The following is a 65,496-nucleotide window of genomic DNA, read 5'->3' as shown; positions in this document are numbered from 1 at the left end:
GTGAAAAACGTGTGAAAATGTGAAAAAATGTGAAAAATGTGAAAAAATGTGAAAAACGTGTGAAAATGTGAAAACGTGTGAAAATGTGAAAAAATGTCAAAAACGATTAAACGTGTCAAAACGTCAAAACATATTTTAAAAGTTAACATTTTGAACCGATATTTTATTTTACAAACATTGGAATTAGAATTGAATTACAATTCTATCATTTTCCCAAACATAGGAATTGGAATTGAATTACAATTCTATCATTTTCCAAACATAGGAATTGAATTGTAATTCAATGTCAATTCTCATGGAATTGGAATTAGAATTCCAATGCCAATTCCAATTCAAATTCCCCATCATCAAACACACCCTTAAAAAATTTGTGATTTGCAGCATTAACCTAACTACATTATTTTCGTTCAAAATGGTTTTTATTAATTTTTCTTAGCATAATTACTGCCTTCGCAATTAAATTTACAAGAAATGTAAATATTACAAATAGTCCAGATTGCAAATTTGCAATATGTAGGTAGTACAATATTTTCTAGAACAACATTTGCACTAAACTCAAATGTGCTGCAAAAAATCTATTTTATCTTAAAGTTTAATTAGTCGGGGTTAATATAAATATGCAACACGTTTTACCTTATTCATTTTATTGATAAACCCATTATTTTAAAATTAAATAAAAATATGATAAATTTATTAAATAATAAAAATATATATTCAACATAAACTGCAATATTTTATAAAATTACGTAATACAATATTAATACAATAACTAGTATAATATAAATAAAAATTAATAATACAATTGGCAATTTTTTATACAACCATATTTACAATATCATAAATAATATATATATATATATATATATATATATATATATATATATATATATATTATTTACATTTATTTTCAAATCTATCTGCAAGTTAAGTTTATTTATAATAATTATTTTGAAATTTTACTTAAAATACTCAATATATTTTCATATACTAATGAAAGTTTGTTTGTAATTATCTTTTTTAATTCTTTGCAACACATACCGCAATATTTACATTATATTTATTTATTTTATCTGCAACCATTTTCACCATGTCGGGGATAAAATTAAATTATTAACAATATCACAACATATTCTCGCATATTCTGGAACTATATCTATGTCTGCAATTACTTAATTCATATGTCTGCAATAATATTAACAACCACTTCTACAACTTTATTTTCATTATTTTAAATACATGATTTGCATAATTTTTTTATAATATTTTTCAAATTTTATATTAAATTTTAAAAAAATTTCAACTTTTTGTGCATTATTTTAATTTAATGCAAAATTTAAAAAATATTTTGAAACTATGTTTAGGTCTGCAATTACCTAATTCATAGGTTTGCAATATTAACCATCACTTCTACAACTTTATTTTGATTATTTTAAATACATGATTTGTATAGTTTTGTATAATATTTTTTAAATTTTGTATTAAATTTGTAAAACTTTGCAACTTGTTGTGCATTATTTAAATTACATTTTTAATCATGTATAAAATACATAATTTGTATAGTTTTTTTACAATAATTTTTTAATTTTAAATTAAATTTTGTAAAATTTTTGTAACTTTATGCACATTGTTTACAAAACTAATATTACTAATTAATTCAATAATTTTCAAATGATTGTCTATTTAATTTATATGTATAATCACAAAAAACAAGCATCTTATATGATTAATCCATTGTTAACCTAATTCAATACACATTTGTAAAATACATTTGCAAATTAAATCTATCAAATAATTAAGTTCTAAAAATATAAAAAAAAAAACATTCAAAATATTTGATCATTAGTATGTATATTCTTTATCCCATCCAATGTAATTTTCAAAAGTTGATCATTGTTATATCTTCATTTATGTAAATCTATATATTAAATAACCGATTATATTTAATATTTAGTTTACAAACGAAAAGTTCGAATCAAGAATATATGCAATTCCTACAATAAAGAAATGTGTTATAATCTATCTATCCCAATATGTGTTTTCTCCACGTCCTTCTTTTTAATCATATTGTCTTTTTCCATGTTTCATTACTCTCTCGTTCTACATGAAGGGAGATTGAATTGAAGCAGATAATGATGTTTGTCTGCTCACATTGTTTAATCTTCCTCTGTATGAACCCATACTAATACGATAAAAGGTATTCTTCTTCAGGATTTCAGGGCTTTTGTCACTACTTTTCTCTGCTTCATTTTTACATGTTTGAGGATACACATCCTTAATTTCTTCTTTTCTTTTATCCAAAGACTGTAATCTATCTATCCCAATATGTGTGTTCTCCACGTCCTCCTTTTATATCATATTGTCTTTTTCCAAGTTTCATTACTCTCTCGTTCTACATGAAGGGAGATTGAATTGAATCAGATGATGATGTTTGTCTACTCCCATTGTTTAATCTTCTTCTATATGAACCCATACTAATACGATAAAAGGTATTCTTTTTCAGGATTTCAGGCTTTTGTCACTACTTTTCCGTGCTTCAGTTTTACATGTTTGAGGATCCACAACCTTAATTTCTTCTTTTTTTTTATCCTCTGCTATATTTTTGTTTTCATCATCTGTCTCTTTCTCTTCCCTGTGTTTAGGTTTATCTTCTTTAACATCCCCTATTTCATCAATTTCATTGTTTTCTTCATTATCTGATTTTACCTTTATGTTTACATCATTGCTTTATTCCTTTTCTAGTTTTTCATTGATTTATTTTTCTGTATTTTTTCTTATTGATTTCCTTTAATTAACCCAATATGCTCTTTGATCATTAATTCTTTCGTTTCATTTTTCTGTTTTTCTTTTTCTTGGGCTTTCAAAATTTTCTGCTCTTCCACAATTTGCTTTTGCACATTTAGTGCTAGAATGTTATAAAGTATTGCAGAAATCACACTTGTGTGGCCTCCATTCATATGAGATTTCTATTACTATAGACTTTTATTTTTTGTCAACTATTATCATGTTTTTTGGCAGCGTACTTCGAGGATGCACTTTAATTCATATTAACAAAGGTAAGTTGCTCTCCTCCTTCTATAATTGAGTCCATGTATAATGTGATAGAAAAATTAAGTAAGTTAATTTTTGAACCGTCTAGAAAACTAAACTACTATTAACTCTCATGTGCAGGAACAGACCAAGTCGCATAAACCGGCTGAAGAATACATCAAAGCAATCCGGCTCCAGATGATCAAGTCATGATCAAGAGGAACCGACTTCAACATCTCAAACAGACCGGCTAGCAAAGAAAAGTTCATACTCCAGCCAGACCATGTTACGAAAGAAGTCAACCGAAAACTTAGAATTACAAGACGACGTAATATAACGAAACAGATGTTTCTTGGGAAATGCAAGAAGATAAGATTCGGATCAAAAAGCATGCGATAAAGACAATGTTGATCTGCTGATCCGAAGATCCGAATCAGACAGCCGGAAGGTGCATGTCTGCCACGTGTCCAAAACTGCAAGTCGGTTACGTCATCAATACCTGACCGGTATATGCATGCTTTCCAAGTGTCAGGAAGTTGAAACGTGCACGCAACATCTCTGAACCGGCGTGGTTTCAAACTGACTAATCCCACGGTGAGAGAAGAAGATGACCGTTGGGATCTCATTTACTATAAAAGGAAGATGAAGCGACTTCATTTATAACGGTTCTGAAATATCATAAGAGAGAGAAAAAAATCTCACGCGCGATCCAAAACTATTGTTTCATTTACCGAAAGCTTCATTGTATTGTGTTATTGTATTATATCAAGAGTGCATTAGTGTAACCGGCAAGTAGCGAGTTAGGCTCGACCGGCATTGTAAGTGTTTGTAACTTCAAAAGTTAGTGGAGATCCTTATCATAATTTGAGAAGAGGGGTGACGTAGGAGGGTTTGCTCCGAACATCCATAAAAAATCATGTCTTGTGTCTTCTACCTATTTCCTGCTTACTTACTCTAAAACCGAACCAAATCTAACCGAAATATAATCCTGCTCCTTAATCAAAACCGGTTTATACATACTCCTTAAACCGATTCCTCATAAACCTCATCAAAACTAAGTCTTACGTGTTGCTTCAAGCTGAAATAGACATTCCCGGTTCAAGAGTCTGTAACAGCTTGCGTAGTGTTAAGAACGGTTGTAGTCTCTAACCGGACTATCACCAATTAGAGCGTGTTGTGTTGTAAGCGGTCAACCCTTCCAAAACCGGAACACCCCGGTCCTCCAAGGGCGACCCCGATCCTAACAAGTGGTATCAGAGCCAGGTTCTTAACACTCAAGCAACTGAAGAAGATGGGAAGCATGACCCACAGCGACAAGCCACCAATGCTAAACAGTGAAGCGTTTAGTAGCTGGAAGAAACAAATGTATCTTCATCTGATTACGTTGGATGATGAGATGAGCAGAGTTCTAAAGGAAGGGCCAATAAAGATCAACAAGGAGATAGACGCATGGACAACCGAATATCGAAGAAGGAGTAACCTGGACAACCATTGCATGAGACACATCTACAAGGCTATAGACGATAACACATTGAACAAAATATCAGATTGTAAAAATGCAAAGGAAGCCTGGGAGACGATCATTCAGATCCATGAAGGAAACAAAAGAGAACAAAATCTTGGTGGCCACACAAAAATATGAGAACATCAGGATGAAACCGGGAGAAAACATGAAAGAATTCAGTAACCGGTTCACCAGTGTGGTCAACGAGCTACAAACACTCGGAAAAAGATACGACAACCGGGAAGTAATTATTAAAGATTTAAGATCACTGTCGAGCACATGGGATATCAAGACCATGGTGATGAGGGAGTCAAGCAATCTCGGGCAGATGAGGCTGCATGATGTATTCGAAGATCTAAAAGCATATGAGTTCGAGATCAAGTCTCGGATTGAAGACGAGGCATCTACGTCAACCGCAACCAGAGCTCTGGTTACATCGGTGGAACCAGCGGTCCAAGTATCAACCGCTCCGGCTCCAGTCAAAAACGCTGACCAGATTAGTGAAGATGTGATGGCGATGTTAGCTCAGAAATTTGGGAGATTCATGAAGAAGAATCAACCGCCATCTAACAACAGTTTTAATTATAATTATGTTGATAAATCAAATAAAAGATGCTATAACTGTGATGATTTTGGACATTTCAGGTCAGAGTGTAGGAAACCAAGAAGAGATGATCGAAAACCGGAAAGCAACTACCAGGGCAACAACTATCAAGATAACCGGTATTAGGGTAAGAACTATCAAAGGAACGATTACCGGAGAAATGACAACCAAAGGAACACGATTACCGAAATAATGACAACCAGCAAGCCGATGAAGGAAAGGAAATACAAAAGGCACTCATTGCATCCGACGGTGGAAGTGAATGGGCGTACTCCGATAACGAGAATGATGAGGAAAGAGTAACATGTTTCATGGCAAACGACGAAGAGGTATTTGATTTCTCTTCTGATGAATTTACTAAGGAAGATCTGATTTATACACTCAACGAAATGGTCGCTGAGTTCAGAAACATATCTGCTTATATACCGACTCGGGCGGAACATAAAACCGTAGAGTCAAGTGGTACCGCTGGTGAGCCATGCGAAACCACAGTATATGAATCGGCTAAACTATCCTTAGAAAATGAGGAGACAGTTCAACCGGTAACTAAAGAAATGAACGAACACCGTATATTACGGCTGCTTGGGAGTTGGGAAAGATCCCGTAAAGCCGTAGATCAGATGTGCAAATATAAAAGGCATCCTAAGTGTAAATTTGGTATTGGATACAAACAAAACAAATCAAACAAACCAAATCAATCTAACGGGATGAAACTCATAAAAGACAATCTTCCCTTCGTAAGATTTGTCAAGAGCTCTTCAACCAATAATGAGGTAGAAAATGTCATAAAACCGGAACTAAAATATATAAGTCCAACCGAATCGGAAAAATGGTTTCATCCTGAGAGAAGGAAAGTCAACCGGTCAGAAGATAAACGAAATAAAACAAGTACACCTCAACCTCAAAACCACTCATCACCTCGATATAAGGCATTCTTGAGCAAAGATCAAGAAATTAAGCCAAATACCATAAGAACCAATACTGGGAAAGTGATTCGACTTATCCAAGTCTGGATCCCAAAGGGACTAATCAACCACGGACCCAACTGAATGTGGGTACCAAAAAGGTGTAAATATTTCTTTTTTGCAGGTTAGGAGAAGCAACCGGCTAAGGAACTCGGAATGGTATCTGGACAGTGGATGCTCAAGACATATGACCGGCAACAGTGGACTACTAGCAGATATCACTTATGAAACTAGAGCAGTTATCACATTTGGTGACAACTCAAAAGGTAGAACTGTGGGCAAGGGTAAGATTGTCCATGGTAACATGTCTATAAATAATGTATTATTGGTAGAAAACTTGCATTTCAACCTGTTAAGTATTAGTCAAATGTGTGATGTAGGATACAAAGTTGAGTTTCATAAAAATGCATGCTTAGTTAAAGATCATCAAAATGATACTCTATTAACCGGTAACCGAATGGGAAACATTTATAAGGTTGATTGGAAAACTAAGTTTGAAAATTCTGTATGCATGATAGCTGGAAATGACCCAAACTGGCTCTGGCACAAACGGCTAAACCATTTGAACTTCAAAACAATAAACTTCATATGTTCTAGGGAATTAGTTCACGGTTTTCCAAATGTCAAGTTTTCAAAAGATAAAGTATGTGCTGCATGTCAAATGGGTAAAAAAAAGTCTTCTTTCAAAAGTAAAGGAAATCATCAATCCGAACGATGCTTAGAACTCATGCATATGGATCTGTTTGGTCCAGTTAGAGTAACAAGTCTAGGAGGCATGCAATATACTATGGTAGTTATTGATGACTATTCTAAATTTACTTGGGTAATATTTTTAGCTTCTAAAAATCAAGCAACACCAAACCTGATTAAACTGATTTTGAGAATACAAAATGAAAAATCTATTCGGGTAAACAAAATCAGAAGCGATAGAGGAACTGAATTTACAATCAACAAGTTAACTACTTTTCTTGATGACTCTAGTATTAGACATGAGTTGTCTAGTGCCAGAACTCCTCAACAAAATGGTCTGGCTGAGAGAAGAAACCGAACTCTCAAGGAAGCCGTAAGGTCAATGATAGCCGATTCGGGTATTGCTCAAAAATTTTGGGCCGAGGCTATCATTACTGCATGCTACACTCAAAACCGGTCTTTAGTAACTAAACGTTTTTCCAAAACCCCTTTTGAGATATACTATGATCGAATACCAAACATACGGTATTTTAGAATTTTTGGTAGTAAATGTTTTGTTCACAACAACGAAAAAAACTATTTGATCGCTTTTGATGCTAAATCCGATGAAGGAATAATGTTGGGATATTCAGCTGAAAGTAAAGCATATAGAATATATAATACTAGAACTTTAACAGTTGAAGAAACATCTCACGTTGTTTTTGATGAATCGGTTGAACGAAATACTGCATTACCTTTCGACCTTCACAACAGAATGAAAAATTTCAATATCTATTATGATGATGAAGATGAGGTTCCGGTTTATAGACGATTTGTCAATGATCAAGCGGTTGATGCTGAACCTCAGCCTGTTCAAGCTGGTTTACCGCAGAAAGTTGACTCTTCAGTCTCAACTAAAGAAATCGGTCGGTCTGACTCTGTTCAGCCTACCGATCAGTCTAACTTTGATCAGCCAACCGAACGCTTGGAAGACACGTATCGGATAAACCTCAGAAGGAACAAAAATCATCCTCTTGAACTAGTAATAGGTAACATATCCTCACCCGTCCGAACTAGGCAACAAAATTTGGAACACTATGAAAACTCAGCTTTCCTATCACAAATTGAGCCGAAAAAGGTGGATGAAGCATTGTCAGATCCCGACTGGATTCTGGCAATGCAAGAGGAACTAAACGAGTTTGAGAGAAATAAAGTCTGGTACCTAGTCCTTAGACCGAAAAACAAACCGGTTATAGGAACACGATGGGTATTCAGAAATAAACTCAATGAAGACGTTTTAGTTACGAGGAACAAGGCTCGGCTAGTGGCTCAAGGCTATAAACAGAAGAAGGCATTGATTTTGAATAATCATTTGCTCTTGTGGCTAGACTTGAGGCCATTAGAATATTTCTGGAATTTGCAGCTTTCAAAAATTTCAAAGTCTTTCAAATGGATGTTAAAAGTGTTTTTCTAAATGGTAAAATAAATGAAGAGGTGTATGTTGATCAACCTCCAGGTTTTAAAAATTCAGAACATGTAAATTATGTTTACCGGCTAAACAAAGCCCTTTACAGTTTGAAACACGCTCCAAGAGCCTGGTATGACACATTAACCAAATTCTTTTTTCTCACAAGTTTATAATAGGTTCGGTTGATAAAACACTCTTTAAATTTGAGAAAAATGAACACATATTACTTGTTCAAATTTACGTTGATGATATCATTTTCGGATCAATCAATCCAAAATTATGTGATAAATTCTAAAAAATGATGACTGACAAATTTCAAATGAGTATGATGGGAGAACTGAGTTTCTTCCTATGACTTCAGGTTAAGAAGATCGAAACCGGAACATTTATAAGCCAATCAAAGTACACAGCCGAACTATTGAAGAAATTTGGAATGGACACATGTGCTGAGGCGGCTACACCGATGAGCTTCTCCGTAAAGCTAGACAAAGATGAGGATAGTCAAGTAGTCGACATCACAACATATCGAGGAATCATTGGGTCATTGTTTTACCTAACAGCCAGCCGACCGGACATTGTACAGATTGATAGTAATTCTAATGTACAAACTATAGAAGATAATTTGGGACAACTTCATATTGATGCTACAGTGGATATAAACTCAGAGCGCAATGATTTTGATGGAGATGTTTGTATGAGAAATATCATAAACGATTTATATCCACGTAGTGTTGATGCATCAAATGAAGATGGGGCAAATGCGGATGGGGAAAATGAGGATTGGGAAAATGAGGATGAGGCAAATGAGGATGATAAAAAATTCTATAGACTCTTAAATGAATCTAATGAAGCTTTATATGAAGGCTCTCGAATTTCAAAGGCATCAACATTATTAAAATTACTCCACCTCAAAAATGTTGGGCAATGGACCAATTAGTCATTTAACATGTTGTTAAAATTGTTAAAGGAAGAAATATTACTGGTGAATTCCAATCTTCCTAATTCATATTATCATTGTAATAAATTTCTTACAAATGTTGGTCTTTCTTATGAAAAGATAGATGTTTGTAAAAACAATTGTACGTTGTATCGAAAAGATGACAAGATTTTTAATTTTTGTAAAGTGTGTAGAGTTTTTTAGTGGAAAACTAAATAATCGAGTGGAGAACCTAAAAAGAAAGTGAATGGAAAAACTATTCACAATAAGGTGCTACGTTACTTCCCACTAATACCGAGTTTGCAAAGATTATATATGTGTTCTGAAACTGCTCCTTTAATGACTCGGCACAAAGATATAAGGGTTGATGATAAAGTTTTGCGACATCCTATTGATTCTTTGGCATGGAAATCATTCGATGAAGATTATCCTGATTTTGCAAATGAGCCTCATAATGTAGGACTTGGTCTCGCAAGTGATGGATTTCAACCGTTTGCAAATGGAAAGACATCGTATAGCATTTGGCATGTGATCCTCATTCCTTATAACGTTCATATGATACTTTGTATGAGCTCTTCTAATTTTATACTATTCATGTTAATTCTGGGTTTAGAGAGTCCAGGCGATGCAATTTATGTAATTTTACAGCCGTTAATTGACAAATTAAGTGAGATATGAAGTATCGGCGAAGAAACTTATGACGTCTCAACTTCTCAAAATTTTAAATTGCGTGCTACTTTAATATGGACAATAAACGATTTTCCTACTTATGCAAACTTGTCTAGATAGAGTACAAAGGGAAAATTAGCATGCCCATCTTGTAATAAGAACATTTGCTACATGAGATTGACAAATGGTAAGAAATAGTGTTACATGTGTCATCGACGATTTCTCCCACCAAATCATAAATTTCGTAGACAAAAGAAATTGTTTGATAGCACAATTGAATCGAGAAGTGTGCCTCAATTATTATCGGGACGTGAGATTCTACTAGGGTCTACAAATTAAGGACTCGGTCCTAGAATAATTCCAGCAACCTTTCTCGGTACCCTTCCTCGGTCCTATTGTGCACATGGGCTAGATTTCTATTTTGTTGTTTTAATATTTTGTTTTGCTTTCCTTTTCTATTTTACAAACCGAATTCTGTTATTTTCTAGTAGTTATTGTAACCGAATATTCTGGAGCAAGACATCACCTATATAAGGCTGATCTTTCTTCCCCACGGACCCATGAATGGAATAATGAAGATATGAACTTCGCCCCCATTTGTCTATTATTATTTATGAAGGACTGTTTGGTATAGACCAACAGTATCTCTCTTCTCACCCTAGGTTCTTCTATCCCCTCATCCCAAATTCTCTATCAAAAACCTTTCGATGTCCTTTGATTATAGAATTTCCACCGGTCCTAGAGATCAAGAACTTGATTCTTGAGATCAAGAACCCATAAACACACCTTACGAAACAAGTCGTAACAGATTCTTAGACAAGTACACGATTTAAAAGGTAGAGTTCTCACTCGAGATCCCACTAGAAAGGATATTATGAATCATCAAAATTGGGGTGACAATTGGAATAAGTTGAGTATTTTCTTTGAATTACCTTATTGGAAAGATTTATTTCTGAGACATAATTTAGGCGTGATGCATATTGAAAAAAAAATATATGTGATAGTGTTCTTAGAACCATCATGGATCTAAAAGGAAAGACTAGAGAACATTTAAAAGCACGTCAAGATTTAAATCTCATGAATATACGTCATCATTTACATGCAGTTCGTGTGAAGGGTATTCTTCAATATCCAGTCGGTCCTTATACATTGCCTAATGAAAAAAAAAATTAAAGTTGTGTTAGTTTTTAAAAGACATAAAAATTCTAGAAGGGTTTTGCTCGAACATTAGAGGATGTATAAATGTCAAAGATTTAAATATTTATGTATTAAAAAGTCATGATTGCCATATTTTACTATAGTATCTCATTATGCTTGTGACACGTGGTTTACTTGAGAATGAGGTATATATGTAGCTATTATGGGCCTTTCAAAATTCTTTCAAATGCTGTTTTCAAAATCACTATTAAAAGTCGACTTAGAAAAACTTCAGAATGATATTGTTGTAACACTATGCAAGTTAGATATAATATTTATGCCCGCATTTTTTGACATTATGATACATTTGCCTGTTCATTTAGAAATGGAGGCTTTTATTGGAGGGTCGGTTCAATATATATGGATGTATCCAGTAGAACAATATATGGGAACTTTGAAAGGATGTGTTCGAAATAAATATCATCATGAAGCATCAATTAGTGAGAGTTATCTGGTGAATGAAAGTATCAGCTTGTGTGCTACGTATTTTCAAAATTCCTTAGTGCACATGTCACCACAATCACCGAGTTCTCTTTCCATATTTTCATCTATTGAGGAATTATCATCAGGGAGAACATACATTTACGAATCAGATGATCGAGAATTGGCTCATTCATATGTGTTAAAAAAGTTGTGAAGAATCGGAGCTATTTTATCGGTATGAATGTTCTCAAGTTTTTTATATGTATGAATGTTATCAAAAAATTGATTATGTGTTCAATTTTAATATGTAGCAAGTATATCAAAAAATGCTCAAGTGGTCGATGCGATGAAGAATATAACAAATGGTTCAAAAATAGAGTGAGTTAACTATTGTGAAATTTCTTTAACAATTTCCTTAAGACAATTCTAAATATCGTTATTTGTAAATTTTAAAGGTTCAGAAACTTTCTGACGAAAGCGAAATAAGTATAGAGTTACAAATGTTAAGAATCGGTACTACACAATATGCATCAACTTTTATTTGGTGTAAAGTAAATGAATATAAAATCACCACTAGAAGACATGACCTTGGATTGAAGACTCAAAATAGTGGAATACTCGTGATTGGTTGTCATGGCACGGAAACACGAAATTATTATGGTGTGCTTACATATATAATTGAAATGCAATACCTTAGTGGTAAATGAATTTTCATATTTAAGTGCATCTGGTATGATGTGCATTCCGGAGCTACAAGACTTCAAACTGATAAATACATATTTGTTAGCCTAAATCGTCAACGGGAGTCTCAATATCAAAATGAGTCGTTTATATTGGCAACCCAAGCAAAACAAATATTATATGCCAATGACATTAGTAATAAACCGGGTTGGGATATTGTAACAAAGACAAATCCTAAACAGTCAAATGTATGATATTACTATTGTTCATTATTGTTCACTGTTGTTCAAATGTTGATGTTTAAATATTTCTTTCAGGTATAAATGGAACCTCCAAAGAGCTTTCAGCCAAGATTTTTACAGTCACAACTCAATTTCCTTAGAAAGAAAGAAAAAAGAAATTCGGGTAACTCTTCATCGCATATTCCAGTGGAGGATCTCCGTGAGGATGTGCAAAATCTTGTTGAGCCCACGCGGTCATCCATTGATGAGGATGTGCAAAATCTTGTTGATCCCACGCCAGCGACTGATGAAGGCACACAAATACAAAGTCTTCCCGCCCCTAGAGAAAGCGAGGTAGCAACAAGAACTTTGAATTGGCCAAATTAACGGCTAATGGAGAAAATGTGCGGGTCACATTCAACCCAATTGATATAAAGTCGTGCTGTAAAAATAGGGGCATGTGGAGTCGGCATTTGGGGGACATTATTTGAGAGAATAATGTTATTCCACATTGCACAGTCCATTGGCGTCACCTCACCCCCACCGCCTTAGATACTCTATGGTAGTCCATTATCATAATTTAATCATTTTTAATACATTTTTGTTTAAAATTAATCATTTGTTTCTTATAAACCGTTTTATTTAGGATGATTTTGATTTAGATGATATAGAGAGTTATCGAAACGATGCCTTAAGACACGTGAAGACGAGGTGGAAGGATTGAAGGTATGACATAAATGTCAATAAGATAAGGAAGCACGAAGGAAATGTGGAAGAAATCAGGGTGGATAAGCCTAATAAAATGACCCAACAAGATTGGGAGTGAATGCTTGAAAACTATTATTTTACCGATAAATTTCAGGTTTCTTCTTTCAAATTTTGTACTTAACATAACATTTTTAATCTAACATTATATATATTAATTGCAGAAATGAATCTCCACTAGCATAAAAAACAAAAAAAAAACAAAATATGCACATCAGTCTAGTAGCAAATCATTTACACAGTTGCAGCGAGAAATGGTAAGACTTATTTTTTAACTTTTCTTTCAAATGCAAGAAGGATCAATTCCAACCTATAAATTTAACTTACAATCTTAGGAAGTGCAAGAAGGATCAATTCCAACCTATGAAAAATTCTTTTTGGCGACTAGGACCAAAAAAGATAAAATTGTTGATCCGCATATACTTGAGAAAGTGGTAAGTATAAAATATGTTTACTTTACATTTTATCTATTATTAGTATTAACACATTTTGTTGTATGATGAATTAAGACATTTGCGAGCTAAATGTCCCGGCATTTCTGATGTCGATTTGGTTGAAGGAGTTTTTGGCCCTCAAGACAAGGGAAAAATTATAGGGATGGGATCAGTTTTAGCTTCTCAAGTTCGAGGTCCAGCACCGTCCAAAAAACAACTATGTTGAGACACTGTGACAATGCAAAGAATATTCGATGATATGGAAAAGAGGATGAAGGTCTAGAGGGACGTAAAGAAGGTCGAGAGAGTCAAGAGGGTCGAGATGAATAACAGGTTGAAGACTGAAATGGAATAGAGGATGGGGATGGAGAAGGCCGAAATGGAAGAGAGGATGAGGATGGAGAGAATTGAGATGATGTGTCATATGACACAGTTTATGTCTGGCGATGAATCAATAGATCCTACATTCTTTGCTCAGTTTACTAATATTGGCGGTCAATCATCGAGTCAAGGGTCATTCACAACAATTTCACCCGTGCAGCCCCAACAACAAGACGACGAAGATTCTGGGGAAGACACAAATTAAGTAAGAACTTTTGTTATGATTTTGGTTCGATTTCAAATGTTGGTGTAGTACTTTGATTGTGTGTCTGTGTTAAGAACTTCTTTTGTTATGATTTTGGTTCATGTTGGTGTAATACTTTGATTGTGTATTGGTTTAATAACATTGGTTATGATTTTGGTTCAATTCAGGATTTGATTTATGGTTTAATTATGGTTATGGTTTAATTTTCGGTTTTATATTAGATATTGTAATATTATTAAATTAAATAATTTTAATTATGTACGTAGGTATTACTTATTGGTTTATTAACCAATCGATGTCTCTCCAACCAGCCTATACCAATTGGTTAATAAACCAATCACCACTTCCCAACCAGCCATTAACGATTGGTTAATAAATCAATCGTTACTTACCCACAAGCCTATAACGATTGGTTTGTTAACCAATCGTTATAGGTTGGTGAGGAAGTGGTGATTGGTTTATTAACCAATCGTTATAGGCTTGGTCATCTACCAATAGGCGTTACCTAATAAGGTAACACCAAGGAGGTTTTTGCCGATTGAGAGCGATTGGTCTATATCCAATTGGTATTGGCTTATACCGATTGGTAAGGAGGTTAGTACTAATCGATTTACCGATCGGTATAGGGTGTTTTTTTACTAGTGAATAATAGAGAACAAAATTGATATAAATACCTTTGACAACGAAATAATCCTCCCGAGAGAGATTGCCTAGACGACGCCAATATGCCACATACACATGTATGTATAGAGTTATAGACAAACAACATGAGAAACAATTAAACCTTAATTAGTTAAGGTTAATTAGTACATTACTTACTTTAGACGGTTAAGTAGATGATGGCCGAGAACAAAGAGATTGTCGCCATTGTCTAGGTTGCGTAGCTCATCCTTTATTTTTTACCATCTGTAATAGAAAATCAATAATACATTTTACAGATAAGAGAGAAATATTAAAGCATCACAAGAAACCAAAAAAAGAAATAATTATTGAACAACCGTGAGAACACCTAGTTGTTATTTTGTCATTTAAATTTCATTCTAAACACATAATCATCTGAATTTAAGTATGTAAATTCAAGTTATAATCTAATAAAATGTTTCTTTTAGTTTTAAAAACACTAAGTCATTTATTATTTCATTTATGCAGAAGTCTAGAGATCATGAAATTTGAACTTTTAAATAACTTAAATACAAAACTTATAACATTAAACATCTAAAGAAGAGTTTCTTAAAAACTCATTTAAGGAGTACTCATCTTTTCAACTTGTTTAAGAGAAAACCTCAAATTTAAGTATATTTTTAATTTTGAAATTCATTTATGTTGCATATCATGTGTTCATCAAATTGTAATCCATTTCAGCTATGTTTTGCATTAAGTGGACACAAATAATTTATACACACTGAACTATAACAAATTTTAACAAATACATCTTGACCAAAAATGGATAGAGAAACAATGAATATTCGGTCATTCAAAATAAAAACAAAGAAATAGAAGAAAAAATGATGGCTTTAATCAATTCAACTTTTACCTTTACATACGGAGAAGACAAATCCATAAACATCATTGTTCTTAATATCCTCCATTATATTATTCGGTTGGAATGTGGATAGGACAGTGCTATAACCTACAAGTTAGGAATTAATCTAAACCTAAAAAAAAAAAAAAAAATAAATAAATAAATAAATAAATAAATAAAATAAAAAATTCATAGGTATTAAAAAGTAGAAGCTAAATAGTTTGCGTGACAAATAAACTAGTAATATTTTTTTGGAAATTAGTACTAGCTTCAAGAATTTGAACTAGTACAAATGTTTGATGGGCAACAACAAATTCTTGAACTGGTCATTTGATATAATTCATACATATTGACTTATTATTGACTAATGATTATTATTCTCACCAATTGTTTTATCCATATATATATATATATATATATATATATATATATATATATATATATATATATATATATATATGAGGAGTGATAGAGTGAGTGAATTTAGTGAGAGAATTTGGTGAGGGAATGACGTGGCATCGCCCTCATTGGTTGAAAAATGTAAAAATGGGAGGAAAGAGAGAAAAGAGAGAAATTATTTAATTTTTTTAGCGAATAAGATTATGACACGTCATTCCCTCACCAAATTCCCTCACCTAATCATTTCTCTCTATATATATATATAATTAATGATGCTTAATTTTCAAAAGGTTCGAATTACCGGATGAAGAGCTGTGGTTAATTTGGATATGTGTAAGAGTAAATAGATACCTGGTCGGATTGTGGGTTTACCGCTCATAAACTTAAAACGTTTAAAAATAAAATTAAAAATGCTATAGGTATATTTCGAACTCACAATCTAACAAAAACAAGTACAATTTTTTAACCAACTAATTAATAAGAATTTATATTTTAAATAAAACACCAAATTTGATTAACGCGGGACGTTTTAAAGATATAAGTTAAACTTTTTAACTAACTAAATATATATATATATATATAATATAATATAATATAATATATGATGTTTAATTTTCAAAATGTCCGGATTGTCGGGTCAAGAGTTGTGGTTAATTTGAATATATATGTGAGAATAAATTAAAAATGCTATTACATTTTCATTGTAAATTTTTTTCTCGATTTTTATATCATTACTCGTGCAAATACACGAGTTACATCCTAGTTTTATTAATGTTCTTATAAAATATTCCCCTACACACCCAAAAAAAAATATGTAAGATTATTTTGGTAATGTTTTTTACCTAAAAATGAATCGATTCAATATTTATATGTTTAATTCAAAGTAATTCCATATTTTTAACTATTATTTCATCCATACAGTAAATTATAAAAAAAATATTTGGACATAAATTTAATATACATATTTACTGTTCGGTTTCATAATAAATATTTCTACACAAATATTTATACTTATTATAAATACTTAAATAAGTTTTTAAACTTTATACTTTAATATATTATTTATTTTAGTTAAGCTTCATTTTTATTATAATAATAACTAATATACAATTATTAAATAATATATTTATCAAAAACAATTTAAACCATAGCCATAATAGATTTAACCGATAACATATTGATGGAAAATATCAACCTCCATGGCTCTCTAATGTTTCCATCTATAATGGGGTCGTGATGGGCGTAGATAGCCCCGCCTACTACTAGTGGTAGGTTCCGCCTATGGGAAATATCGGAGATGGTGAAAGCTACTTCAGGAATTGGAGGATGAAAATCGTCAAGAAGAAGATGAAATTACCCGAGGTCTTCGTCTTGAAACTACTTGGAGGTTTGTTGATGGCAACAATCTTCGTCAAAAGGAGTCTTGATGAATTCTTCGCCAATTGGACGTCATCAACGAAATGCAAGATTTGTAGATTCAAACAAGGGGTCAGAATCGTCTTCATTGGATCATGGATGAAGAAGGAAGGGAGGACAAGAGTGTCTGAACCTGTATTCTATAAGTTGGATGACTTGTCAACGAAATTCTATATTCGAACTGGAATCGTTGCCCGGGCTGATTCTCAATGTGTGGCATGTTTCAAAGTTAAAGAACCATATTACAAAAATAACCAAATTTGAACCTTTAATCTTTTAAAAGGTTTTTTCTGTCTTTTTACTTAATATTTTAACAGTTTTTCTTGTTGCCATATTCTTTACTTTTAGCTTAGGTTTCAGTTATGTATTTGGTTGGGCAACACACTTGCTTTGAATGGTGACTTCTATCAAATATTTCCATTTATCTCAGAGTGTCAAAAATGTTGAATCTTGCATAAAATGATTTTTCTTTCTCAGGAATCAATAGTGAAACTTTTCTATATCTGTTAATGTGAACAACATTTATTCTTGACCCTTTATATTCTGACATTCTAGAAGTGTAAACATTACCCATTTCAGATTGTCTCTAAATTTGAGGGTTTCAACCGGACATAAATTGTAAGCTTATAGATTAAAGTTTGTGTATGAATTTGAAAGGTATTTCTCATTCTAGAATATATTTTTGTTTCATTTTAGCATGAACCAAACTTAAAAGTCTTCATTTTAAGAAGTCCCTTCACAAGACTTTACCAAATACATTTGTAATGTAAACTAGACTTTCTTTGAGGGAAGAAACCTCAAAAAACATATGTTGAAGAAACTAGAAACAAGATTGATGAGGCACAATAAATTGAATATTCAAAAGTAGAGCTCAAACTTCCATTACTAAAGAAAACCATTTAAGGTACCAAAAACATCAGTACTCTAAGTTAGTTAGATCTCCAACCTAGCCGCAAAATGAGATCTTAACTAGCTTGTAGTAGTAGTAGTATTAGGGAGAAAATAAGTTTTTCCTAACAATCACAAAACTAAAAGTAGCATTTGGATTTTATCCACGAAACAACGCAGCAAAACCAAAAGAGTTTAGTTGCCACCGTTTTTCAAAAGGGTACTTACATTGCTACTACATAAGCTTCTTCTATCTCGCTACTTATGATGAAACCTCACCTTCAACAGGAACTGCATCTTGACCTGTAGAAGAAGAAGAACAAAGACAATATAATTGATGGTCTCAGAATCAGATAGTACAAATTCTGACTTTTGCTCAAATTTAGTGTTACTCAAATCAATCTAACCAAGAAGAAACTTTGTTCAGAAAGAACTGGTGGCTACTCTATATTGGTTCTTAAAGGGATTGTGTTAAGTGAGAAAATAATCATATTTGACTTAATATTATTTTGGTCAAATTACCAGAATACCCTAGTATTTAATATTTTTAAAATGTTATAAAGAATAAGCAATATTAAACAAAGAAGACTTATTCTGATAAACCATCTAGATAGTTTTGTAGTGGATGCTGTTGCACTATAGGTAGATAGAAATAACACTGACATATTTCTTAGTGACTTACTTGGGTTGTATCATAGACAATGTACTCATTATACATCAATTCTGATGACTTGGTATTTGATTGGACAGGTTTTCCACATGGAACCACAACTTCATCCTTCCAAGTAACAAATTCTGATTTCTGAGGTACAATCTTTCCCAGGCCTTTAGTAGAGTGCTTCCCACTCGGAAGTTTCTCAACATACTACATTAATGTTAAAATAGGTCATTACCATATGATTATTCATTCCGTAAATGAAAACAAGAAGAGAATTCCACCTTAGCCTTTGTCAGCTCATAGACCTCCCCCAAAGCAACTTCACTCAAGAGCATCAGACCCACAGGATTTTTCTTATCAGTAAAGCAATATTGAGCACTTTTACTCACTAGGTCCGCAAAATATACTCCCTTTCCAAACTGTAGATAGCAGAAAATTACTTTAAGATATGACTTTCAATTGTATTGTATAAATTTTATTGCATATGGAAACAGGAAGTATAGAAAAGTGAAAACCATGTATCCAGTTGCAGGAGCTTCAGGTGGAGCTATTCGAAGTCCTTGGCTAAGAATACCCACAAAATTTGTTAGTCTAGAACCTGCAGAGAAGAACAAGAATCATAGCCAATAAATTAGATATCATTACTGGATTTTCATGTTTGGTCAAAACTTAATAATTGTCAAAGCTATCCAGAAGTATAGTTTCACTAGGTCTTGTTTGGTGAAAGGTTATTTGGATATAGTCCAAAATAACCTCTTATTCCATCATCAATTAAGTCATTACCAAAAATACCATACTAATTTTTATAACATTTTAAAATATTAAATACAAAGGATGGTTATTTAACCCAAATAACCCACTTCTTCATCGCTGTTTTTTTCCCAAAAAAAAATATTTAAATAAACAAGCTCCAAGTACTGTAACAGTACAATGTAATACATTCCTACTGTATGTTTCTAGGTTAGTGCATCATCAGGTTTTTCAAATAGTACTAACCGTGCCAAAGGAGCATTCGGTTTTTGAGTTTTCCCTTGTAAGGTGTAAACTTATTGGATTCTCCCTCCCTTGCAAGTGAAAACACATCTTCAAGCTCAAGAGTCCAACCCTGAGAATTATACACATGCTTAATCTTATAATCCCATCATCAACAAGCATGCAAAAGAGAATAGTGGGGAATGGCTTAATTTCAGGAAAAGTTTGAGAAAGCAAGAATCCCACCGTGTGTGTAGGAGCATGAGTTTTGTGCAGATACTTCTCAACCAAACGATAATCTTCACTGTTATGTGGAAGTGGCTCAATGTTACATTGAAGTTTCCTATACTTCTCATCCAGGCTGTCATCATTATCACCGTCAAAACCCACCAATCTGGAAGCAATTTCAATATCCTGAAGTGCGTCCAACATTTTCACCTAGAAATAAAATTATTTAATTGGCTAAAATCTTTAGTCATTCCAGATAACTAACTATATGTGAAGTGGATAAAGAAAGCATAATAGTTCTTTCTATTACGATAAAAGATTCTATAAGAGTAAAGATGATTTGAAGTTTCCAGTGCAAGGACCAAAATGCTTAGAATCCCAAAACAGAAAATCTTGATTCAACTTACAACTACAATAAACAACCAGTAAATAGTCTGAAGATTGAAAGCCCGTTACAACTGCAATTGCAGTGCATGCTAACCATTTAGTCAGATTTATTAATGGAAAGAAAATGTAAAAATAAAGGACGCATGGATCAACACCAAAATTTACCTAAGAGTCCATAATATTTGCAGGAATACGACAATAAATCACAACTGAAAAAGAACAAAAACAAAACAAAGCATTGCTAACACAAATGAATTGAACAAAATATTTAGCAAAGTTTACTTGACTTCATGACTGCCATGTCACAATACAGCTATCTTATTGATACACAGGACTCATTGTTACTAGCACAAAACAAAAGCAATATATATATAACAAATCTCTAGATAGTGATCAATCATGAAGCTGTTAGTACTAATATTTGAAATACAGTGATATTCAGTTGTATTATATTGGTGGCTTTATCATCAGCACAATCCATCAACTTTGGAGGTTATCATTCGACCATCCAATACAGCTAGAATATTTACAATAGAGTTTATTTTAAATATAAATACATGATAAAAACAGAATATCAGTCAACATATTCACCACTTTGCTGCAAGCATATAGGATGAAGCACTAAGGATGATTACCAAGTGCAATATGACTCAATGTATTAATGGTGCTCACTATGACTGGAGGACCCTCTAGATTGAATAAATGACAGTACAATTATGCCATAGCATACATTTGACTGTAATCAAACTACTATAACTATACTTCTAATCATGTATGCATTATCATCATTATATCAGGAAACGATGTTTGCATAGTAATTTTTTATCTATCCAGAACACCATGCACAAGATAACAGGATAAAGATCAACAATGGACCCAGTAAACAACATAGTGCAAAAGGTGATATCTCATCCAAGAGAATGAAGCAGAAATGGTCAATATAGGAATTAGAGATCGAGGACAATGGAGTTGGAAAATATATCAAAGCTTCCACCATATTAGGCACATTCGCAAGATAAAAAAAAATTATAAGCTTGAGCCATAACATAAATTTTAAACCTTGGACTTGAAATCATCCTCATCGTTGATCACATGAGGATGAATGGAAGGAATCATGGTGAAGAAACGGTTGCTTGCATCAACAATCAAGCTTTCTCTCATATGTGGCTCATGAGTAAGGCTACTTAGCAAATTCTGTATCTCTGTCAATGCCTCGTAACCTGAGAAAATATATGATGTGTTTCAGAGCTTTGAATTAAGAAATTCAGTGTAGAAATAATATGCCACTCAATAATAACTTTTTTTAAAAATGTTTTTGTATTAACAGAGTTATCTCGAAAGTGACTTCCAATAATAAAAACAGTGTCCATATCAAGTGTTCAATGTTGTTCATTATACAACTCATGTATTTAGTCACATTGAATACTAACTTAATATTATTTACATGCAGCATATTTAGCATATCAATTGTAGATATTGTTGTGTAAGGAACAGAATGCAGGTACCTTTCTGGATATTACTTTTGCTCAGTTTCCCAAGAGGCATTTCGGCCATATTAATCTCAAACTCCATCATGGCAGCCCTACAAAAATCAACTATTCCAATTGTAGAACATGTTTTGACACAGAATTAAAAAGAATGAAAAAGAAAAGGCTCTTAACCTGTATGCCTCCACATTGAATAACATCTTCATCAATTCCAATAATGGATGAGGAAGTATACTGTCCACATTATCAAGAATTTTCTTTTTTGGAGGGTCCTTGTTGATCCCGTAATCCTACCAAGTTCAGTTACCATTGAAAAGTAATTAGGATTTAAGCGAAAGCATTCAGCACTAGAAATCATTAAAATAAGGACTTCAGAATAAGTTTAGAGTACAATGTCCAGTGGATAGAATTTTCCAGGCTGCTTTTGAAAATCTTCTTTCTCTACCCATGCCTCCCATGGGTTTCCAGTTTTTTCTAAAAATAGACGCTTAAATTCTTGGATTGCATCCATTTTTGACATATTATCCAGTTTCTTCCCTCCAATTTTCTCATTTCCAACACGTCCCCATTTGCGGAATACATAACAACTTGACCCTTTATCTTCTTGAATGATTTGCAGGATATAGTAACTTCAGAATGGAAAAAAAAAAGTGTTAATACGCTTTGGTCTGAACATAGAATTTCTGTCAGAAAATAAATCAAAAGAATGAAAATATTTGGGCAGCATACAAGTTAGTGTTATGACTTGTTTAAATTCTCTTTTACCGTGGAAAGATGGGGAAGATATGTGCAAGAAAATAAATGTTGGAACACTAATATATACTTAGCAAAATGGTTACGAATAGGCATAAAAGTAAATTGACCCACCTGTTAATACCAGTTGAAAGATCAGACATGCTCAAAGTTGTATTATATATGTTTTTGCCATCTTCAAGGATGTGACAAATATCTTGCAAGCCCGATGATTCATGCACAGCACTTCGACCTTTGACTTTAATAGTTACCATACTAGATGACTCTCCAATTGCTTCAGTTTTGTACAAATCAAAACGAAGTTTTTTCTGCTTTTCAAAGCAATCAATCAGGTACTCCTCTCGAACAACAGGTATGTGCATCTTCCTGTGACCATTAATATTATAAAAGTCACAACCAAGGACAGTTTTAAACAGATATTTAAAAGAACATCTACCTAGCCTTCTTCATATCATTACTTTCACCACCCAGCATTTCCCCAACAACTAAGCAGTTTGTATCTGCACCTTAAATCATTAAACAACATGCCCAAAGATGTGTCAACAACAGTACAGAAGGAAATTGACAATATACCTTTATTGATTCTGGCATGAACCTGTCCACCCGCCTCAACAATCTTGCTTTTCCAAGAATCCTGCACAAATCTCATCAATCATAAACGTTATTCCAGGTGACATCGAAACTAACTAATTCATCTTAATGAATGATGCCATATGTGCAAGGATTATTCAAAACCATAAGAGAAATTGTGAAGGAAAATACCATGGATGCTTTGGGGAACCCTAACATAGAAATTCTCAAATCACCCAACTTGTTGCTTCCATATGATTGGCGTTGTCCATCATCATTTTTATTTCCAGAAGGCGTATTAGATGATAGAGGAGGCAAAACTCGACAAGGTTTCGTCACTTTTTGTGATTTAAACCACTGCAAGTATCCCATCCAACCAGTAAAACTACTAAGACAACAAATAATGAAGAACTTTGGCCAAAAATGTAGTTAAGCAAAAAAGTACTTTGGAGAGGTATTGATTTGTAGTCTCATCAGGGATCTTCCACTTCTCCTTCATGCGTGCCGGTTCAAAGGTTGAGTATGCACATTTGCTCCAAGCAGAAATAAAGCCCTGACATTTGTACATGCCTCCAGAATATTGAAGATGCCCAGAACAAAGTGGGCATTGTTCAAGTGCTCCAAAAGCCATTCCGTCAGCACTGGACAAACAATACAAATGAATATCATTGATAAGTTAATCCCAAATTACATTGGTTCCAGAATTGCATGATATCCTTCTACGACTAGTTAATCACTTGTAGATAGAAAGACAACCAGCATTTTGTTGGTTTTAATGACTTTGTTTAACTATGCTATAATCTAAACCAGGAAATAATATAACAAAATAATACCAAAAGTAAGAATAAGTTTGATACATTACTGTTCAGCTAAAGAAAGAAAACATAATAAAAAAAAGTATCAAGAAACATAACTCACCAACGATCTCGCAGGTCCAGCTCTGATCCTGTAGAAAGTTGATCATTGGCTTCAAGCATTTCTCGTAACTCTGTTGTACTTACATTCTTTTTGAGATCGTCTTTCAGTGCCCATATTTGTTTAGTTTGAGTCTCTAATTGGGACGCCAAGTCACATGTCTCTGGTTGTCCATTCCTTGAAGTACTGCAATTCTTTTCATCTTTGGTAGCCCTTTTACGTTTAGTACCACCTGTGGATGATGGCTTTTGCAAAATTTCTTCATCTTCCTCCACCTTGAGGCTGGTGCCTGAGAGCGAAATGGAATGGAAATTAAAAAATTCACAGAAGAGATTGTATCCCATCACAAAAAACTGCAAGTTACCTGAACTGGAACCTTTCTTAACCAGTCCAATAACAGATTCCTGATCAGATGCAGAAAGGTTATCCCATCCAGACAATTGCTCAATAGGCACAGTAGGAGAAATTTCAAAGAAACAATTAGCATGGCGCCATGCTAATCCTTTAGCACCTTTACTATGGGGTTCTGATGATATCCGAACCTAAACAACCATGTGAAAGTAAGATATCTCAAATCTTCAACAAACCACACAGGATATAAGGTGACTCTGTTATTGGAATAAACAGAAAAGATGTGTTTCAATATTAACAGTGTATAATAGTAACATACAATACAGTACAGGGGAGGCAAAAGGAAGAGAGGATAATTGTACTTGTAACAACTAAAGTTCATGTCATGAGCATGCTCCAAACCTTGGTGGGGAGAAATTTTGAATTCATCATGATAGTTCCCATTGAAAGTTGATACACAGTGATACGAGGTCATCCTATCTATTATCTTCTCTACATGATTTTGGCAATACATCACAACTCTAGTGACTAAGCAAGGATCATACTTAATTAATATAGATATCTTCAGGTGAATTCAGTTTTTCTATTAATCCAAAAATATTTGACTGCATTAAGGATTGGTAGTGTAGACCATTATTCAGAACTATTTTTTATTTTTATTTTTAATATAATAAGTTAACATGACCACCCACAGCCATGCCTTTTACTTCCATGTAAGGCGTTCTAAGTGGGAATCGAACCCGTGACATTTGGTCTCTTAGGAACCATTCTTGCTACTTGAGTTACCTTAGTGAGTTAGACCATTATTCAGACCTATAATCCTCATGTCGAATATTTGGCCTTCAAGGAGGAGACATCATGAAATTGATAGTAACACCAATGTGAAGAAATATATATGCACAATACTAATCAATCTTTAGAGAATGTGGATTTGGAAAAAAAGAAGTTGGTCTTTTAAGAGGATAGTCAAAAATAGCATATCATAAATAAATTAGTCATGCTGTCAAATTATCTGGAAAAAACAAAATAAAATTTAAACACCGTTAAAGGAAAGTGGGTAAACTGAGTCTTCCTTACAAGTTCAATAGGGGATCTAAGCTATTTGAAACTACAGGGACTACTTGAATATCCTGCTAAATTGGATGAGAGGTTTATCGAGCTCTTTTCCTTCTATTTTCCCATGAGATTAAGCCCCGTGTTATTAAACTTAGTATATAGAGGAAGATAGCATGAGAACCTAGTCATGTTATTCCATTTCCTCTTCCACACTCATAACTAGGTCATGTATAAAGTGATTATGAGATTTGCAGTGCTCTCATGGACCATCAAAATATTTACAGAAGTAAGCTTTCTAAACTATTTAATGTTTAGCAAACTTATAAGATATTTCATACAGGCATATTACAGGACTACCCATCTTCATTATATATATATTCACCAAGGAAACATAATATATACCAGGACAAGATTGTATGCCATAATAATAAGTCAAAATGAAATGAAAGAATGTAGATAAATCTAAAAATAGACAAGAGAAACAAGTTAATTCACACATCAGTTTTTAGCTTAGTGACAGCATTCAGATTGTGTTATCAGTTCACCACTATTCAGGAAAAGTAAGAAGGCACGTGGATCATAGAAGTACAATTGTTTGAAAACATAATCCTCATCCTTCACAATTTCAACAGAATCTCTCAGTTAAGAACCAAAGTGTTGTAAACTGAGAAGAAAAATCTGCTCACCTGCCCTTTCATAATCTTTTGGTTGCAGTGCTTACATGTGGAACGGGAAGTTTTTGAAACATCAACCTCATACTTTGGGGGAGCTGACGTACTATTGGATTCCCCAGGACCCCCAGCAGGTCCAGCCTCCAAGTACTTCCTTATATTTTGTTGATCTTCCCAACGGAGCACCTCTATGCCTTCAACATCATCAAGGCTGAAAACATAATACAATTGCATGTTAATTCAAGGAGGATGTTAAACATGAAAAAAACATGTGAAAAAGATTGACGTACGCTTTTATCTGGTTCTTTTTCTTCAGAATACAACTACCATGGTTCCACAGCTGATTACACAGACATACACAAAAGAATTAACTTCCTTCAATTTAGAAAATCAAGTCATGCACAAGGAAACAAACATATGAGATAGTAATCACTAATGGGAGTAGTTTGTACTAACAGCTTGCAAAAGTAGAAAGAAGTAGAAGAATGAATATTCAGTAAGGAGTAGTTTGTACTAACAGCTTGCAAAAGTAGAAAGAAGTTGAAAAATGAATATTCAGGAAAGGGGGATACAAGAGATTTAAGGTGTTCCCCTCTCTACCACTGTAATTTAGAAAACCTTTCTAGGCCGGTCATGATGATTCTCTTGCATGAAAGAAATGCAAATCTACCACAAAGTTAGTTCCTTTTCAAAAAAAAAAAATCTACCACAAGAATCAAGTCATGTGCTTTACTATACAGAACGATTTCTTCCGCCATTTCATCTCACCTAATAAGTAAACCCACTAAGAAAATGAACTCTCCTTTATATGCTATATGGACAAAACCTAAGGGAGTACCACCATAAGCACTGAAATGAGCAGAAACTAAGAACTGGGACACATTTACATTAGATTAAGAAATGAAGAAAGAAACAGGTATAAAACCGTGAATGTGAGCGGCGGAAGACAAAGACTGGTGGAAAGAAATGATGAAATACTAATAAACAGAATCTAAAGACATACGGGCATGAAACCGTCGAATTGGGTGGCCTGAACCATCTTCCCCAACCTGAGACTCTCTTTGCCGATTGGACTCTTGCATGTCTTGCACGATGATCGCCCAGACTTGGCGTATTCCGCCTTCCAGGGCTTCGGTGGGTTCGCCATTCTCTTCCGTCAAGCTCTTCTCTCTCTCTCTCTAACACTCCAATATCAAATGGTTGACCCGAGATGCTTTGCTACCAGGTTAACCTGCTCCCATGTTTTTATTAAATAGTTGTGTAAGCCCTCACTCCTCACTTTTCCCTTCAAGGATTCTGCTAAAGCTCACTTTTCCCCAACATGACCGCAGGGAATGTTTGGTTAATGCTAAAGATTTATTTACTCTAATCTGGATTATTTGAAATCATTGGAATGATTCTATAAAATGTAACTCCTCTGGCCCAATCATTCACAATAAAATTTTCTTTCTATTTCAATAAGTGCAATTTAAACATTTCTATAAATTTTTTCTTTTAATTTTTTTCATCTCGGAGTGACATCGTCCCGCATTAACTGAATTGTCCCATTTGGGTGTGTTTTTTCCGATTTGATTGGTAGTTGATTTAGGATGGGACGGAGATGGTATTTGTATCACCCGCTCCGATCTCACCCCGATTCTGCTTTGAACACTATAAACGCAATTAAGTTTATTATTTTATAATTATATAAATATTAAATATATTATAATATATATTATATTAAAATTTCGTTTATAATTTTATTACATAATTTTTAATTTTTTTTTTTAAAATATGATATTAACAGTGTCATGTAAGGATTTTACGAAACCGAACCAGAAAAGAATAGTAAATGTCTTCCCCGACCCCATTGTCAACCATGTTTACAACATTTGGTTTCTGGCATAAGTTCAGGGAAATTTGATCAAATGACCCTCAAGAGGGTCATTCTAAAAAATACCTTACTATTTTCAATTTTTAAATTTAACATTTTTTATAAATTTGGACCGTTTTACCCTTACTTATTATTTTTTTATTTATTTCCGTAATCCCTTTTCCCCCTTCTCAGTTTTCTTTCCCCCTTTCTTCTTCCCCGCGACCGTTATTCTCCCCCCAAGCCAAGCCCCGACTCCCACGCCTCAAACCAAGCCCCGACTCCCCCCGACGTTGGAACTATAGGACGACGCGCAACCCCTCGAGCCTGACTATCGTATCGTCAAGACGTTTCCAGACCGACTCCCAGACGATCGCCAAGACCCAGACGCTGAGCCCGTCTCCCCGACGTTCGCCCAACATTTCTCAGGTTAGTTCGACTACTCCTCCCTCTCTTGCATGTTGAGTATGAAAGGTTTTAGGGTTCTAGGGTTTAAGGTTTGAAATGCTAAGAAATGTATAGTTTGAAATGTTGGGAAATGTATAGTTTGAAATGCTGAGAAATGTATAGTTTAAGGGTTTTAGTTTGAAACGATGAGAAATGACTAGTTTTTGCTTATTCTAAATAGATTGCGTGGTATGCAATCGAATTGTGTTGTACGCAATTGGATTGCGTGGTATGCAATTGGATTGCGTAGTACGCAATTGGATTGCATGGTATGCAATGCAATTGGATTTTGTGGTACGCAATTGAATTGCGTGGTACGCCAACTCAAATTTTCCTGGTTTTTGTCTGTCTGACATTGTGTATATGACATTAATCAACCCAACTATTTCTTTGCAGATGGCACCAACCGAAACCATTATTAATGATTTTACTGGCCGTGTTTCATGGAAATCTACTAACATCAGCTTGGCAAAGATAAAGGAGATGTTTACTCACTATAATCTATTGGATAGAGTTTTGCAGACCCAATTCCAGTATCTATTCAAAGTTTCGACATTATTTTTTTCAGGAACCATACTCCATCAGATGCTTATCAGAAAAATCAACTTAAATTCGAAGGAGATAAGGTTCTTGGTCAATGGTGAGGAGGTCTGCTGGGGCATGAAGGATTATGCCTTGGTTACATGCCTCAACTTTGGCAGATTTCCTTTGGTGGAAAACATGGTGGTTGAAGATTGTTCACCCTTGTCCGCAAATATTTTAAGGGTAAAATGGATGTTAGACTGAAAGAGTTTAAAGCCATTTTCGTCGAATGCTCTGATAAGGAGGATTCATGGAAGATGGGGCTCATATTCCTCATTTACCAATATCTGTTCGCATCTGATAATAGGAGGAAGGTAAGTTTCAGAATCTTTCGAATGGTGGAGGACATAGAGATGTTTCTCCAATTTCCATGGGAAAATGTCTCCTTCAGAGTAACCCTGCAGGGTATTGACAAAGATATGAAACACCTATATGGATTATAACTTGCCAAGAAGAAAACCTGGGACAAGAAAAGCATTTGTGATGTCGCTTATACTTTGCATGGGTTCGCACTAGCCTTCCAAGTGTGGACCTATGAGTTTATCAATACATTCGTCCCCAAATTTGCTGAATGGACACGACAAGATCCTACAAGCCAAGAATAGTGTTCTATACATCCTACAAGAGTTATTCCCTACAGGAGGTATACACAGCCCTCCAGAAGTGCAATGTTCTAAGCAAAATTGATGAGTCTGAGGATGAGAAGCAGAAGTACTCTAGGGACGACTTTGAAGATATGAGAGGCAACATTTATGATGAATTCTTTGAATTGGATGGGAGGAAGAGAAATATTGAAGGTTGTAAAGAAGATGAAAAAGATGAAAGGACTCCCAAACCGCCGGCCAAGAAGATGAGACTTATTAGTCCCCAGCTCCCTGAAGTTAATGATGAAACTAGCCAAGACAACTCTCAGCAAGTCCCTTATGCGACGACTCCTCAAACTAATGAAGACAATTTTACATCTTGTGCATCCAATCGAGTGTCTCAAGCCCATACTAATTCCAAACTTGATGAGCTAACAAAGGATGTAAATGAGATTAAAACTGAAATCAAGCTCATCAAGGAGAATCAACATCTTATAATCACATTATTGGAAGAAATAAATGAACAAAAGAATGGTAGATGAGAAGAAAAAGAAGAGGCATGTATTGCACTTGATACTGAGAAAAGGATGAAGAGGAAGAATGATGAGGAGATGAAGAAGAGGAAGCAAGATGAGGTGATGAAGAAGAAGAAGCAGGATGAGATGGAGAAGAGGAAGGAGGATGATGAGATTAAGAGAAAGAAGGATGAGAGGAAAGAGAGGCTGATGAAGTTGGCCAAGAAGAGGAAGGCTAATGAGTTGGCCAATGAGTTGGCCAAGAAGAAGGAATTGGCCAAGAAGGAGTTGGCCACGAAGAAGAGGAATACTGAAATGGCCAAGAGGAAGGTAGATTTACGTACCACGCACAGCGCACCACCCACGCATCACCCCACGCACAACGCACCACCCACGCACCACGCCCACGCACAACGCACCACCCACGCACCACGCCCACGCACAACGCACCACCCACGCACTATCCCCACGCACCACACACGCACTACACACGCACTATCCCCACGCTCCACGCCGACCTAGCCCACGCATCACCCACACCTTAGCCCACCCTACCTTAAATGTATATTAATATGATTTTTTAATTGTGTAGGTGTAGGAGGAGGATGAGGAGCCCACGCCCCAAGCCCCACGCAAATTGTAATTTGATGAGGAGAATATTGAGGAGGAGAAGACTAAAGAGAATAAGGAGGAGGAGGAGAGGAGAAGGAGGAGGAGAAGAATATAGAGAATATTGAGGAGGAGAAGAAGGAGGAGGAGGTGGAAAAGGAGATGATTATGAAGAAGGAGATGATTGTGGAGAAGAAGAAGGAGGAGATTATGGAGAATAAGGAGGATAATGTGAAATAAATGTCTCCATCACAATTTAAAGGAAAATCATTTTGAAGAAAGAAGTCAAAACAATTGGGGGACTACACCGACCTTGGTGGGAAAGGGTTTAAACTCAATGATTCGGTTACGGTTAATCCTATGTTATCATATGACAAGAAAAAGATGAAGGAATTGAAGAAATGATTGAAGAGTAAGGATAAAGACTTCAAGGATTTGACTACTTGCGAAGCAAATCGTTCTTTTTTTAACAGATTGCTCACGCCTAAAAAATGATTAGACGATATGGTAAGTATTTTGTTCATTATTTTTGTGTAAGTATCTTTGAACTTGCGCCCCACGCACCACCCCCGCGCACAACCCACCACCCCCATACACAACGCACTCTCCCCACGCACAAGCCCACGCCACACGCCCAAGCCCACGCACCACCCTTGAGCCCCACGCATTCTCCCCACGCACCACGCCCCATCCACGCCCTATTCCCACGCACCGTCCTTACGCCCCACGCAAACTCCCCACGCAAAATGCACCACTCTTGCTCTTGCTTAATCAATATTTTTTTGTAGAAGATAGATGCAATCTGTTACCTAATAAAACAAAGGGTTGCGGAGTTCCCTAAGACATATCCAAAGAGTTTCTCAATTGCTGACTCTCATCTCTCTCAGAAGTTCGCGAAGCGCTATCATATGTTTGCCCCGAATCCTGCAGGCTTCGAGTTTGACGAAACATTCATGAAATATGTAATTGGTGATGATGAAAGATATTTGTATCCTTGGAATCTTGTTGATATGATATATGTACCTATGAACCTGAAGCAGAAGCACTAGGTCATGTGCCAGATTCATCTGTAAGATTGGTGCATGTACGTATATGACTACGAACAGAAAATTTTCACAAAGGATGTATATGACGACTTCATGAAACCAATGTGTGAAATGATTCCATACTTGCTTGATCATGGATTCACCTTTATCGAAAAGGTCAGGTTTTCGCGGTTCAACTTGGAGAAGATGTCATATTCTATAATACCACACCCAACAGTCCCAAAGACAACCAAAAGTGGGGACTGTGGTGTTTTTACTATTATGCATTTGGAATACCTTACTGTGTCATTGGATGTATCAAATGTGGTCACCAAAGAAATGAATTTTTGGAGAAAGAAATGGGCAATAAGGTTATTCCACCAAATTGTAGACCCCTAATCTAAATTGAATAAATACAATCAATTTTGGTTATGAATAGATACAATCAATTTTTGTTATGAATAGATACAATCAATTTTTGTTATGAATAGATATACAATCAATATTTGTTATGAATAGATATACAATCAATATTTGTTATCTTTAGACTTGCGCCCCACGCACCACCCTTGCGCTCCACGCACCAACCTTGCACCCCACGCACAAGCCCACACCCTACACCCCACGCACAAGACCACGCCCACGCCCACACCCCACGCACAAGCCCACGCCCCACGCCCAAGCACACGCCCCACGCTCCACGCTCAAGACCACGCCCATGCCCACGACCCACGCCCCACGCACAAGCCCATGCCCCACGCCCAAGCCCACGCCCCACGCCCAAGCCCAGGCACAAGATCACGCCCACGCCCATGCCCACACCCACGCCAATACCTGCACATACATGAAGACAATACCTGACAGATATTAAACCAACACATGCACATACATGAAGCCAAGTCCTGACATGTTAAACCAACACCTGAAAATGCATTACAAAACATCATTGTTCATTAAAATCTCACAAAAGAGAACGGCTACAGGTGCCAAAGGTTGTGCCAAAACATACAATTTAACCAAAAGATACAAATTAACCAAAAGAAATGTTGTCTAGAGAATGTGGCAAAGATGAAGATGGTGAAGGTTGGGCCAACTATGACGGATTTTCACTAAACTGTGAAGGTTGTGAAGGTTGTGACACTTAAGTGGATTAACGTTGTAGAATCTGGCCTTCTCGGCTTGTTCACGTAAGAAATTTTCATAATATGGAGATAAATGTTATGTGTGGTTAGAAGCTTTTTCTCTTCTATTATGAAACTAATCTTGTAGTGTTAATCATAAATAATCAGCTAATGTTGATATGGGATATTTCCTAGCATTCCTGCACTAACTATTAAAGCTCTCAGCGTAATTGTTTGTCATTTGACTATATCGCAAACCAGTGAAAAAGGCACGACTCCATCTCTCCACTCCTATTTGTTCTAGATAGGCAGCAATCCGATGGTCCTTAGTCTTGATCTTGTCAAAATGGTGATGGAACTATGACACTGTGTATGCGCGTGAAGCCATATCAAACTCAACGTGGCAGTTATCGGTTTTAAATTTGGCCATAATATTCATTTTGATGTGGTATTTGCATGCAGCGTGATGTGCTTCTAGAGAAACAGCGGACAAGACATTGGCAATACTTTGGTGTCTATCAGATACGAAGACGAGATCCGGGACTACTCCAATTGCCACTATTAGTTATTGAATGAAATATGTCCAAGAGTTATTATTCTCTGAATCAACGACACCAAAAGTAACGGGATATAGTTTTTCATTCACATCTAATGCAATCGCAACCAATAGTTGACCTCCAATCTTGTGCTTAAGAAAATTGGCATCGACGCACAATACTGGACGACAATACCTGAAATCTCTAATTGAGCCGTCTAGAGACATGAACATATACTTGAAGTGGTCATGCTCATTGCTCATCCGTCTGAATGTTAGTTATAGTACTTGGGTTATTCTTCGCCAATATGAACATGTATGATGACAATTTTCCATAGGATTCCTCCACAGTTCCTCGCATCGCCATTAAAGCCTTTTCCCTGGACCTCCAAGCCTTATTATATGTCAGCTTAAACCCATAATTTGTCTGCATATCTTCCATTATTTTCTTAGACATGTGGTCATAATGATGGTCCATGTACTTACGTTTGATGCACTCTGCAATTACCCATGATGGTGATTGCCTCACATTCTCTTACCTCGTCAAAATTGAGCATGCGTGTTCATTTACTAATTTTCGAATCTCAAACATCTCCTGAAATTTTCCTTTCACAGCACACAATCTCCATTTGCAGTTCTCATTCACACATTTCACAAACTAAAGATCTTTTGTTGACTTTTCCACTTTGAATTCAAAATGATTAGCCATCGCATATCTATGCACCCTCAATTGAAGTTCTTTTTTGTCCTAAAAAACGTACCCACTTCCAATCCGTTTTCAAGGGTTAATTGAGCATGTGTTTCAACCCGAATTGGTTCAAATGAATCAAGCAACTCAATATGTCGGGATGTTTTTCTCATATGGGAAGTGATGAGTTGCCGGGGTGTCAAAGAAGGAGGGGTACTAGCAACCAATTCACTCGGACGCAAACATGGGACTTCTAGTTCTTCATATGCATGGTGTATGTCATTTTGACTGTGTAAGACATCCTACTCAAATATAGGGAATTCAGGAACCTCATCTCCTTGGATTTTACTTTCATCAATTGGGTGTGAAGGTAGTGACTTCTCTACTAAAGATACACACAGAGGAGTGTGAAGCTCTTGGGGTGAAGTCGAAATTTCTTTTACATAGAACTTCACATCTCTATCACATCGGATAACAGTAGGAGGAGGAGTTTCAAAACCAAATTATACTTCACTTTGAACACTAAATTATATCTCAATTTGTTCACACGAATAACATCATTGACAATGTCAGTTAATTCGTCATATGTAGTATTTAGGGATAGAGGCACACTTACTAATGAACTTGAGTCAAAAGAACTAACACCATCATCATCTTTCATCCACTCTCCATCATATAGGACAAAACAACTAACAAATAAAGTGAGATCTGCAATTGATACAAATTTAAATGTTAGTGTAGTAAACAAAACCATATTATCGTGGTGTGGTGCGTGGTATTATCGAGGGACACAAAGGCAAATTGCGTGGGTCGTTGGATGCAATAGTGCGTGGGTGTGTGGGTCGTGGTCGTGGTGCATGGGACGCAATAGTGCATGGGTGCGTGGGTCGTGGTCGTGGTGCGTGGGACGCAATAGTGCGTGGGTCGTGGTCGTGGTGCGTGGGACGCCACTTAGATTACGTGGGACGCAATCGTGCGTGGGTCGTGGGACGCAAATGTTTGTGGGTGGCGTGGGTCGTGGTCGTGGTGCGTGGGACGCCACTTAGATTGTGTGGGACGCAATCGTGTGTGGGACGCAATCGTGCGTGGGTCGTCGTTGTGCGTGGATCGTGGGTCGTTTAGTAAACATACTCATTTTGACAGCATTTCAAACGTACATTTTAACACAGCACTTCAAACGTACCAAACATATAGAGTGTTCTTTAGCTAAATGGGAATGAAAGAAATGAACATACCCATTTTGAAGGCGATGTTGCTGGTCGGGTCTACACGGCGATGTTGCTGGGTCTCGTCGTCCTCCGGCGTTGCAGGTGACCGGTGTTGCTTGGTGAGTCGAGGAGATGAGAATGGGTGCGGGGGTGGTGGCAGGTGATGCCGGTGGCGGTGGCAGTGGCTGTTGGGTCGAAGGAGAAAGGAAAAGAGAGAAAGTGGGTTGGTGGAATTGGGAAATGTGAAATGAAGGAGAGAAAAGATTAAAAAAAATAATAAAAAGGATAAAATTGTCCAAATTTAAAAAAAAAATTAAATATAAAAATTGAAATTTTTGAGATTATTTTTGGGAATGACCTCTTTTGATTATTCCCTCAGTTCAAGCATCTACTATCCTCTTCTCCTTGGAATTCATGTCATTAAATTGTATATTATAGATACAAAACTTGATAAATTGGTTTACCTATTTTATTGGGTTTACTCTCTTTACCTTTATTTACGAATTTACTTTATTGATGTCATGTCATTTTTCTTTGTATTTTAGAAAAATGATTAATTTATTATTTTCTTTGAAATATTAAATTGATAAAAATATCTGTTCATATCTATAAAATTTAATATTTTATTTAATTATTTAAATAACATGATGAAGATGGAGTTATATATTTGTTTTTATTCAAAATAAGTCCTATGAAACAAATTCAAATAATCACATTCGATCAACTTATTAACTCATAATTTATCTATCAATTTATTAATTAAAATTTTGTGAGGATTATTTATATTATTTATATATGTTTAAAATAGTAAATATAATTTAATCTATATAATTTAATTTTTATCAAGATAATCATATACCAAGCATGCCTTTATGATCGACTCATTTACAAATTTCTATATATAAATGAAAGCAATTCCTTACTACTTAAATTAACTTATTTTTTTATTCATTCTTAAACTAATATGATTTATTATTCAAACTCAGTTTTTTTTTTAATTAATTAATTTATTTATATTTAAACTCATTATTATTATATATATATATATATCTAAATTATTATTTTTTATAAATTTGATATTTTTAAATTATTATTTATATAAATTAAATTATTTATATTTTGATATATATTTTAAATTATTACTTTAATAAATTTAATTATTTATATTTAAATATATATATTAAATTATTTTTTATAAAAAAAATTAGACTAAACACTAATAAAAATTTGTTATGAATAAACAATACAATGAAAAATTAACTAGAATATTCATACAAAATTTGTTGTACATAAATAATACAATGAAAAAGTTAAATTAGTTTGCTCGTAATAAAAATTGTATCTAGTAAATATTTATAAAAAATAATAATTTAAATATATTGTTATGGCTAGGGATAACAATGAGGCGGTTCGGAACGGGGAATACATTTATTATGCTCGCCCCGTTTTTATTTTGGAAATTTTTTAGAATCTCCGCGGGCACTATCTATAAAATATTTTTTAAAAAATTATACAATAAAATTATATAAACGATTATTATAAAGAAATAAACTTACAACTGTTATAAAATATAATGAATAAATAAATATAATAATGATATTATATATTTAATTGTGTTTATAGTGTTTGGGATAGAATCGATATGAGATCGAGGCGGGGGAGAGGGACACAAATATCATTCCCGCTCCATCCCTGTTTGGTTTTGGGGAAAAACCTTTCAAACGGGATAATTCAGTTCGGTTACTGCAAAGCGGTTTCAAATTAGCATCCTTAGTTATGGCAATAGCGAATATCTTTTCTCAAAATTTGATGGAAGTGTTTGGTGAACTTATTGATTTTTTTATTAAAAAGGTTATATAAATTAATAATTGATATATATATATATTAAATAATAAAATTTATAAAATAATAATTTAAAATATATATCAAAATATAAATAATTTAATTTATAAAAATAATAATTTAAATATATCACATTTATAAAAATAATAATTTATATATATATATATATATATAATGAGTTTAAATGTAAATAAATAAATTAATTTTAAAAAATAAAAATAAATAAAAAATAAAAAAAATGTAGTGTGAATAATAAACAAGATTAATTTGGAAATTAATAAACAAACTATATTGGTTTGGGAATGAATGAACAAACTAACCTAAACGACAAACAAGGTTATATTGGGAATTGGTTCCTTGTTTCTCACATCTCTAAAATGCCCATGATAGGTGCTCCCCAATAATCTCCTTGCTCTCCTTGCTCTTTAGATGATCATTCAGTCCTCTAATATTCCATCGTATTCGATTCCCTGCTTTCCTCCTCATTAAATCCCTTTTGACTCTTTTTCTTAGCTCTTCTCTTTGCTTTAGCAGATTTAGGTCTCATTGAGCCACCAAATGATCCTCCTCAGCATAATCCTTTCTGATGATAGAAATTTGACTCTCATTTGTTGTCTGATTAGTATCCATTTTCAATTGTCCATTAACATGTTTATCAACACAATTAATCCCTCTAGAAGAGGATATCAGAACAGGTTCCTGATCTTCCCTTTTGATTGAGTTGTTCTGAATGGTGTGGTACAAATAAAGAAAAAGATTGAATAAAAAGAAACTATATCTTTATGTAATAATTTTGATATATAAGAAAATAAGATTATCATGAAAAGAAAAATTGATATTTTGGTAATACAATTTAAAAGATATTTTAACAATATTTTAGAGACTCAAAACAAAATATTAATATTACCTAGTTGAACCTTACTTAAAAGTGTAACCAAGCACTTTAGAGAGCATCAATTTCAGTCTCAGTTCTATATCTGTTAGAATTTCGTGAGACCGAGGTGTTATATAAATTTGTGTTATAATCATAGTCTGTCGTGTCACGATGTAATCTATGTTATAATCTCTTTAATAATAATTTATTCTGGGTGTATCGTAATCTCACATTTTGATCTAATCTGCTAAAACTAAACCATTACAAATACATATTTTCTTTTATTTTTTTTTTTTAACTAGAGTTTTTGGGGGTCAATTCTCAATTCAATAAGGTGTTGAGATGAAATGATCTAGTTTGCTAATAGTCCAAGTCTTAACACGTTTAATGTTAGGTTTCTCAACATGACATTAAATGTATTATTTTGTTTGTTATTGATGTTTGGAGGAAAGTGAATAAGTGTATGATGATGACTAATGGTATTGAAAAATGACAAAATATTAAGGAATGGTTAATTACAGAAACAAAAAGAAATAATTTTTTTAAAATCTTTATGTATGTTTGGTGCAATAGTTTACTAGATTTGGATAAGGAATATTGGTCAATCTTAAAAAGCCTATTATTTGTAGATTGCCAATAGTTCAAAAATGAAATTCACAACCTCACTATGGAGACAATTATGAAACAATTTTACATAAATTAATTTATCATATATTCAATGTCATGGAGAAATGGGAATCTCACTATGCTTTGGGGAAGGGACAAAATCCCATGGGAAATCCTGTTCTTCATTTTGAAAGACATTTTTTTACTTTATCATTGCTTAAATGAAATAAAATTTTGTTAAATATATATATATATATATATATATAAATATAAAGTAACTAGGTCCATAAAAACTTAATATTACATATAAACTCTTTTTGACCGAATAAGCTATTTAATCTAACTAATTCCTTAAGCAAAAACAAAAAACAAAATCAAATGTAATATCCTTTTGGTGTATATACCCCTCTTATGAATTAGGAGACACTTTTTCTTCTTTTTTTCAGTTCTTCATAAACAAGTAAATAAGGTTAATTATTTTAAAATTTTATCTAGTTCATTAAGAAGACATTCCCTTCAATGAAATGGGCACAAGATCGGCTAGCACATCGTGCTTGGCTCTGAAATTTGAGGCGTCTGCATGAAAAAAAACTGCGAAGAAAACAAAATATTAGAATCAAGGGATTTTCATAAAGAGGTGTCTTTAATAATTACCTCAAAGGATTTTCCCTCTTTCTCAAACTCCAACATGCTCAAGGCCACTTCACAACTCTGAGAGACTATTGGTTCAGGATCCTTGGAGAATTCTTCAAGAAGTACTATACATTGCTCATCTATAAAAACAATAAGATAAAAAGTTTCAACATGTTGATATATACAACATTTCGGAGAGATTTATTTGGAAAGGAAAAACATTTGTATAGTAAAATGAACGTTTCGTCAACAAATCATTTCAACATGTTTATTTTACAGCACAAGTTCAGAAAGCAGAGATCCCTTTATATATTAGTCAATTTGAAAAGCTACATTACCCAAGCAAAAGCAGTTTTATATAGAGTTATATCCCACTAGAATTTTTAAGAAAATATAGGTTGAACCTGCAATAGAACCAAGAGCTTCAGCAGCTTCATGCCTAACCATAGGGTGCTCATTTACATCCATAAGAATCCTGGAAAGTGCTTCTGAAGCAGCCTTATCTTGCAATTGGCCCAAAACATAAGCAACCTGCAATATATTTGTCAAAAAATGATACATAAAAGATTCTTATGAAGATACCAATCCTATTTGTATCATATTTTATGATCCGAATCATGATCTGATAAAATTTATATTTGTTATGTTTGCAGAAAATGTCAATGATGTGGAAAATAATATGGATCATTATCTTTATACATATGAAGCTACAATCACACTACTATAACCTAGATCATGGTGTATAGAAAATCATCTTTGAAACTAATGAAGTAAAAAAATCACACTATAATCTATGATCCAGATATCTAAAACCAATTTTATACCAAACTAGAAATAAAAAAAGTCGCTTCCAATTCTAACTTTGGCGATATTTCAATGGGAACGTGATTGTGCCATAGATATTTTTTTTATTATCAAATATCAGTTTCCAAATAGTGATATCAATGATCTATACCAAACGAGAAAAAAAGTCGCTTACAATTCTAACTTTGGCATATTACAATGGGAACGTGATTGTACCATAGATTTTTATTTGATCAAATATCAGTTTCCAAATAGTGATATCAATGTTCTATTCAAAGGCGCCTCTTTCGAGGAGGAAAATCGTGATGTGAAGATATTATTGGTTTTAGTGATATCACAATCTCCATCCTGAGTGATTACTCTCTTTTTCTCCCTTCCTTTTGTGATAGTTAAAGTCAGACCAAGAAGGAGATGAGATGATTGTGTTAGAATGGAGATGAGATTATGGTAAGTAGGGTGAGATAAGATTGAAAAGGGATGGGAAACATAGTGTGCCTGCAGCTACAAAGCTCAACATTCATCGTAATCATATTCATATCCCTAATTTTTATACATTATATTACTACTCCTAATAGGCCTAAACTATTACATAAAATGGACGGTGGCTTTAAGGAATAGAAATAATCCGTGACAATGCTCCCCCTTATGAAATCCTTGTCCTCAAAGATTGTACCGAGTTGAAAGTAATAATAGTCACGTGTGTCTCTATCAACCATAACACGATATGATAACTCAAACTATCCGGAGGTTCCTCAAACCACACGAAAAGCATAATTTTCTTTATTCTCCTTAAGCTTATAAACTACTTACAAAAAGGAAAATTAATCATAAATATTATATGAAAAGAAAATAAAGCAAATGGACTTGATAGCCACTTTAGGAAAACATAATGTATACGAATGCATGTCACCATATATAAAAGGAATGTGTGGGAGAAAACAAATTATGGCAATAGACACTTTATATGTTTAAGCAGATAAATAGACAAGGCCTTGGAGAATTGAGATGCTAAAGAGTTTAACTTGATGTATATCTTCACTTGGGATAGTGTACGCATTCCTTTGGCCAAGACAAGAAGTTCTAAATCCAGCCAAATAAAGGGAAAAGCTGGTAGGATAACAATTTAGACCCTCATCAAGGACATCGTCATGAAAGAAAACCCGATTCAGGTACAACTTCCATGAATATGTTTCTATGTATTCGATAATACCAAATGGAATTATGCTTCAAGAAGAGTTACAGGAAAGTCTACTGCATTTACTTCATAGAATTAAGAAAATGGCTTTCACCAACCTCGTGTTTCAAAAGAGCGCTTTTAGAGCTCAACGAGCCAATAATAGCAGCAATAGCTTTATCGCCTCCAAGGTTTCTAAGGGCAAAAAGTGCAGCATAACGCTCATACATATTTTTGTCTTCATTATGAAGAAGATCCCTGTAAATAGGAAAAACTTCCTTAATAATAATAATGATAATAATAACCAAAATTGCACATCACCAAGATTCAAAACACTTATACTAGAGAGTCTTGCATTGGCAAACCTTAAATCTTCCAAAGAAGAATAACATGCAGCTGCAGCTGGGTCAACTGACAAAAAAGGTGATGGATTTGTTATAGAATTTTTACTATTCTTCATTTCCTCGATTCTGCTAAGAGCCAATTCACAAGTTTCTCGAACTTCTTGAGCTGGATCTAATACCAAGCTATTCCTCAAAAGAGGAATATTGGAATCTAGACCAATTGCACCAAGTGCTTCTGCAGCCTGTTACAATGATAAACAAAAGACTGCAAGTAAGAGCCTGTTAAAATTGATATTAAATTGAAATGTAACAATTACAAGATTGCTTTTATAACATATCAGTTCTAAAACTAAATCAAGAACCCTAACTGCAACAAAAAAACATAGTTAATTCAAAAGTGATCAGTATATATTTATATATTACTTTTACAAACTCTTCATGAAACAATGCCAAAATTACCTCATGTCGAACTATAGGATGCAAAGAAAAATCATTGAGAACCGCTTCCAGAGCAGGGATGGCATCTGCATCTTGCATCTGACCCAAAGCAAACGCAGCCTCATGGGCCAGAAGATTTGAAGGATCCCTTGTTGCTGCAAGGAATTATAAATAAAATCAAATTATTCTATCATCATCATCATCATCACATCTACAATTTGCAGTTTAATTGTTTTGAAATCATGGGTTTAGAAAAGGCTGTCAATTTATAAAAGGAAACTGACCCATGACAAAGAACTAGTCTAGATATATAGAGAAAGAGAAGTAACCAGATATGAGTGCATTGCGAGGGCCAGACCCACGGAGATTACGAAGAGAAAAGAGAGCTCTGAAACGCTCGGAAATTGACTGGCTTTGATCCATCAAACGGTGGCATAGAAACTTCTCTGTCTCCATAGACACTTTAAACTGATTCACTAACATAGTCATCTCTAAAGAGCTTCGCTTTCTCTTCTTCAACAGAGCAGAGTGCAACCACAGCTGAAAACCCCTATTCAAAACAAACTATCACGTCAAAGGCGACAGCAATATTTGAGAAATACAAAACAGTTGTTTCAATTTGAATCCTCAAACTAGAACTCGTCTAAAATTTGTTCTGAAAATTCAATCTTTCCTGTAGAGAAGTGGCTTTTCATATATGCTCTACTCGAGGGTTTTATATATTAGATTGTTTGGTGTGGTTTCATCAATTACAAAAAAATACCAATCTTGTTTAAGTATATTTATTATACACAATTATATAATTGATTTCATCTATGATTTTGTTAGGATTATATTATTTAAATAATAAAAATAAAATAAAAAATTATTTTACTTTAATCTAGTTTATATTATTTAATTTATTAATCAAAATATTAATTTTTATAAATTATTATTAATTTTTATAATTTTATATTAATATCTTTTAAGTTTTATGTATCAAACTCTCTAAATCTAATTGTTTTCAACTCCAATTGGAACAAAAATCTCTATAATTTTTTCTTTTATATATATTTTTATCATTTTATTCTTACTTAATTTTATTCTATTTTTTATAAATTAAATTTGTTTATGCATATATTTGATTATATGTTTCATTTAATTCATCTCATTTTTAAATAAATTAAATGAATTTAAAATAAATAAACAAACAAAACATAATAAAAGTATCTGAGCTAATTTTTGCGTTTATCATATAGACAACAATAATAGGCAAAACCCAATTTAAAGATGCGAAATGATTTGGTCAATGACCTATCGCTTAAACTCAAAACGCTTTCAAATGGAATTGAATCCGTAACCTTTTTGATCTCTTAAGTGACTCTTACCATTGAACTACCTTGGTGGGATTAGTCAACGAAGTTATAACAAAAAAAACTCTAGAATCCTACGTGGTCTCTCACGTGTGTATGAGAGAGAAATAAAAAAAACATGTTTAAAAAAATAATATTAAATTAAAAAAATGATCATGTTCGAGAAATTTTTGTCCTGTCCCAAACATGACCATGTTCGGGACATTTTTGTCCTGAACCATAGTGTTTCTCGATAAAACATATCAAACTTTTATCCTGAATATGGACCATGTTCGGGACATTTTTTTTAATTTATTATTTTTTTTACCAAACATTCGAATTTTTTTTAAAATTTATTATTATTTTTTAATATAACTTTTATTTCTCTCTTGCACAAGTGACAAGCCACGTGAGATTTGTGACTTCTCTTTTATTCTCAACTTCGTTATCCCTATCCTAGCTCTTTAAAGATCAAGTCCAATTTGAAAAAATCAAGCACAAACAAAGTTCATATAAGAAATCAAGTGAAAACAAAGTTGAGGGACTAAAAAAGTTCAATTTTGTGTCTACTTCTATATGAATATTGAGTGATGATAGGAGAGCGACGCTGGGGCAGCAACTCCCCTACCTGACAGGCATGTGGATAAAATATGTCACGGTGAAAATAATATAAAAAGAAAAAAAAATCAGTGCGCGCGCACTTCTTTAGTTTTGATCAAATCATAGTTAGACTATGATCAAATCATAACTTTCTCCTATCAAAAAGAGCTTAAAAGTATGAGCTTTAGATTTCTATCTCAATGTGTTTGGGGCTGATGTAAGATGCATGTCTTCTTATGAGTACTTCTCGGATGTCATCACATTTGACACAAACATATTTGATAAACCGCTATGATATGCCTTTTGCTCCTTTTATCGGGGTAATCATCATGGACAATCGATTTTGCTAGGATGTGACTTACTGTCCAATGAGAATTCAGAGTCATTTATCTGACTTTTCAAAACTTGGTTGACATGTATGAACGAACGTGCCACAAATGCAATAATTACTGATCAATGTCGATCAATGACCATTGTAATTGAAAATGTATTTCCGAACACCCATCATCGTTTTGTCTTTGGAATATAATGAAGAGACTCCCACCAAATTATCTTCACATGCTCATTATAAAAGTATTAAAAAGACATTGAAGAACATTTTCCATAACTCAATCACAATCGAGTAGTTTGAAGATAATTGGCTAAAAATGATAGATGAGTTTGAGTTGCAAGACAATATTTGAATGAACTTCTTGCACGCAGAACATACTAAATTGATTCATGTGTATGTTAAATTCCACTTTTGGGCAAGCATGTCAACATCTCAAATAAGTGAATCTATGAATGCTTTTTGATGACTTTATTCATTATAAAACATTCATAAAGCAATTTGTAGAGTAATATGACTAGGCCCTAAGAAGAACATAGAGAAGGAAAAAAAATAAATTTTCAGTCTTATAGTTCGACTATTCCAATTGTGAGTGGGTATTCATTAGAAAATCACTTTAGAGTGTATATATTAACGACATTTTTAAGTTGTTCTAAAATTAGGTGAAATGGTTGATGTTCTGTGACACCTCCATGCTTGAAGACGATGGGATAACAATTACATTTGGACTGGTGGAGACCATACTAGGTATTGATGGAGAACATTCAAGAGATACTTTAGTAAATGTGCATTTCACCCCGATGGAGACTTCTATAAACTGTCAATGTTAAATGTTTAAGTTTAGAGGAATCTTGTGTATGCATATTTTGGCGGTTTTGAGAAGAATGAAGTTGAATAAGGTTCCAACTAATTATATATTGGAACGATGGTGCAAAGATTTAAAAAGAGGTTATCAAAGTATCAATAACATTTATGATTCTGATATAAGTGATATTAAAAGAAATCGGTAAAACTATCTTACTCCAATGATTCAAGAGCTCCAACAGATTACAGCACAATCTGATCATAATACTTTTATTTGGCTGAAGTGGTGAAAAAAGTGAATGGAAAATTTATTGTATATTCGACAACACAACTTCTCCACCAACAACTTCTGCACATACACTTTTGCAACATACACCTTCTGCACCAGCACCTTCTGCACCAACACAATTGATACACTCTCCCGTGAGAGTAAGGGCTAGAGGTCGACCACTAATAGAACGTAAATTTTTTTCCATCAAAAGAGTTATGAACAAAAGGGGTCTAAATAAGGTTAGTTTATGAGATGTGATTTTATTTAGATATTTGTAAATTGTTATAAAACTACATTAAAAATACAAATTTCATTGTTTGTTTGTATTAGGGAAATACGACAACAACAGAAATAGTGTAGGATTCAACACAACAACAACAACAATTTAGGAATTCAACACAACATGACAACAACAATTTGGGAATGATATAGTCTCAACTCAATTTTCCTTCACATCACTTTTGTCCTCTCAAATATTTCCCAAAGATAATGTTTGTGGGAATAATATTTCGCGTGTTTGTATGAACATGTTGTATGTTGTAATTATATTTGAGTAAAAAATACAAGTTAATTGAGTTTTATATAACGTTAATGTTCAGTGTAAAAGAAATTACAGTTCAGTATATATGACGTTACATTATTTTTTAAATGACATTACACTTCAGTGTATCAGACATTACCAACATTTAAATAATTGTTGTTACAATTCTTTAAATACGTACAAACATATGCATTCCTAGGACCGGAAGAATAATCGGTTAAAATAAAACGTTATACAACAAATTTCAATAGCTAAATTTATAAGTAGAGATCATTTTCAAAACAGTTACATATGATGAAGCGCAGAAGTCCTTTCTCGAGAATCACCAAACTACGAACTAAAAAAACTCTAACTAAAAATAAGTTTGTACACGTATGTCATTTTTTTGATTTTCAAAAATTAATTGGCGACTCTGTTTTAAATAAACTATCTTTTAAATTAATTATCTTTAATTAATTTAAACAAACAGATTTTTAAAATATCAAATTGTAATTTAATTACTACAAATTCCCGGTTTATTTAAATTTGAATCCAAATTAATTATTTTTAATTAATTTTCAAAATAATTGTTAGGAATTATTTAAAATCTTTTAAAACAATATTTTATTTTAAAAAAGATTCATGACATGCAAATCGATGATGAAATTCTTAAACCCCGAACTTCCACGGAACTAAATAGTTTTTCGGGGGTTACAATCTGCTTAGGGTCTGAAGATTTCTATACTCGGTGTTATATTTGCGGATTCAGGTATTAAGTTTCGGACTTGAATTTCTCTATTTTGAATTCGGATTAATAGGGTTTTTTTGGGCTACTTTGTTCTATAATTTAAATGTAATAAATTGTAAGATTATTGGAAATTTTCATGAAAATTTTAATTTTTACAAATTTATATATTATTTAATATGTAGATTTTAATTTAATTATTTTAATTTTTAGATATTATTTTGTATTATTTAAAAATTAAATCTTAATATTTAACTCTTTATTTAAATTAATAAGAATTAACTACTTATAAATAAAAAATTTCACCTTATATGAGCAACCCTTAGAAACCCCTTGTCCTAAAAAAACTCGATGTTCAAGAAATTTAAACCTCGATTTGTCAGTCGAAAATCTTTTAATAAAATATTATTTTAAAAGATTCATACAAAAAATATATTTTAAAATTAATTCTAACAATAATTAATTTTTGTGATCAAGTTTTAAACAAACTTTTAGATTTAGGATAATTAAATCATAATTTGATTAGGAGAAATTTGTATTTTAGATTAATTAAAATAATTAATTTAAAAGATTATTTGTTTAATGAAAGAGTCGCCAATTAATTTTTTAATTTAAAATCAATAAAACGTTTTGTATACGTGTACGAACGTATATTTGACCAGAATTTTTTTTAAGTTCGGTGTTTGGTGATACTCGAGAAAGAGCTTACACATTATATCTTCCGTACCCGTTAAAAAGATCTTTACTTTTGAAAAATTGTTTTTTTACGTTTTATTTAACCAATTATTTTTCAAGTCCTAGCAAACACATGTTTTGCTTGTATTTAAAATTTTGAAATAATATTTTCCCCAAAAAAAAAATTGAAATAATATTTAAATGTTTGTAATTGCGATTGATGTTAACGATTGGTGAGGAAAATACCTGAAAAATATTAGTTTAAGGCATTAGAATTTAGAAATAAATTTGCCTTACCAAAATATTTTTGTGAAAATATTCTAAAAAGTATTTAGAAGTTGTTTTCTATTTTTTTTTAGATTTTTAGAAAATGTTTGGGGCTTCCAATTTAAAAAAAAAAATTGAAATTAAAAATCCCAAACAAACACACCCTAGTACCGGTCTTCTCAATTGAGGGTGTTAATTCCTCGGTCTCGGGCTAAAACCCTCCCCTCGGTCATGAGCCGAGGCTTCTTGGTCAGGTGTGCGGAACTCTCAGTCGAGGTACAAGAAGCTCATGGTCATAGGCTAGGAATCCTCGTTCAGGTGCGGGGAGTCATCGGTCGAGATGCGGAAAGCTCTTGGTCTTGATCTAAGAATCCTCGGTCGGGTGCGAGGATTTCTTGGTCGAGTTGCGGGAAGCTCTTAGTCCTGGGCTAGGAATCCTCGGTCGTAAACCATCTCGGGCTTGTTTTATCGGTCAAAATCAAGACCAAGCTAGATTTTTATCGGTCGGGTGCAATGAAGGGTTATGTTTTCTTAGTTAGAAATTGAACCCAGGTCGAGCCCTCTATCGAACGTCAAAACATAAAAATGCAAGTTTAATGATTTTGACATGGTGAGTTTCGTCTAGTCCTAAAGATTATTTATAACATCATCTTGATGTATCATTATATCGGTATGATGTTCCATTCAAATTAAACAGTTTTGCTGTAAAAAACACGTTTTTATTTTTTAAGGTCAAATGAAGTGTAATGAGATTTTCAATAGCTTCCATATACCTCATAAGATCGAATAAAACCAAAACATGAACATTGACTGTTCATTTTAACCAATTCAAGAAATGAAATTTTCATTATTATAAAATTTTTAATTTTTGATCAAACATTATCGAGATTAATTTTAATGTGTTGGAAAGATTTTTGGGTCACTGTTCTTGAGTTATAAACCAAGTACAAAAACCCGATTCTAAAAATTTTTAGAATCGAATTTGGGTACTTTTGATTTAGATCGATTGATTCAGATTAATTTCAAATAAAAGCTTATAAATGATCTCAGGGTCATTTTCAAATCAAGAGATTGAACACTCAAGCAATATATAAAACTTGTCAAACTAAAATGTAAAAATCTCAACTTGAATTCATAAATTGAATTACAACATGATTGGAGCTTACTGTGAGTTAGAGAGCACTCATAAACTATTTTAAAAGCTTCATAAATGCCCAGATCAGAGCTTTACAGCCTTATACAAACTTTCGAAATTTTTAAGAAAAGCTTGAAAATTTTAATGACGGATTTTGTATGGGATTGATTATGGGCTTGGAATTGTGATACTTGCCTTCAGTTTTCCTAGAGGGAGCTATTTATAATCTCACAAGGTCGGTTAATCGACCAAGTGGATCGAATTTCAGTCAAAACGTCATTAATGGCTTTTGTTTGTTCTTCATCTAATTGATTGATATAGGCGATGATGAAGCTTATGATCGTAGGTGAAATGATCATCGTGTTAGGGTGATCATTTCAACATTTGAATCAACTGATTTGGTTGAGTATCAGTCGAGTTCCACTTTTGAAAAATTAAAAGTGTCGGTCGATGATGATGGTTGTTCGTCGCAAGGAAGAAGACAAACTAGGGGAAACAACGTCGTTTTCTTCTTCCACGTTTGAGTGTCGAGGGAGTCTTAAACGACGTTGTTTCTGGCCAAAGCGCGAACACCTGGGCGTTCCGTTCACATTCCGTTTGTTTTGGATGTTCGTTTCGCGTTTAGGCTAACAACATTGAGGTATGCGTTAGTTGATCTAGTGTTGCACATAAGCGCTTCTATTCTATTGCAGTGGTCTATATGGCCTCTATTATTCGTTGGATGAAGTTTTGACACTCATTCGATGGTTGTAGGGTTTGTTGCACTTAATTCTCCCAATTTCGGTTGTAGCGGATCACAATCATTTTTCAGCTTTAGGGCTTGTTTGAAATTAATTTTTTTAATCTCTTTGACTTTGTTTTCAACCTACAAAATATTTTAAATAGACATAACATTTATTTTTCCTATTTTTTATTTGTTTTTATATTTTTGGAGCTTTTTTAATAAATTTGGAATAAAATAAATAAAACATTTATCCAAAATTATTTATTTTAGTTTCTTTTTACTCCTTGAAATTAATTTGAGATAAAATGAATATAACTTATTTCAAATTATTCTATTCATTTTTCTTGACCATTATTTTAATTAATTGAGATTTAATTACTACTCATAATTCACATTAATTGTTTAATCATGCTAATTTTAATTATTTTGATTTTTAAAATTTTAAATTGGTAGGATAAAATTTTAGTATTTACAATAATTAATGGATTGCAATAATAAAATTAATTTATGTAATTTAAATAAAGTTTTCCATGACATTAATTTTATTTAATTAACTATTTGAATTTTCAGACCTATCTAACAAATTTTCAAATAACCCAATTTATTTTTATCTAATTAAGGAAATTAAAGGTTATTTGATAGAGATGGCTGATTGACAGATTTATCTTTTAATTTTTTAAACTAATTGTCTATCAAAAGACTTTAAAGCTATCTAACTAAAAAAATATAAGTGGGAAAACTGTTAAAAATTTTCAGTTCCTACTTTTCCTAGGGGTTTAGCTATTATTGTGGCAAACCATTTATTGGTTTTTGTTACAAGATGATGTTTTTTTCTAGATATTTTCTATAGATATTTTACATTTTGTTTGAAGTTATTTCAAATTTCTTCAAAAAAAAAATACTCTAGTTGGAAATTAAAATTAAAGTAAAAAATCCTTTCATAGTTGCAATGCTCATAACCCTATCAACGAAAAGGACTTAGTTTTCTCTGTGGATTAATTTAAAAAAAAAATCACGGGAATCATTTTAATCACCCCGGATCCCAAAGAAAAAGTATCAAACAAAATATTAAAATAAAATAATAAAATTGCATAAAAGAGAATCAAACCATTCTTGAGAGAATGTTGCATGCAAGGTATAAATTTATAAATAAATTTAATTTGTTGATTTGTGTTCTTTTTAAATAAAATTATAATTAATCATTATTTAATTAAATTTCTTATATTGACATTACTCAATTCATTATTAAAATATTAAAATATTTCAATTATTATTTATTTTTATTTTTTATTATTATATATTATTATCTTTTAAGTTTTTTACCAAAATAATTTACCTTTTCAAAATTACTTTTAATTATTATTTTTTTAAATAAAAGTTTGTTTAAATAACAATCAACCATAATCCCTTAAATTTATTGACAAGGATAGAAATTTTGCATGCATATGTTAACTCACTTAAACTCCATCCATTAATTTTTTTTTTCTTTCATATTGTTTAATCCAACAAATGAAACTAATGCAAGCAGATAATAAATAATTAGCACGATAGACACCATGATGGTAAATTGGCAATTAATTAAACTTTGGAACTTTTGTGTCACGTGTTGAGAGATGATCATTCATTCTCCTCAAACATTTTCAAAGATCAACATAGTTACATATATAGTAGTGATAATATTGTGGATTTTTTCCTTCTCAGTTCTAGTTCCTAGTAAGTTTTGGAGCAAAAAATTAAGATTTTCCCATTTAAGTTGACACATAATTATTATTACTGAATGACAACTCTCCAAATTTTCCTCAATGGTGAATATAGCGAAAGGGTATCGATTGAAGTTCATCGGAGTCGTCATGAAAAGTAGGCCACTGGCGTTCGTTTATTCCTCCTATATCTTGCTCAAGAGAATCCATGGAGTAATGAGAAGCCTCCTCAAAACTACCAAAAGAAGAGGTATTTTCATCTTGTTGATGAAAACTTTGATATTCCATATGGCCATAATCATTTCCAATTGAGGTATTTTGATTGGTGGTCGAGATTCCATGGTTCAAACCAAATATCAAGTTAGAAAAATCATCGCATGACCGGGGTACCATATTGTTAGAATCTTGTGTTGGCCAGCAATTGCCTTGACCATTAATAAGGGTAGTAGATGCATGTTCCTTCATAGATGCTAGTTGTGCTTGGAGAGTCATTACCTATTGATCAATATTTATTAGTGACTAAAAGAACAAAATTAAACTTTTGAATATTTTTTAGTAAGGCGAAAATCGATACCTGTTTTTGGAGAGCAAAAATATGTGAAACGCAACCGTAAATGGGGTCTTGAAGCCTGGCTTGAGCTTCATAGGCAATGGTGGCCGCAGCTTCAGATCTATTAGCCACAGGAATATGTGAAAGGAGTTTGGAGACATTGCTAGCCCCAAAAACCTTATGAATGGCTGCAAAATGGGAAGGTCCTTGTTCATGGCAGAAGTAAGGGGCAAAAACACAACCCCTCACACATTTCCTCCTCAAGAACTTGCAAGCACCACAGGGAGATCCAAAGCCAGTCATTTTTCTCTTTAGAAGGGAGATGTATTAATCAATTTGGTGAGGAGAGATATCTTAGCCAGGTTGGATGAGAAGAAGAAGTATCATTAACATTCTTATTATATACATTAGAGAAAAGAGGGGTTGGATTCAATTTTAGTGAATAATCAATTGCAATTGGTAGCCTTAATGGGGGACATCTTGCATTATTATTATTATTATTATTAATATTATTTTGTGTACATAAACTATTTTGTCCTCTCTTATATCAATAATAGTTCTTTTATTCCCTTTATTTAAGATTCCATTGATCATCAACATATCCTTAAGGACAAAAGACCAAGCAATTCACCAAACCCATTTGTTTTTGCCTGTCTGGTTAATTTTTTCAGCTCATTTTATGAGTGCCTTCAATTTTACATTTTAAATATTTGTTAGACTCCCCTTCCCATCAAAAGAAGGAAGGGAAAACATGGCAAGCAATAATGATTTAATTAATATATATATATATATATATACATATATAAATATATATTTGAAAAATATAAAACATGTATTATTAGAACAAATGTTGAACGCGACACAAATTTTAAAATATAATTAATATGATCACCAATTCACTCTTATGACCCTTCTTTTCTTTTGGTGCATACCTCTTTCTTAGAAAATAGATAATCCCACATTCTAGGCTCATTAGTTCTCTTCTCAGCCTGGAAATGATCATATTCTTTTCAATACTTCACTGTACAGGGACGGACTCAGGATTTCGAATGGGTGAGTTTGAAAAAAAATTTAGGTTGAACTTAAAATAATAACGACAAAATTTTCAAAAAAACAAGTATATAAAAGTAAAGTTTTACCATTTATTTAATAATTAGATAAAAAAAAAACAATCAATTATATTAATTTTTTTAAGAAATTAAGGGTAATGTCATATTTATAACTTTTTTTTTCGGGGTGGGCTTCGGCCCACCGAACCCCTACATAGATTCGTCCTGCTTCGTTCCTTAAGAAAATTTAGGACACTTTTGGTTGTTGCATCCAAATTGTGGTTATTATCAAATGCTTCAATAAGCTCTGAATGGGAACATATTTTCCCCTACAATTCAGAGTTTCTCTTTCCATCAAAGATTCTCAACATATTTTGTTGGCCAAGGGATCGAGTGATACTCATATTTTACTTTTCAATTTATATATTTTTAGTTTGAATTTTATAAATTATTTTTTAAAATAGGGGAAAACAATTCTTAACTGTTGTATTTCTATATAGACTCATTAGAAGAAATTAAAATCAATAATTAATTTGGAATCAATGTCGTATCAATTTCATGTAAAATTAATTTAAAAATTAAACATAAATGGTTCAAAAATAAATAAATAAACATAGCGAAATATTTTTTTTGAAATTACCCTTAGTTTATCTTGATGTTAAAAAAACACTAGTATAAGCATTAAAATATTAGTTACCCAATTTTCAAATTTTAAAATCATTATTTTAAATAAATAAAATCATTATTTTAAATAAATAAAATCAAAATAATTAAAAATAAGGTCAAAACATAATTGAATGATTAAGTAGAATTAATTATTGTAATAATTAAATCCCAATTATTTAAAATAGTGACCAACGAAAATAAAAAAATAATTTTGGATAAATGTTGTGTTTATTTTATCTCAAATTAATTTTAAGAAAATCAAATGGGATTAAAATAAATAAATTAGGATAAATATTGTATCTATTTATTCCAAATAAATTATATATTAAACCCCAAAAATATACAAAAATAAATATATAAATTGACAAAATAAATGTCATATTTATTAAAAATATTCTATATATTTTGTAGGTTAAAATAAAATCAAAATGATGAAAGAAAAATCAATTTCTAACATGCCATTAGGCTGAAAATGGAGTGTGATTCGATGTAGCCGAAATCAGAAGAATTCATTGCAGCAGACCCTACAACCGCTGAATAAGCGTTGGAAACTCATCCAACGCATGAGAGATATCCGCTTCGCTCGCTGCAACGAAGGAGACGCTCGCTCGCTCGCTCAGCACCAGATCAATTAACGTGCGCCTTAGCGTCGTTAGCCCAGACACAACAAAATACCTGAATGCCAACGGAACGCGAACGGAGCGTCATGCGCTCAATTTTTCTTCCGAACGACGTTGTTTCGCCTGGTGTATCTACTTCCTCACGACGACGAACAAGATAAGAATGGATCTTATCCTTGATTTATCTAAGATGGAACTCTTTTATCAGTCCACCAAAATGGCTAATTCGAAATCTGAAATGATCACCAACCACGACGATCATTTCTCCTACGATCATAGGCCTCATCATGGCATGATCGAACAAGTTGGATAAAGAACAAACAAAACGTCGTTGATGGATTTTGACTAAAATTCAATTCACTTGTTCTACAAACCGACCTTGAGAGTTTATAAATAGTCTTCTTTGGGAAAACTGAAGGCAAGAGATCCACTCTCAAGCCCTTAATCACCCCCACACATAAATCTTCCAATGAAGCTCTTCAAGCTTTTTTGAAATTTAGTAAATTTCATGTAAGATTACAAGGCTCTGATTTAGGCATTCAAGAAGATCTTTAAGAGTTAATGAGTGTTCTCCAACTCCAAGTAAGCTTCCAATAATACCGTAATTCGAATTACCAGTTTGAATTTAAATGTTATATTTCAGTTTTGCTTATTTCATATATTGCAAAATTATCTATTTTTCTATTAGAAAACGATTCTAGGATAATTTATAAACTTTCTATGAAACAAAACTAAATCAATCAGTTTAAATCAGAAACCCCCAAATTTGATTTTGATTTTCTTTTCAAAATTGGGTTTCTAATCGAGTTATTACTCAAGAACAGCAACCCATAAAATTGTCCAACATGTTTCTAAAGATGTTGGAGACATATTTGAACCAATTCCAAGTCATCCAGATCATGTTTGTTAAAAAAATAAATTTTTTCTTATAAAAATAAAAATTTCAGTTCTTGAATTGGTCAAAAAACGAACAGATACTGTTAATATTTTGGTTTTATTCAACCATATGAAGCATAAGGAATCTATTGGTAAGCTCCTTACGCTTCATTACAACTCAAAAACCAAAAATATATTTTTTACCTCAAAATTGTTTGAGTTGAATGGAACATCATCCCGATCGAATAATACATCGGGATAATGTTATAAATGATCCGTAGGACCATATGAACCTTCATGTGCCTTTGGATCAAATGATTAGGGCCTCACTCAAAATCATCAAACTTGCAATTTGATGTTCTTGAGGACTGAGAAACTTACCTCAAGTTTAAATTGGAACTGAGAGTCCTTCGCACCCAAGACCGAGGAAAGTTAGCCCAAAACTAACCTAGGACTAAGAGCACCTTGCACTCGGGACCAAGAAAAGTTAGCCCAAGGCTAACCTAGGACCGAACAAATCTTTAAGCAGATCCTAGGGGTTGTTTGGTTTGAATTTTAAATTTTCAAAATTAATTTTTATAATTTTAGAACCCCAAATCAATTTCTAAAATTTTTAAAAAATAGAAAATTATTTCAAAATATTTTTAGAATATTTTCATAAAACATATTTAATAAGGGTCTATTCAAGTATATTCATCATTAATCGTTGACATTAACTCAGGTACCAACATTTAAATATCATTGTTATAATTTTAAATAACGAAAAAACTATGCATATCTAGGACCTAAAGAATAATTGGTAAAATAAAACATAATAGAACCAATTTTCCAAAAGCCAAGACTTATAATGTAGAGACCGTTTTAAACAGATACAGATAATATAGCGCGACAGCCCTTTTCCGAGTATCATCAAACATCGAACCAAAAAGAGACTCTAGTCAAAAATACGTTTGTAAACATATAATTTTATTGATTTAAAAAATTAAATGTTGACTTTTATCAAATAAATAATCTTTTAAATTAATTATTTTAAATTAATTTAAATACATATTTCTTTAATCAAATTTAAATTTGATTATATTAAATCTAAAAAGATTACTTTAAAATTTGATCAAAATTAATTACTATTAAAATTAATTTCAAAACTTTAGGAAATGTTTTTATAAAATTTTAAAAATAGTGTTTTATTAAAAAATATTCCTAACACACAAACCAAGGTTGAAATCTCTTAAACCTCGAGTTTTTTTCTGGACAAGGGTTTTCCAGAAGTTACACTATTTATTTTAAATTTTGTATTTTTTTATTTATCATATTTATTTACTTATAAATTAAAACAATTAAAACTTTAATTCCTAAAGAAAATTGGGGCAATGTCTTTCTGTGTCATAACCCATTAATTTTTTGTATTTTGTTTGATTAGTTACACAAAAGCGAGGGTGTGGTTCCTCAATCATAGGCCCATGAGGATGAATCTATATAATGAGTTATAATTAGTAAATATTACTTACCTTAGACACAAAAAACCTAAGACAATGAAAAAGTACGGGTAATGCTTGTCTAGAATTTAGAAATTATTTTATTCATAAGGGACAATAACAAGAATAAATTGCGTATTTTCTTAATTTTAAAATTGTTTAATTATAAATAATTGTAATTTTCAAACATAAAGTGATTTTTAAATTTGGTAGAATATTGTTAGAAAATTTTAATTTCTTTATGCTCAATCATTGAGTCAAACAAGTTCCATAACATGCTTAAAATGGTTTAGGATAATATTACTAGATACAAGAAGATGAGACATGAGTTCTACTTCAAGTATTTATGTTATTGAGGTTATAACAACCAATGTTCTAACATATATACGAGTCTCACTTGAGTATTAGATATTGAATGTGGTGTTCATATTATTTCATATGTGCATGGAATAAATAATATATAATTAAATTTGTTAATTATGGAGTTAAGATTTTAAAGAATATATATTATTAATTTATAAAATAAATAATATAGAATTAAAATGTTATTAAGGAAAGAGTTATGATCTTTTGATCTTCTCTCTTTCAATAATCTATCATTACGTCAAAACATTTTTATAGACGCGATTAATAAAACTATCATAGGAAAAAGACGATACGATAAAGAATACAAAGAAATATAAGTTTTTACAGTTATTAAGAGAGAAAATTGTGAAGTATGATAACCATACTTATTTGAAAGTATTATGAGATTCGAAGGACCATCCATCTTTTTAACCAAGGAATTTAATTGTTTTGCCTTTGTTTATTCGCCCTAGCAGTTGAAGGTAAGAAGATTTAAAACTGACTCGTGTGGACTAACTAGAGGAGTAACATGTGGGCTCTCATGTCCATCGATACCACCAACCAAGGTGGTACCTTGTTCACTAATCAACATATGAATGGTACATTAATAATAATCTTATCAGTTAAGTATAGAAATCCTAGAATAATGTGTAAAGATTTAATCTGAAATTCTTCTCAAAACACCTAAAATATCCAACACTTTGATGATCATGAATTTTGAAAAAGAAAAATATAATATATTCACTAGTAAAAAATGGTCTTTTACCGACAGAGTTTACCGAGAGTTTTAAAAAACTTTTAGTAATGGTCTCGAGAGGAAGAAATATTTCATTATTAAAAATAGATTCTGAGAGGTGTGTAAAACCTTCGGTGATACAAGTTTTTACAGAAAATTTTTCAACAAACTTTCGGTTTTGACTTTTTTCCAAAAAATCAAAAATAATTTTAAGTGTTGGGAAGTGAGTAATTGCGAATGTTATTCAAAGAACCTTCAGGTTTAACTTTCCCCAAATTGGTAATTGTGAAGGTTTTTCAATAAACCTTCGGTTTTAACCCTTCCCAAAAAACCGAAAATAATTCTAAGTGTTGGGAAGGGAGTAATTGCGAAGGTTATTCAAAGAACTTTCGGGTTTAACTTTCCCCTAATTGGTAATTGTGAAATTTTTTCAATAAACCTTCGGTTTTGACTTTTCCCAAAAACCAAAAATAATTCTAAGTGTTGGGAAATGAGTAATTGCGAACGTTATTCAAAAAACTTTCGGGTTTAACTTTCCCCAAATTGGTAATTGCGAAGGTTTTTCAATAAACCTTCGGTTTTGACTTTTCTAAAAAAAACGAAAATAATTCTAAGAGTTGTGAAGGGGTAATTGCGAAAGTTATTCAAAGAACCCTCAGTTTTAAATTTCCCCAAATTGGTAATTGCGAAAGTTTTTCAATAAACCTTCGGTTTTGATTTTTCCCAAAAAAAACTGAAAATAATTATAAGAGTTAGGAAAGGGTAATTGCAAAGGTTTATTAGAAAATCTCTGGTTTTAACTTTACCAATAATTTATTAACAAGAGTTTTAGGTGAACTCTCGGTAAAAACCTTACTAATTAAAAACCAGATCCCCTTTTCTTTTCCGGATTATTCAAGACGCCTCTGTATCCCCCGCCCTCCGCTCTCTCGCCACTGCAGATTATTCAACTTAAGGTTAGTATATGTTAGATTTATACACATAAATGTTAGATTTAGATGATTTTGTTTTAATTTTGGTTAGTATATGTTAGATTTAGGGTTTTTTGTTATACTTTTTGTTAGTATATGTTAGATTTAGGTTGATTTTGTTTGATTTTGGTTAGTATAGGTTAGATTTATGGTTGATTTTGGTTAGTATATGTTAAATTTATGGTTGATTTTGTTTGAGTTTTGGTTAGATTCATATATGTTTATGGTATATTTATGGTTGTTTTGTTTGAGTTAATTTGGTTAGATTCATATACGTTTAGGGTTGATTTTTGTATAAATTTTGGTTAGATATTTCAAATATGTCTTACGTCGTTGTATTAATTAGAAATTAATTTTTATTTTGGTTATATTCATAAATGTTATAAATATGAAGAATAGAGAAATGGAAACTCAATTTATTAATGAAATGCATTCAGGATGAGTGATTGGAAGCGTATGCGGAAAACACCATAGAGACTACACCCGTTTTCCAGAACTTGCTAGCACAATCAAATGACCTTACGATCCGAGGAGAGACTTCTAGAGTCGACATAGTTTTTGACGTGACAGACCCAATGGCTACTACTAACGTTAAATATGAGTAGAATGCAAGACATTCGGCGTTGACATTGGAGCAAATTCAATTGAGGGATATGGAAAGAGCGCAAATTCTTAGTGAAATCAAAGAGGAGAGGGTGCAAATAATGCAAAGATTGGATAAATTTGAACAACAAATTGAATTCTTCATGAGGAAGAATCAACCCCCTCCTCCCCCAACTACTTGGTACATTAAAGTTTTTGAATAATTATATTGTAAACGTTTTGGTTCGACTTATGACATATTTTTGGATAAATGTGTACGTTTTGACTTTGGTTTAGAATTTTGGAATTATAATTATCTTTTGGTTTATGAATGTTATTGTATATGTATTGGTTTGAGTTATTTGAGAAAGTTATTGAAAATATTCGCTTAGGACTCTTCCCAAAAAAAAACTGGAAAAATTGTAAGTGTTGGGAAGGGTTAATTGCGAAGGTTTTCCAATAAACCTTCGATTTTGACTTGTTAATTACAAAAGTTTATTGGAAAACCTTCGGTTTTGACTCTTCGAAAAAAAATTAATTTTAAGTGTTGAGAAGGGGATAATTGTGAAGGTTTTCCAATAAACATTCGGTTTTGACTCTTCCCAAAAAAAATATGGTAAGGGTAATTGCGAAGGTTTTCCAATAAACTTTCAGTTTTTACTCTTCCTAAAAATAACCAAAAAATTCTAATTGTTGGGAAGGGATAATTGCGAAGATTTTTCAATAAACCTTCGGTTTTGACTCTTCCCAAAAAAACCAAAAATATCTAATTGTTGGGAATGGGTAATTGCGAAGGTTTTCCAATAAACTTTCGATTTTCCAATAAATCTTCGGTTTTGACTCTTCCCCAAAAAACAGGAAAAAAATTCTAAGTGTTGGGGATGGGTAATTGCGAAGGTTTATTAGAAAACCTTCGCAACTACTCATTCCCAAAATCATATTGTTAAAGGTCAGGACTGAGAGATATTTGAAAATCTCTCGGTTTTGAATGTAGATACCAAAGATGTTTACAAAGCTTTCGATATTACCATTTCATAATTAGTTAATTTACTTGTTTTTTTACTTTCTTATGTAAACTATTAACTAAGTTAATCATGTGTGTATTATTTTGTAAGAATTTAGATTGTGTTTAATGTTATAAATGTATATGATTGTGTTTGATAAGATAAAAAAGTGTATATGTATGTTTGTGTTTAATGATAATAAGGTTGTGTGTAAAGTTTGTTTGTAATGATGTATTGGGATTATGTAATATTGTAAGAATATGAAATGTGTTGAATTAATGTTGTTTAATGTTATTAGAAAGTGAAAAACAAATTAATTTAACAATTTATCAAGTGGTAATACCGAAAGCTTAACCATTAACTTTTGGTAATAATCATCAAAACCTAAAGTTCTTTAGAAAGCTTTCTGTATTACCACTACATTATTTGTTAGTTTAATTGACATTTCACTTTCTAATCTAGACTCCTAACTAAGCTAATCAAGTGTGTGTTATTTTTTAAGAATTAAGATTGTGTTTAATGTTAAAATGTATATGATTATATAAAGAAGTGTATATGTAATGTTTGTGTTTGATGATCATATGAATGTGTGTAATGTTTGATCATATGGACCGTGTAATGTTTTAAGGTTATCAAATGTAATAAAATAATGTTGTTCAATATTATTAGAAAGTGAAAAATCAATTAATTTAAAATTTTAAGAAATCTTAATACCAAAAGATTTAAGTATATCTTTCGGTAATAATCTTCAAAACCGAGAGTTATACACTAATCTATTGGTTTCTCTATTTAAAATTAATTGTACATCTGTCTAAACTGTGAGATTTAGATACATCTCTCAGAATCTAAAATGATCCACATCGGCGCCCCTTAGTCTATTGAAGATCATCGCGCCTCGTCCATCGTCGCCGCCTATAGCGGCTAAAACAAGGTAAGTGCTTAAGGTTTTTTATAATATTAGAACTATATTATTAATAATAGCAGTTAATTAATTTTGGGTTAGAATTATGTTGAAATAGATTTCATTTTAGGTTAAATTTGAATTATGTATGAATGAATTAGATTTTAGGTTAGAATTGAATTGTTTGAATTAGATTGGATTTTAGATTAGAATTTCTATATGTTTGAATGAATTGGAGTTTAAGTATGAATTGAATTGTTTGAATTATGTATAATTGAAATAATGTTGGATTATATTTTATTTTAGGTTAAAATTGTTATATGTTTGAATGAATTGGATTTTAGGTATGAATTGAATTGTATAAATTATGTATGATTGAAATAATGTTGTATTAGATTTGATTTTAGGTTAGAATTGCTATATGATTGAATGAATTGGATTTTAGGTATGAATTGAATTGTTTGAATTATGTGTGATTAAAATAATGTTGGATTAAATTTGATTTTAGGTTAGAATTGCTATATGTTTGAATGAATTGGATTTTAGGTATGAATTGAATTATTTGAATTATGTATGATTGAAAAAATGTTGGATTATATTTGATTTTAGGTTAGAATTGCTATATGTTGGAATGAATTGGATTTTAGGTATGAATTATATTGTTTGAATTATGTATGATTGAAATAATGTTGGATTATATTTTATTTTAGGTTAGAGTTGGATTGTTTAAATACATATGTTTGAATAATGTTTTCCTTGTAGATCATAAATTATGAAGATAAGAGAAATGTAATTTAGCCTAATTTAGATAATATTAAGTAAATAATAATGCGGGTTGTTTTCCATCTTATTAGAAAGATGAAACTATCCGATAAAACTTGGATGACTTTACGTCGAGATCATCCAGATTACGAGGAAGGGGTTGACAAATTCCTCGAGTTTGCAGTGAGTAGTACAAGACGACAAATAGTGAAATGTCCTTGCGTAAAATGCTTAAACACGATGTCTATTTCCATAGACGATGTGAAGACTCACCTCATCATTTATGGAATAAATCTTCATTATGAATTTGGTATTTTCATGGAGAAAAGAGACTTACTACTAACATGGTTAATGATGATGATGATGCCGATGATTTGGATGATGATGATGATGATGCCGATGACTTGGATGATGATGATGGTCAATCGGAGGATGCCGTGCCGAAATTCAATGATCCTAGAACGGAGATGAATAATACAGTCAATGAAGAGGTCAATGAAGAACGTTATATGCACGATTTTATAAACGATATGTTCTCCAACGTTAATGATGGCCCGAACAACCATGAACTTGTCGAAGATGCGTAGAGATTTTATAATTTGCTTGATGAAATTAAACGGCCATTTTATGAAGGTGCTCGAATAACGAAATCATCAGTACTATTGAAACTACTTCACATAAAGAATGTCGGTTAATGGACTAATGCTTCGTTCGATATGTTATTGCATTTACTTAAAAATGACATATTACCGATGGACGCTCAATTTCCAAACTCCTACTACGAATGTAAAAGATTCATTACAGATATTGGGCTTAAGTATGAGAAGATAGACGCATGTAAGAACAATTGTATGCTATTTTAGAAAGACAACAAAAATATAGAGTCTTGCAGAGTTTGCGGCCATTCTAGATGGAAAGTCGACCAAACAAGTGGGGCAGTTTGAAAGAAGCAAATTGGGAAATTCATGCCAACTAAGGTGTTAAGATATTTCTCTTTAATACCAATACTACAAAGACTATACATGTCCTCAAAAACTGCTCCAATGATGAGATGACATAAGGAAGAAAAAGTTGATAGTGATACGTTGAAACATCCGATTGATTCATTAACTTGGAAAACGTTTGATGAAAATTATAAAGATTTCGCGTCGAACTCTCGAAGCGTGAGACTGGGTTTATCAAGCGATGGGTTTCAACCATTTGCTAATGGGAAAAAGTCATATAGTGTATGGTTCGTTATTCTCGTTCCTTATAATGTGTCACCCACTACTTGCATAGATTCTAGCACTTTCATTCTATCTATGTTAATTCCAGGTCCAAAGAGTTTGGGAGATGCAATTGACATATTTCTCTAGCCATTGATCGACGAGTTGACTCAACTATGGAAAACTGGTGTGAGAACGTTTGATGCACACACCTCCCAATACTTTAAATGCGAGCAACGTTGCTATTAACCATAAATGACTTTTTAGCATACGCGGATTTGTCAGACTATAGTACGAAAGAGAAATTTGCTTATCCTTGTTGTAACAATGATACTATATCTCTTTGATTAGTTAATGGTTCCAAACAATGTTACATGGGTCACAAACGCTTCCTTCCACCAAAGCACAAATACAGAAGGGATAAAAAGTCGTTTGTTGGTCGAATAGATTATAGAGAGCCCTCTAAATTGTTAATGGGGCAAGAAATTTACGAGCAAGCACGAGACCTAGAAGAAAAAGTTCTTACTACGGATTAAAGCAAAAAACCAAGATATATCATGAAACACGGGGATACAATTGGAACAAACTTAGCATTTTCTTCTGTTTGCCTTATTGGAAATCACTATTATTGACACATAATTTGGATGTGATGCATATTGAGAAAAATATTTGTGATAGCGTGTTGGGAACAATAATGAATGTGAAATAGAATATTAAGGATGATCCTAAAGCCCGTAAAGACTTATAACTCTTAGGCATAAAATAATGGTTACATCCTATAAATGTTGAAGGAGTGGTTCATTATCTAGAAGCGCCTTTCATTTTGACCTCTAATCATAAAAAAAATCTTTATAATCTCTTGAAAGATCTTAAGTTGCCTGATGGTTTTTGCTCAAATATTGGAGGTTGTGTAAATTTGGAAGAGAAAAAGATTACGAGATTAAAGAGTCATGATTGTCACATTTTATTGGAATATCTTATTCCTTTAGCAACATGTGGATTACTTCCAAATAATGTGTGATGCTATAATGAATTTGTCCTAGTTCTTTCGATTGTTGTGCTTCAAAGAGTTGATTACAGCGGACCTCGAACAATTGTACATTTATATTATAACGACACTTTGCAAACTTGAAATGATTTTTCCACCATCAATCTTCGACATCATGATGCATCTCCCAGTTCACTTGTCATTTGAGGCCTTGCTAGGGGGACCTGTCCAGGATCGATGGATGTATCCGATAAAACATTACATAGGTACAATGAAAATATATTTGCTGAATAAAAACCACCCTGAAGCCTCAATAAGCGAGAGTTGTCTTGTTAATTAGAGTATTAGTTTATGTGTCAGGTATATGGAGGAGGAAGACCAAGAACATGCGCAAACTGAAATCTCGGGAATTTCAATATTTTCATCGTTGGAAGACTTATTTAATAGAAAAATATACAATTTGGATTATAGTGATCGAGTGACAGCTCATTCATACATTTTGAAAAATTATCCCGAAGCAAAACCTTTTTACATGTAAGAAGATTTAATATTTTGTTGTTATAGTACGTCTTATTAATTAGCATTAAAGAGTATGTTATTTAATATTCGATCTATTTACAGTGATTATATGTAGTATTGCAATAACAATGAGTCCCGTGGAGAAATGTATGCCACATATACTTCTTTCTCCTTTTTCAATCTTTATTGGTCCATCTTTCATAATGAAATTCATCTCATCATCCATTGTGATCAGATGAATGTACATCTGAACCTTCCAGTCGCCGAACGCCTCACTGTTTAGCATCGGGGGCTTCTCATTGTAGGTCATGTTCGCCAGCTTCTTCGATTGCTTGAGTGTTTAAGAACCTTGCTCTGATACCACTTGTTAGGATCGGTTTGAGTGAAGTGAATTCGGTTCGGTTGAGGTGAGGAATAGTTGGTTCAGTTAGCTTAGTGACAGAAAATGAATGAAAAGTATAGAACACAAATTTTTATGGATGTTCGGAGCAAAACCCTCATACGTCACCCCTTCTTCTCAAACAGTGAGAAGGATATTCACTAATAGAATATTACACACCACAATACGATCGAGTCTTATTTACGGCTCGATAAACACTTTACAATACTCACACAGTATTGTAATAAACTTTTTCACAGAATGTTTAAAGTTTACAACTATTTCACTTTGATCAAAGAGAACTTTTTAAATTTAGATGCTTTTCAGGTTTTGATCAAGTGAAAGCTGAGTTGATAGCTCACGCGTTGTATGTTTTCAATGCCCTTGGCTTCCTCTTATATAGGAAATATGACAACGGTCATATTTCTCCCTCTTGAGCTGATTGGTCATGGGTAGCCGAGCCA

General features: G+C 32.7%; 3 protein-coding genes across 3 annotated transcripts; all 3 read right to left on the bottom strand.

The window, feature by feature from the left end:
* Positions 1-18,322: 18,322 nt before the first annotated feature.
* LOC124919763 (poly [ADP-ribose] polymerase 1) lies at positions 18,323-27,728 on the bottom strand. The gene is made up of 20 exons (XM_047460090.1): positions 27,427-27,728; positions 26,714-26,763; positions 26,439-26,634; positions 24,710-24,887; positions 24,349-24,634; positions 23,876-24,071; positions 23,623-23,787; positions 23,434-23,494; positions 23,297-23,360; positions 22,975-23,226; positions 22,499-22,736; positions 22,282-22,397; positions 22,126-22,202; positions 21,680-21,840; positions 20,252-20,443; positions 20,030-20,138; positions 19,549-19,631; positions 19,315-19,452; positions 19,058-19,240; positions 18,323-18,678 (listed from the first exon to the last, which is right to left on the bottom strand). The coding sequence occupies exons 1-20, from the start codon at positions 27,568-27,570 to the stop codon at positions 18,634-18,636; spliced, it is 2,934 nt and encodes a 977-aa protein (XP_047316046.1). The 5' UTR covers positions 27,571-27,728; the 3' UTR covers positions 18,323-18,633.
* An 11,435-nt stretch (positions 27,729-39,163) lies between these two features.
* Positions 39,164-42,867, bottom strand: LOC124929563 (deoxyhypusine hydroxylase-like). Its single transcript, XM_047469961.1, has 7 exons — positions 42,634-42,867; positions 42,326-42,459; positions 41,888-42,108; positions 41,642-41,780; positions 39,949-40,075; positions 39,566-39,684; positions 39,164-39,502 (listed from the first exon to the last, which is right to left on the bottom strand). Exons 1-7 carry the CDS (start codon positions 42,791-42,793, stop codon positions 39,452-39,454), a joined length of 951 nt encoding a protein of 316 aa, XP_047325917.1. The 5' UTR covers positions 42,794-42,867; the 3' UTR covers positions 39,164-39,451.
* Positions 42,868-51,503: 8,636 nt separating this feature from the next.
* On the bottom strand, positions 51,504-52,257 carry LOC124943048 (LOB domain-containing protein CRL1-like). Its single transcript, XM_047483618.1, has 2 exons — positions 51,979-52,257; positions 51,504-51,899 (listed from the first exon to the last, which is right to left on the bottom strand). Exons 1-2 carry the CDS (start codon positions 52,255-52,257, stop codon positions 51,504-51,506), a joined length of 675 nt encoding a protein of 224 aa, XP_047339574.1.
* Between the last annotated feature and the right edge of the window lie 13,239 nt (positions 52,258-65,496).

The sequence above is a fragment of the Impatiens glandulifera genome, chromosome 1 (assembly GCF_907164915.1).
Source record: "Impatiens glandulifera chromosome 1, dImpGla2.1, whole genome shotgun sequence".
Classification (NCBI taxonomy): Eukaryota; Viridiplantae; Streptophyta; class Magnoliopsida; order Ericales; family Balsaminaceae; genus Impatiens; species Impatiens glandulifera.
The sequence above is the reverse complement of the archived record's forward strand: the minus strand, read 5'-3'. Positions and strand labels throughout refer to the sequence as shown.

What these genes read in the sequence shown, in the direction of transcription:
- LOC124919763 (XM_047460090.1), bottom strand. Translation starts at nt 27,570, where the DNA reads ATGGCGAACCCACCGAAGCCCTGGAAGGCGGAATACGCCAAGTCTGGG. An exon ending in AAAAAGAACCAGATAAAAGC is followed by an intron (nt 26,635 to 26,713) that starts GTACGTCAATCT and finishes TTATGTTTTCAG; the next exon opens with CCTTGATGATGTTGAAGGCA. An exon ending in CTCATGCTCCTACACACACG is followed by an intron (nt 20,139 to 20,251) that starts GTGGGATTCTTG and finishes TATAATTCTCAG; the next exon opens with GGTTGGACTCTTGAGCTTGA.
- LOC124929563 (XM_047469961.1), bottom strand. Translation starts at nt 42,793, where the DNA reads ATGACTATGTTAGTGAATCAGTTTAAAGTGTCTATGGAGACAGAGAAG. An exon ending in ATCCTATAGTTCGACATGAG is followed by an intron (nt 42,109 to 42,325) that starts GTAATTTTGGCA and finishes TCATTGTAACAG; the next exon opens with GCTGCAGAAGCACTTGGTGC. An exon ending in AAGAGGGAAAATCCTTTGAG is followed by an intron (nt 39,503 to 39,565) that starts GTAATTATTAAA and finishes TTTTCTTCGCAG; the next exon opens with TTTTTTTTCATGCAGACGCC.
- LOC124943048 (XM_047483618.1), bottom strand. Translation starts at nt 52,257, where the DNA reads ATGACTGGCTTTGGATCTCCCTGTGGTGCTTGCAAGTTCTTGAGGAGG. An exon ending in TTTTTGCTCTCCAAAAACAG is followed by an intron (nt 51,900 to 51,978) that starts GTATCGATTTTC and finishes ATTGATCAATAG; the next exon opens with GTAATGACTCTCCAAGCACA.